This window comes from Enoplosus armatus, chromosome 6 (assembly GCF_043641665.1).
Source record: "Enoplosus armatus isolate fEnoArm2 chromosome 6, fEnoArm2.hap1, whole genome shotgun sequence".
Classification (NCBI taxonomy): domain Eukaryota; kingdom Metazoa; phylum Chordata; class Actinopteri; order Centrarchiformes; family Enoplosidae; genus Enoplosus; species Enoplosus armatus.
Window position 1 is genome coordinate 17280106 of NC_092185.1, and position 72089 is coordinate 17352194.

The following is a 72089-nucleotide window of genomic DNA, read 5'->3' on the forward strand; positions in this document are numbered from 1 at the left end:
ACCTCCAACATCTTGTACTATCCAGCCCATATATATGTGTGCGTGTAGTGTGTTTGTGGACCCATGTGTATGAAAGTATGTGTGTGCAAGTTGTCAAGGCCTGCAGGAGATGTTCCTCCAGGGTGCCATTTTATCTCACACCTGTTCTATCTCCTTCATAGTTCTCTCTTTCTTCAGCCGCCTAATCTGCAGAGATGCTACTGAGCACACATATCTTATTTGATTTCTGCCGGGCAAAGCTCCCTGATTGGTGCCTTTGATAAAACCATCTCCCTGGCAATCAGATAAGACAAGTGTTGCTGTATAAGGTAGTCAGCTGAGCCAAAGTCAGTCAATCATCAACAAGCGGCACTGTTTGCCTAATGACTATCGCACTGAATGCAGAAACAGGCCATACAGAGAAAGAATCAGGCTGAAGATCCTTGTCACCAACTTACCTCTACTAATTATGTTTGTTTTGTCATGATTCAAATTAATTACTGTTATTTGCAGATTCTTAACACAGTCCAAGATAATGGCTTGCTATTAGGCGAGGAGACAAAAACGAGCATGTAATTAAACATGTTCAGGTGAGTGTGCAAACAGTGCCCCATAATGCGTAGCTTCTGAACTCAGTAATTTATTGACACCATCTCTGAGACTGTGAGTTATTGCCCTCTCACTAGGGAATTTCATAGTATTCATAATGTATTTCTTCTAACTGCTCTCTTCTAAATTATATTTTTATATTATTATATTTTTATCATTTCCCCAAACAAGACTTTCACTATAACAATACCTATTCTCCCTCTTACAGGCATGGACTTAAATAAGAGTTAAAACATGACCAGGCTGATAGAGAGCTATGTATTTACCCGGTGCATACACACACACACACACACACGCATACACACACACACACACACACACACACACCAAAAATCAATGCAATAACTGCATGAGGTCTGGCCTTAGTGCGAAGAGAAATGAAAGCAAGAGTTTAGTGGCAGTAAACTGAAAAACTACTAAAATAATGATATCCCAAAAAGATCCAGATCTCTGGGATATGTTACATACTTTTAAATTGCAGACACTCCGATTGGATAGCTGTTAAAACTACGACCATCTACACATTAACGTGATGTATTAAACTGAGCTCTGATGTAATGAGAGCTGCATCCAGCATTTAATGAATAGAGAAGGAAGGCATGCAGGGCATTTTATGCAAATTATATTCAAATTCCAGTTGAATCTGTGGTAATGTGAAATCGAACCAATCCTGAATGAACACGCTGTAATCACAAAGCACTATAAGTTGAGTTTAAGACTGTGGACTGTCTACTATTCTTTTCCTGCTCTGTGCCCTCAGAGGAAAAAAGGAAATGTAGAGTAGAAATTACAAGGAAATTGGAGCACATGACTTTTTCTTTAACTAATTTATTGGGTGAAAGGATGACATTTTGATTTTCAATGACACTTTACATGAATGTAGTTAATGACACTGACACACAGCAATGAAATGCCCCTAGAAGACACAAAAGATGCACATCGTGTTGAAACGTTCAGTTAAATAAAAGTGCTTCAGTTTCCTTCTGAAACTAATTCCCCTTTATGGTAGTTGAAATGGTTTTTATAGAGTTCTGCAAAGGCATTCTGCAAGTGCATGGACATAATTCAGACACTAATAGAGATGAATTAAGCACATACCCATTACTTAACTGGATTCAAACAAATGAGACCAAAAATGGTGACATCTCAAAACCAGAAACCCTCATTCCTGTCACCCGGAAACTCCACAAAGCTAGGAGCCTCCTGCCTTAACTGTTCCTGACACCAGGTCACTTTTGTGCCTCAGTAGGACCCTCAAACCAGTGAGACTGAACCAAATTACGACACTTCAACAAAACTTCAACATTCATTTGGGCACAGAAGGAAAAGCACAAAGTAAAATGCAGTGCTATGTGGCCCTAAAAAGACAGAACAGAGTGGCAGATTACCTGACTATAGAGAATGGCATTAAAAACAGAACCACTTTGACAAAGTACAGAGTCAGCAGGCGCTGCCTGGCTGTGCTGCCCGGCTGATATAAGAAAACATGGCTCCCTACAGCAGAGCAACCCGGCCAGCTGTAAAAAGAAAACAAGAGACACAGCAACACTTCTGAACAGAATGCACTAAATTCCCTGCCAGTCAGAACAAAATATTTTAGCTAATTCATACACAAACATCTCCAGCTGTACTTTCAAGTGTGGCATAATCCCTCCAGTCTTTTCTCCTATGAATTTACATTCATATGCAACTAGTTTGCATCAGCAAAATACATTTTGGACGAAACATAATGCCTTTCAGATTGCATTTTTTCTCAACATTTCAAACAGAGTGATTTTACTGAGCATATCTGAAAAAAATAAAATCTTCTCTGATGACATTTATTGCTATAAAATCTGCACATGGCTGATAAAGAATGATTAGGGTATGGTTAATTTAATGCAACTAAAACCACTTAGTCTAGATTAGGGACATATAGTCAAGGTTACATACTAAAAATATTAACATTGTATTCAACTGTCAAATGGGATACAAGTCTTTCCTAGCAGTCCAACACTATTTCCTCATCCACCTCCCTGAACTCCACACACTTACTTACTGCACTGTATGGCCACCACGTTACTTCCTGCATTGGTATTAAATGTTTCAGTGACTGTAGGTCCCTCATGCAGATTACTGATATATGTACATAATTTATAGGATACAGAGTTGAATTTTGTGGGTTAAATGTGGGAATGTCACCTTTCAACTTAACATAAAAAATAAATAGACATGAAAAAGGATGGCCTTTATCTACTGTATATGCTATGTAAATGTTGAAGAATATATATAGATATCTTGCTGTCCCACTGCCTAATTTTCTGTTATCCTATTTTCTGTTGTTAATTGTTAACTACATTAATTCTACTGTGCATTGAACACAAAAGTTCTCTCACTATAATAACAATTGTATTGACTTGACATTGAATATGTGTCATTATGATTGAACATTTACATTTTTTCATGAAAACCACAGGAATACAAAGTACATTGCAATCTCATTTGAAATAAACAATTTTCAATCAAGTATCCAGAACAGATTTACACATGTGTTGACTATGTTGATTTCTACAAAGAAAAAGGGACATTTTCATTACCAAAATAAAGTCTGCTGATGCATACTAAGACAAAAAATAGCATTGCGCCATGCACGCAGCCCTTGGGTCAAACAACGGCTTTAGTCCCTTCACAATAGAAACGTCATATCCAAATGTCATGGAACATGTGGCGTGTGAGGAGGCTTTCTTCTAAACCCCAGTGACCTGGATGTTATCTTGTACACAACTGGTAGGCTGCCCTTCAAGGAGCACATCAATGAGTAAATATGTGGTTACCCAGAAAAGAAAACATAATCCCTGAGTTTGACGCTGAAGAGGCCTGATTACTTTTGTTGCTCCGCGGATTCATTGTAAGAGTCGGGGCTGTGAGTCTTCCCCCTGGAGACATGAGGGGGACATCAGAAAGCACAGCGCCTGTCATCTTACATCTTTCCTCTCCATCCCCTTCCCCTGTCATCGACGATTGGATCAGGGATAATGACTCTCACAGGGACCCTTTACAGGAAGGTGGTCATTACGCAGATATGGTGGAAGAGCCACAAATACGGCCATCCATGTGATGGTTAACAATACGCTACAATATGGCAGTTGAAAGGAAACAAGATCAGACACCAGTCGTGTAATGCCGTGCATCATTTCCTCACCCTTTCCCCCTGGCCATCACCATTACAGATCATGAAGAAAGGAGATTTGAAGGGAAAACTAACCGCATCAGTCATTCATCCTTCGCAGATACACAGAACACATAGCTCGTTAAATCCCTGCACCAGCCCTTTTACAACATTTGCATTCATAAATCAGCGGGAGGGCTGAGAATCGCTTCTATTCCCTTATTTATTATTTTCCCAGCGACGTGAATGCTTCCATCTGGAATGGAGGGTCAAGACATCAACAACATAATGTAAAAAAAAAAAAAGAAAGTCAACATACACATAAAAGCACAGCAGCTGCTTGTGATGTTCTGGTTTTGGCAGATGGCTCTCGGCCATTCTTCTCCCTGGATCATACTGCTATACGCACTTATAGCTGCTGGAAAACAAGCCTTCTTTAAAGCCAAGGCTTAAGACGGACCATCTCTCCTCAACACTGTGAACACAGCAAACATCATTATTGGCCAGACTGCGACAGCAAGTTCTCTGACTGTGGTGGAACACAACCTTAAACTAAGCAAACCTCAGAGAGAGACAACAGCTCAGCGATGAGAGAGTGGCGTGTCAGCGAAATTTAATTCAATTTAATTTTCATTCACATTCTTTTAAATGCACATAATGCACGTATCATAAGGTACTATAATAATCTACCATACAGTGTACGCATAGCCACAGGTGGAAAACCTTACAATGATGACAAAATACGAGCGTGCATGAAGAATGTGCGGAGAATGCATCAGTCTGACGTTAATGCTGATTTACTGCCTTCATCTCTTAATGTCATAAAGCCTCTCTTTCATCCTTCCTCACTCTGCTCCTCCTCCTCTCTCTCTTTCATACAACTAACACAGCCCCACATTCTGCTGCTGCTCAAAAGTTGCAGCATGAGCCACAGGCAAGGCTGTGCCACTTACACTCAGGTTTATAGTCTTGGTTTTATTATACACCTCCCCATAAGGCAGCCCTCAGAGACGATGACACCCCAGACACCTATTTAAAGGGCTTGGTGAGCTGCAGATGACGGAGCCCAGGCTGTGGCAGGTTGTCATCTGCAGGCCTTGTCTGTGTTTATGGGCTGTTAGAGCGTTTGAACCGCAGGGTCAGTCCTGCTGCGGAGGCACCATAACACTCCATAGGCAGACCACAAAATGAACAAAAATAAATCCTAATGAAGCTTTTAAGCCCTCTTGTCCATCCGTAGGCTAGGAGCGCCATGTGTAAAGAGATAATGCAAGGGGACAGGGGGAGAAGTGGTCTGCCAGCAGGGACAATGAGAACAGGAAGAGGGGCTGTCACTGCTCCGTAAAACCTGGTGATCATCCTCTGAGGTGACAGATGCTGAAGAGGTGAAAGTATACGGGTGCACGTATCACAGGGCAATGCTGTTTGTTTGTGTAAGCATGGATGTGCGGGTGGGTGTGTCTCTATCTACTGTCAAACTTATATGAAACAAACACCACAACCAGTTATATAATGGCCAGTCAGTGAACTATAAAGGATTCATTAATATGACAAATAATTGTTTTTTAGGGGGTTGGACTCCTCCTGTCAGCATAGAAACTTCAAATTAGCAAACTTCCACAAATGTAACCTCTCTGTGATCGGCTTCCAGACCTTAAATTCAGGGTCTTATCAAAACTATCAAAAACTACAACTAAAGGGAATGAGGAAACACACCTCGGAGGAAGGAATGAGGAAGTTAAGTACGTTTTCTGTAAATGCTGATATGATATACAATTAAGGGGAATTCTTGCAGAGTTTTTACTGTAAGCACGTAGGAGGTTGCTGACTCTACCTGGCACCAAACCTCGATTGAGAGAATCTGCCAGGGCACAGGCTCAATTATTTCCCACCTGTCATCCCTCATGCTACCTCTGGACACCCACCCTAAACCCAGAGGAGGCTGTGATCCATTTTCAGACAGACACGACACCCACATAACCAAACATAAGCCTAATTGAGGTTTGAAGCCACTATGAAGTTTTATCATTATGTGAGGGGATGCTGTAGATCACTGGTTAAAGTAAGTTCTGTAAACTCATTGGTATGTTGGTTAGAAGGGCTTTGCCACCATCTGGACAACAAAGAAGAACATTATATTACGTCTTAATCACCCTCTATTGTAACCTCCATTTCTTTTCATTCTCGCTTCATTGTATTAGTAAATCATTTCATCATCCTCTTGACTCACGAGGGCAATAGTCGCAGCTCTATGACTACACTTCAGCTGCACCCCCCACCATCATCATCTCCCTCCACCTTTATCAGGGAACATGTGGACAGAGGCTCAGTGAAAGAGGGCACAGAGAACAGGCAGGCTGAGGAGGGAGGTAATTTCTGCTGTCTCACCTCACCGCTTTCCTCATTCGACTCTGATTAGCTCCAATAATGTATCTCAGACTTTTCAGCTGTTCAAAAGGACGGGGGCTGAAAGGAAGTGAGCGAGAGGGGCAAGATGGTGAAGAATACGTCCCCTCCCTCACAGCTCTTCCACACCATTAATCTTTCTCTTCTCGCTGTCGTCTCGAGAAAGTGATTATGGTGACTTAATTGTATTTGAGGAGTTTCTCTACATTGTATATATTTTACCTTATAAGAGGACTTGTCAAACTTTGGAAACGTAGATTAGCAGCATTTCTCCTGTGCCACTTACACCTCAGAAATGATGTTTGAAGTGGCAATGAATTGCATAAACCTTGTAAACAAATATCTGCACAGCACATCATTCAATATGTTGCCTTGTGAATTATACGATAAAAGAGAAAAATATAGTTTTTTTTGCTAGATTTGGTGACTACATGGATTCAATCAAATATGTGTATACAACATTTACTTTCAAATGATAAGTTTTTAGTTTTTATCAAAACATGAAGGCCTGTTTTTTTCTATTCCAAGCAAGGCACATACATCTCCTCCTCTAAATCATGAGAATTTGAAAAAGAACTGTAAGAAAAATGTCCTCATAGGAGTTAAACCTGCAATAACTGATTTTTGTTTTGGCCACTAGTGAGCAGCGGAAACAAGTTGACATATCATCACCTCTTAAGTTAATAAGGCAAACTTGTTTCCAAACAGTTGCTTAGTTGCACATCCAGCAGTTACGGAGAAACGCCATTATCAGGGAAATATCTGGCTCTTTAGCTGCTATGTTCCACTGTGTTTACCAACTAGTCGCTAATTTTGTCTTTGGTTTGGTGCTGAGCAGGTATATTGTATTTTCGGGGGATAATTATCTGTAGGTTCATCAGTACGAGTGATGTAGCGCTAACATGTTGATCTTCAGCAGGTATAATGTTTAGTGTTAGCATGCTAATACTTGCTAATTAGCACTAAACAGTAAGCATTACTATAGCTTACACTATAGTTACACACGTATAGCTGACACTAATGGGAATAACATTGGTTTTGGTTTTACAGGTATCCAAAGTATCCAAAGTATTGGACAAATTCATTTTTGACCTGACACTAGAAAAAATGTTTACTAAATCACAAAAATGATTAGGGTACATTGACTTGAAACTGCCAGTCCGTCTAGAAAATGTTGACATATTTTTCTTAGTTTTGGCCACTAAATGCCATGTAGGAGATCTCAGAAACCAAATCACAGCTGACTTCCTTTGTAGAGATATTCTACATGCCAACGCTGCAACCATTATTGATTAAGACAGAGCCAGTAAGGGGGCCTTTTTAAACAACAATGATTAACAATCATTATTTATAAAGGCAAAGATTGGAAGTCTGAAAGTCTCTGTAGACTTCAAAATCAAGATTTAGATCCATACACTGCTCCTTACCTTCTCCTTTTTTCTATAGACATCTTTCTCACAGCCTGAGCAATGTGCTGATACAATTTGTTCACTCCACCTTCAGAAAAATGTCATGGATATTTTTTTATCAAAAGTCACAGTGATAGACACCCATACAAGGTTGATTATCAAGAGAAGAATTGACTCATACAGAACCACATGAAAAGGCTGTAGGATTTTCTCATGGGTGATTAATTCATAGCATGAACATATAAGAGCCCTGACGCAAGAATAGGTGTGTAACTATGGAACACTCTAACAATATGTGATCACATGCCACTCCCCCTACCATATGGTCTCGTTGGCATGTACACTCGTACATACACAACAGGACACAACGTACAAAAACACAGGCAACACGCACAATGTCCGCAGGATACCCACTGGTCATCAAGCACTGTCTCTTTCCTTCAGTTCAGACAAAAGCTTGTGACATGTTCATTAAGCAGCAGGGATCCCATTACTGCACTCAACAGCCACCCTGTCACAATGCTCACACATAATTAGTTACACATGCAGCCTCAGGAATGCTAATTGTTGCTCTCCTCCCCTCACTTCCTCATTTTTTTCTATACAGTTTCTCACATCCTCCTCTTTCCCCTCGTTTGTTTGCTCTGCATGTGGCTTAGTGTGCCACTTTTAGACTGTCAAAGTTGTTCAGAAAAGCTTTCAAATTACAGTTTAAATTTCCCTGCTGAGAACCTATTAACTTCATAATGTAGACAGAGAGAGAGAGAGAGAGGGAGAGGGAGAGGGAGAGAGAGGGAGACAAAAAGAAAGGGAAAGATATGGATGGCAGGCTGGAGGGCTTAGACATTAGTCACTTTTAGAAACCGAATGTGTTATTCACATGTCCTGGAAGCAAACTCCTTTCATCCCGCCCCCATCACTTTATGTCTCCCTCTCACTCTATCATCCATCGCTGGCTGCTTGTTTAGGGGAACAGGTCAGCAAAAAGTCTACGATGAGGTCAGTGGGACGGGTCACTCTAATTGCATAGCTCCTCAGTCTTTTGGTTTTTGCAGTTATTGATGGATATTAAGTCCAGTCCTGAATGGAAATGATCTTGTCTCTTTTGTATTTGAAACCAGAACGCCAAGAGTTTGATCTGAAGCATCATAAAGCGGCAGAGCCTGGAGACACATCATTAAGTAATAGTGAGTGGAAAAGAAACTCATTTATGAATTTGTTTATTTGTCTCCACAAAGTCCTGGTGCTGCCTGCAGCCACCCTTCCCATCTCTGCTAATTGATTCTTAATGAACTATGATGTATGGTACTGTATCACTGATCTGGGACAAAACTCAATAGACACAAATGGTTCTATTATTGGGAGAATCGTGCTAAAATCGCCTAAAAAAAAAGACTAGTCAAGTTTTTAGAAAAGATATTGAATGTTGAGATGTTGAATATCCTGAAATAACCCCCTGCATGCTTACCCTCACGTTGTTCTAATCATAAACAACTTTAACCTTAAAACAAAGTATTAACTGTTATTTAAAGGGTAGGTTCAAATTTGTTTGAATTTTGTTGAAATTAACAAAATATCCCCAAAGCAACAATGGCATGGTGCTATCAAGCCGCTAACGGCAAATGAAGCAGCTAAACTTACCTGCTTTTTACTCCTCTCCATCTAACGAGATGCTCCCACTTCAGTAGCAGTGCTAACATTGTAACCAGAGGAGTAATGCAAGAAATCGCTACCACAAGACTGCCAATATTTCAATAGTTTGTTGCTTTATTACGATGTATGTGTGCTATCCTTAGCTAGCATTAGCATCTAGCCTGTTTCTCTTAGTGTGTGCATGCAACATTAGAGCCTGCAGGAAGCAAAAGATTTATTATTGACAGGTCTTTATGTGGCAGCGGTGTGAGAGGCGAGGCGAAATGTAAGGGTGTGTAACACAAAGGCAATTTCATACTAAAAACACTAACTTTGATTGATTTGACTAACTCAGACTATTGAAGCCTCGTATTAGCTTCAGCTGGAGTTCAGAATGCATTATTGCAAAGAACAAGGACTGTGGATTTTGTTTTGCGTTGTACTCGGAAGGGATCACTTGACAGCCAGTATGGACAGATAACAGCGACAAAGAACTCTTGCATTGTAGATATGGGCATGCAAGTATTGTATTGTAGACTTGAAAATCTGAACCTATCAAACTTTAGCTTTCTGGTCCCCAGATGGGAGTTGAGTGCCCACAAGGCAGCTGTGTGAACAGATTTCCCACAATATGATTAATACCAGGAGCCTACTACTCACACAGAAACCAAAAATCATGCTCCCCACTTTCTCTTTCACCTATAAAATGTGACAAACTACAAATATTATACCTCATTATCATGGGAGCCTGCTGTTTTCCTTTTCCTATTATTTCCCTGTGCGCATATTCACCTGTAAAGTGTGTGAAAGTGCAAAATATTATCCTACAGTATGACAGCAGCTTTAACTCAGCAGGGGAGGGTCAAAATTGATTAATCTGCTCTGCAACATGCAGTTTCACTGAATTATCATACTACCAGAATCATATGCACACAGTAAGGGGTATCTAATTTCAGGAAAAGGTTGACAGCTACTGAAGGCACTACAGCTAATTCACTGAGACCAGAATATCAGCCCCCTGCCTCAGAGCTGGTAGTCACGTGATATTCTGGTTCAACAACTGATCTTTCCAAAATTAGCCACTCGTCACATTTCATTCAGATCTTGATTGCTGACAACGTGTACCAAGTAGGGGTGTTATGTTATGAGGGGTGGACAAAGATGAGATGTATACTGTATGTTTCCATGGCAACTACTATACCCATAAGCCTTGCCAACGCCCGACTAATTACACAATCAGACTGCTCATGTAATCTTCTCAGCACGGATTTCACCCAAATGGTGGCTAGTTGTGTGCTCTATAACATCATCTCCACCTTGCACTGGACTCACTCTTACAGAGATACTGGCATGGTAGTTATTCAAGATAAACATTGTAATTGTGTCGACATTCGATGATAAATATGTACATCTTTTTTGTCAAATGATTCATGGTCCAGCACATTCGTATTAACAATGAATACCCCAGAAAATCAGAATACCTCTGTTACTCATGTAAATGGGATTATTATGCCAATACTAAGATACTAATTGGTTAAGAACCTTCAGTTAAACCAATTCAACCATGGCAGTTTAAGACCCAAAAATAAAATGATAATTGAGGATGAGAGTAAGTAGTTGTCAGCCACTTCCTAACATAGTTAATTACAAAGCATGCAACAGTATGGTTTTTTTTCTCTGTGTTCAGACACTAAATTCTTATTGTAAAAGAAAGATTTCTGACATGCTCTTTTCCAAAGAGAGAGGGAAGCAAAATCAGCTGTTTAAAAGGGCATTTTTATTTCCAGTTTGGACTCTTGGAACTGTTTCACTGCTGCTATTCTGATGTGAGTCTCAATGCTAATGGACTGGGGTGTGTATTTGTGTTTATGTGTGTGGCCACTCCTTTGGTCATGATGATTTGATTGATCATACCAGTACCAATAATAACCCCCACACACACACACACACACACACACACACACACACACCACACCACACACACACACACACACATTCAGTAAACGTTAATGTGTTGTTTTTACTCTTTGATTTTTGTACTGTTTAAACAAACATGATATAATGTGTTAAATAGTGAGCTTTAGAGGTGCTAGATGGATTTTGTCGTTTTTGAACAGACAGGCTAGCTGTTTCCCTTTGTTTCCAGTCTTCATGCTAAGCTAAACTAATAGCATTTTGACTGAGAGTGATATCAGTTTTCTCATCTAACTCTCAGCAAGACTGCCAATAACCCTGTTTTCCACATACATAAACCGATGTATTATCCAAATTTTTGGCCACTAGAAGGCAGTGGAAACAAGCTGTAAACACAACTTTGACCTATTATTACTATTAAAGTTAATATGGCGTGACAAGTTTCTGGCCACCTGACAAATAGTCCAACATGCACTCTCCTTTTCACTCTGTTTTGCTCTTGAGCAACTCCTGAGTGAAATATCTGCCTCTTTAGCTGGTAAATGCTCTGCTGTGCTCACCAGTTAGCTGCAAACGTTGTCTATCTGCCGTTTGGTAGCATGCAGTGAGTCCTAAGAGCTTTTTTTCTTGCTGAAAACAGCTGCCTGCTGCATCTGGATAGACCGCTGATGGGAGCGGTGAGAGGGAACAAAAACTGTAAAAGTTGGGGGATGTAAAACCAAAACAACCAGTTACTACTGACAGTTCTGCTCTGCTCTGGAAGTCAAGTGATCATTGTCTGTTTGACCCCTTTCAATTAGTTTGATCCATTGGTGATGTAAAATGATCGATTATAGCAGCTTTAAGGTTGAATGACTACAATTTAGAGTTACACAGTGCGAACATCACAGAGTTATTCCCTAATAACGACGAATGACCAGGGTCTTCTAGAAGTTCCTGTGCTGGAGGTTACAGTGAAGGTTTCAGAGTCTTGTTTTAAAAGACGGACTGTTTCATTGATGTATTGTACCTTCAGTAGCTAGGACACTAAGAGACAAGCAAGTCATTGATGCCCGGAAGAACTGTGCTGGTGGTCCATCTCTCTAATATATTAATTGAAAGATAGGGGGCTGCCACTTGCTATGTCAAACCCATAGTACAGTAGTAGTAACAACAAACAACAAACAAAGTCAGCTCTGACCCTCCTTCTCGTGTCTCATCTCTCTTTCTCTCTCATGTATCCTTCTTACACCTCCCAGATATTTCCCTCAGGAGTTTGGTAGAGATAGTGTATGTAGGTTACTCTAACCTACATGAGTAGCAGCATCCATAGGCATCATAGTCTGTAACTGTCAGGACGCATGTTTCATCGCCTATACGTTCTCACATTATATCTGTGTTGTTCACTCATCACACAACCTTGCTTTCAGAGATCGCCAGCAGTATATGAGACAACAGTGTCACCTACGGGCAGAGGAGAGATCTACACTCTATCTCTTCATGTGTGGTCAGGCTCCTGGACACTGCACAGGTGAAAATGTCTGTTCACGTTGTTCATGGCACTCCCTGCACCTGAACACTGTGCAGAGCAATTCATACAGCCAGCCAGATGCCAAACAAATAGGCATGCTGCAGTTCAAAAGAACAAGAAAGGAAGAGGATTGTGAATAATTCATTTTTCTGTTGCACTTCTCATTATTGTAATTACACCGTCATTGTTCTTTGACAGGGAGGAAACGTAAAATTACAATTTAGGCAGTGAAATTGTCATTTGTAGCAGTAATTGACACTAATAAAATGATTTCCCCTTCTTTCCCCTTGGATCATATGCTAATCAAAATTTGAAGTATTAAAGAAGACACTAACGGGCGTGATAAGCAGCTAATGAAAGAGGGGAGGCAAGTGGGACAGTAATAGACATACTCCCGCTAATAAGTTCCTGTTCATTAGAGCATGCAAACTGTACCCTCCTCCTGTCTTGTCTGTTTCTTCCGACTGACAGCTTTGACAGCCTTTCCTGTCAAAGGGAGACTTTTGACCGCATCCTCAAATAAAGCATTAATATTTCACAGTACCACTAAGCAAGTGATAAGCCTCTTTATAAATGGATCAGTGGTGTACTATTATTGGAGGGTGACATAAGCCTCTACTTGACTCTCTATTTAAAAATAGATGACACTGTCTATAATGCCAGCATTTTGATGACATTTTCTTATGTCTGGGAGGATGTCTTCACTGCCTCTCACGATGTTGGTAGGCTGACTCACACAGAGTGGAGTTGATATGACAGACTTTGATCTCTCCCACTCTATCTCTCCCTTTTTGCTATTCCCCCAGTGGACTTCTGCATATGTCGACCCACATCCACCCTGAAAAAGCAGAACGAAGATCCATGAAATGAGATGCCAAATACTAGGCTCTCTTTGTGACATGGCAAAAAAAAAAGTGATAGAGAAAGAACAAAAAAAAAAAGAAGTTGAGGAGCAGGCCAAACCATTGGCCATAATGAGAAGTGTGTGACTTCAGTTCGCATGCTGATGGGCGTATTAATCTTACTGCAATAAAATCTGGCCAGGCATTCACAGTGGGACGGCACCAAGCGCGGCTTAGGTCCCAAATTACACCCTGGAGGCGCTTTGCCCTTTAAAAAGAGGATGGGAAACTGCTGCAAAAAAATCCAGAAAATAGCACCTGTGTTACAAATAGCACAGCAGACAGGCTGTGGGGAAGGCCAGAGGCGACTTACCCGTAACCTGTGCAGGTAGGACGGTTTCAGAGAGTTGCAGGAGTGGCGGGTCTTTCACCATTAGGACTGTAGTGGTCTGGCATGCATGGGAAGATGAGGGGAAGTCTCAGAGATAATCATGCTAACACTGGATTCCCTCATTACCTCTGAGGCTGAGCTGTGGGCAGGAGTCCAAGTCACACACATGCACACACACACACACACTGAGAGAGAGAGCTCAGTGTGCGCTGTGGAGAGCACAGAACTAAGCCAGTATGTTGATCACAGGGATCTGTGGAAGGAGGAGAGGCCATTAATGTCAACCTATTGGGGTAATAAAATATGCTGTTTAATAGTGCAATGCATGTTTTATTCTAGATTTCTTGAGATGATTAGATATTAAGACTTGGAAATGATTTTTATATGATAACATGGCTTGATAGATGCATAAGATGCACAGATAAATTACATTTATTTGTTCAGCGTTACCTCTTGTTTCCCTCCACACGACTCTACTGAAGAGGCTCTGAGAGAAACCTGACATACTTTTCTGACAGACTTCTCCCAGCTTCAGCCTATTATACAGTTCAACCCTGCTCAAAGTCACTTCAATTATCAACATGATACTGTTAGTGCCTCTGGTCCCGAGAGGTATTGTAGTGGTACAAGGCTACAGATCAGATTTAGATCTCAGATCAAAGATGTTACATTTTTTGCCCAAACCCTAATTGGCGTCAAGCAAAAATAGAATGTTTGAACTCCCTCTGATCGCTGTCAGTATAGGGCAACAGCGGATACAAAGGGTGACAAAGTTCAGTAAAAAAATGCATTCTTGACACATTTACTTCTGCGTGGATACTGCTTGTTTAATCTATCTGGTTTTGATTTGGAAAGACGTGCTCTGCATTTGGCTGATGTGAACTGGAAACAACAGTAAGACAGGACAAACATGTTTTGAGGAATTTGAAAAAAAGTAATCACCGCTGTTCATTATGAGTACAGCCTGGCAGTGCTAGAATAGAAACAAACAAAACATTGACTTAGCTCAATATAACATGTCATTTACAGTGTTATTTGATGTCCTTTTCAAAGACGGCACATCTTCTGAATGTCATAGTTCAGCACATATGAACAACGGCAAAGAATTCACACGTAATAAAGCCGCTTTTGATTTTCCACTTTCATTGTTGTGTGATGCTGACTGGGATTTGTGGGAGGCATACAAAAGCTAATTGTCATAATTGTCATAACTGTCAGTCTCAACTCAGATACCTGTGGATCACCGCGTGTCGGCAGAAGAGTTGATCAAAGTTTGATGTGACTGTGATTAGGTGAGGTCATCCATATTTCTAGGTGAGGCTCAAATGAGATTGTTCTAAATAGTGATCATAGTATGCAACTTCAACTATGAAAGAGGCCGCTGTGTTAGAAGACACAGTAGAAAGAGCTGTAAATGTGTAACCCCTGGTGAAGGCGTTTGCTTACAGTCCTTTCATGCACACAGCCACTAATGTTTTTCTACCATGCAGTTCCAGCGACTTTCAAAAAGAAGAAGGAACAAATCCTCTCAGGGCCCTTTTACCTTAACTGTCAGCGCCTCGTTCATCATGATGAAATAAGGAAAACAAATGTTGTGCAACATAATAACACAGGGGAAATTTTCTCTAAAGGTTAAACACTATTTTAAGCAACTATATGAACAACGACTTCAAGCAATTTAACGTTCCCTCTATGGGCTTGTGAGTGTGTTTGGATCCATGCCTATATATATATGTCTCCTCACGAGTGTGTGCTTTTCTGCTCGAGTGAGCGTGTGTTTGTGTGTTTGAGAGAGCAAGTTGGAGGGAACAGTGCCAACAGGGAATCTAAAAATTATGTCAGGTATGTGTGTGTGTGTGTGTGTGTGTGTGTGTGTGTGTGTGTGTGTGTGTGTGGTGGGGGAGGGGGGGGGGGGTGCGGGTTGTGTGTGGGTGTGCATTATGCAAATACCTGGTATGAGCTGGACAGGTAGCCAATTGGAGCGGGATAAGGAAGTTAGGAGGATAAAACACCCATTGTGGTGGGGCAGCACCTAGTGTGTCCACATGGTTTCATCTGTTAATTCAACGACTTGGGAAGCGAAAGGACTCACCTTGTCTCATTGTAAACACTAGTCCTCTAGAGTATTGGAATCTCCAGAAACTCTATTGATCTCCATTCAGCCTTGTTGAGAGTGGATCTACGTGAGACATCTATCAGGCCTGGTCGGACCCCATTCAACTGCTCTGGTAGGCTGCCATACTGGTGCTGGGCAACCAGCAGTGCTTTTCAAAATGACCGAACACAGTATGATATAACTGGTATGATAAAGACTGGTGTAATAGGCTCAGTGTGTTTTATAGAATGGCAATTTTTGTATCTTAAAAAGATTTTTTTTAGACCTCCAGCTACCTCACATGTATCTCTTGTTGTTGCAACAATCTTCAATTATAGAGTGATGCCAAAGCAAAGGGGGTGACATTATGATTATCTAAACAATCATACTGAACAGCATCAGAAATGTTCAAGAACATTAGAGACAGTTAGTTATTTTTTTAAAGATGAATCCTTGAATAGTGCAAACAAACTGACCCCAGAGATAATCTAATTTTTCATAAAGTTTAGTGTAATGTTATGTACAATAATCTATTAACTTTTTAACATTCTACTGCACACACAATTTTTCACACACACTGCACCTCCTCACTCTGTTTCAGCTGTTGGTGTTGCATAAAGGCTGCATATCTAATTCCATGGAATCAACCTCAGTTTTAATTATAGGGTAGTTTCAAAAACAATGTTTACAGTATATAGTTGAAATAAAAAATAAAGCAAAAATGGAGAGAATTAAAACAAAAACTACCAACCAAGTTAGGTTCAATGCTATCGTAAGGCCACTGTGACTGAAATGAAAGCAACTGTCTTCTGACTCGTGTACACTTCTTCATATAAGCATTGCTTATCGCCTCAAGTCATCACAAAGGCAAATATATAGTGGAGTGATTTTGCACTATGACTCAGCTAATGCGATATCAGTCCACAACTGTAACATGTCTTTGTCTCGTTTCTTTAGCACTGCTACATGATTGTTGAAACTACTTGCTGACTTGTTGATAAGATACCTGCTTGGCAGTAGTAGACAGTGGTGAGGGTTAACACACAGCATAAGGTATTTGAGGTGACTTGGCAGATTGTCAACTGAGGATCTAATCTACCTTGGCATGACGGCATGTGTCACCTAGGAAAATCTCATTCAGGGATCTTGACTTCAAATTGTTATAAAGCTGATTTTCCAGGTGTTTTAGGAGATTCGGTTGCCAGTCTGTATGGCACCGATGTGTTTGGCTGGCAGCACACCGTTTACTGTTGAAATGTGCAACAGGGCTTGGCACAAATTTGTTTATAACCTACCATAAAGGTGTGACCAAGATCTTCCAGGGAACAGGTGAAATATCGGTCACTGTGTAAAGAATTAGGTTCATTGTGTAGCCATCTGTGTCACTCATCATGTTGACCTTTTACAGCTTAATTATGATATAAAACTTCATAACATTTATGTACGACGCCAGTGTTAATTGTCACAAACAAGTTTTGTCACAGTTATTATCTTAGACAGAGAAATAGTGTCCAGTTTAAAGCACATTTTAAAACATATTGAGTTCACTTCCCAAAGCCATGAATCTTTGTTTAAATGTTGGAAACTGTTACCACTCAAAAGGGGCATGGATTGTGTAAACAGCGTAATGATATAACATATGAAAACCCACATTGTAGACTAGAATGTTTTTGGAGCAGTCTTCTGTTCTGGCAGCAGTATTGATGACTAAACTGATAAGTCACAATCTGGCATTTTGTTTCTCATGTCCCAAAGAATCCATTTCCATGTAACTTAACTGAGTAACATAAAACAGGATATCGGCAGTGAACTGTGTCAGGCCTGACTCAGCTATTGGGCATGTGCAACATGTCTCCATCTCCTTCTGAGCAAAACAGTGGAGCTGCTGAAATTCTGACAGGCTTTATTTACATGGGATGCAAACTTGTGGTTATTCTGAAACATGACTTTATTTACCTCTACATGTATACAGCCCTGCAGACTCATGTGAAGCATGAGAGGGAGTACAGCCTATACTTAACACTAAATAAAATGTTACATGATATTATATAATATATTTGTAATAATGGAAACAGCAGCAACATGTTCGTTTCTGTTGCTTTTTGAGCATTTACGCCCAGGCCACACTGCCTGCCTCTACCTGTGTGTGACAGCTACTTCACTGAATTGCTGCAGCTTGCACACTTTTGGTGTCCACACAGCATTGCTGCTGCGGTGCGGCTACTGCCAGTCTTATCTTTTCTACATTGAATTTTCCTTTGATAATGGCCGTCGATAATAGAATGTTTAATTTCATTTCATTATACATTTCATTTATATTTAGTTCAGACTGAAAAAGGTTAAGAGGCATGTGCTCAACTGTGTGATATTTATATGCTGTTCATGTCTGTGACCTGTTCTACAGATGTAGACATTGAAGCTGTAGTTAAAGGTGTAATGTTGCTGGTATGATGTCATTATGACTATCAACAGTTCATTTTCACTATCTATTTTTGCTGAGAACTGTGCACATCATGTGGAAAAAATAGAGATAATTAGAGAATGTAAATACATTGAATGGCTTTTTTTTTTTTTACATATTATCTGTGATAAATATATATATTTATATATATGTATATATGTGTGTGTGTGTGTGTGTGTGTGTGTGTGTGTGTGTGTGATATATATATATATATATATATATATATATAATCTGTAAAGATTATTATATAATTTATTTAATTTAAGTAAATGACTCCTCTCCTGCCTCAGCCCCTGGGCCATGGTACATCAGAGTGTTGCAGCTACAATATGAGCATAACTCCATCCACCACCCTGGACAGCCAGCTGACCAATACCTGGGGCCCGATTAATTCCTACCCTGATGGTGAGGTTCATGACCCACACTAACACACTCTTAATGAAGCCTGCTGTATGCCTTCCTGGCATTATGTATGCACTCTTCGCTGGCGTAAATCAGTTAATTAAATTGTCTGAATAATATCCTCAAGAAAATATGCTAATTTGTTCTGCTGAAGGATTCTGATTGCTCTCTATTCAACAATCCAGTTCTCTCACTGGTTATGAAACAGCAATGCAAAATGAAAATCATTCAACAATTAGCAACTGATGTATTGCTCACCTGGTGAGCCCAGGGCTCTGAAACACAAGGCATGAATTAGTGATTCCCGACTGTGAAGTAGCTCAACAGCTCTTTCAGTAAACTGCTCAGATTAATTATTGACAGTAGAGGAATTCATGTTTCCCTCATCAGATGCATATTTACATTAAAACAAAATTACTTCGCTGATGTAGACAAATGCGGTTTTTAGAATGTTTTCATTCACAACCATTGATGTCTGTCCCCAGTTCCAATGGTGATGTCTGGTTACACAAGTCGCCTGTGGCCTCGCGACTCCCAGCCTCAGTTCTGGAGTAAGTACCAGGTGTGGGAGTGGCTGCAACAGGTCATGGACATGCACCAGATTGATGCCTCCAACATTCCCTTCCAAAACTTTGACATGGACGGCCATCAGCTCTGCAGCCTGAGCTACCAGGACTTCATCCGTGCTGCCGGCAGCGTGGGACCCATCCTCTTCCACAGCATCACAGAGCTCAAGTGGAGCGGTGCGTCTGAAAGTCTGAGAGGGGGGCTGGAGGGGAAAAAAAAGGAAGTTGATTAGTCCCAATAAAAGAGAAGCTGGGTGATTCGAGGTGGGTTTGGAACAGAGTCTTGCTGAAGTGTTGCTGAAAAGGGATCACAGAGCTGGTCAGGGGGTCGCACTGCATGGTGCTGTAACGGGGCGTAGGACTGCCTAAAGCGAGGGAGATGATGGATTTGTTGTTTGTTCTTGCTAGAGTGGGTCTCCTAACAAAGCACAGAGGGGATGTGAAGCGGAGAAACAAGCTGAGAGTTGGCTCTTCCACTGTTTTTTAATTAGACTATGAGGGTTATTGTAAAGACACTGGAGCTCATAGGCCAGAGGCTTCACCTTTGGGCTTTTAACTATAACTATCATGTGTAGAATGCGGCTTAGAGGAAATTAAAGCAATAAAATGACGGCAATTCTTGTGCAACATTTTGTGGTAAATGACATCACAGCACATCATATTTTATCTTGCGTCTGGAGTTAATGGCATTTCAAAACAACAGTAATGACAGGAGACCAGGCACAACAGGTTTAACCTCCAGGTTGGAGAAAAAGCCAAAGAAGAGCACAATGCTGCTATTGTTCTTGCTGGCTGTAAGAAACCAGCTCAGTTTCTTGGGACATGGCGTTACAACAGTTTGTGATACCTGGGTATAATTAACAAAACATTTGAGGCCTAGTGGTGGCTAACACTGTGGGAATTGAACTGTAAGTGTCAGTGGTTGTTACAATTTCAACCCTAACCCTATCCTGTTGAAAAATATTTGTTGCTACTTCTCTGTTACTTTACTTCTGCTCTGTTGATGTAAAACAGTATCTACCTATACCATAAAGCAACGCAATAGATATCCTACTCTATCTGCTTAAAATCTAATAATCAATAATCAATCTTCAAATATTACACAACACTGATGAATTTAATTCCCTGATTTGTGCTAATAATTCACTTCCTTTTTCCTTCTCATCCCTGCACAGGGCAGTATCATGTGGAAATAGGGCAACTGGAACTTAAACCAGAATGTAAGAGTCTCTCAAACAAGTTATTAGACATAGATAAATCAAATGAATCATCATATCCAAATGAATGCTTCTACTTACCTTTTTTCCCATTATAGTAGACTTCTCCTGTCCATTTCCAGATGTCAGCTATCCACCTGGAGGTACAGTAAATGTATCAATGTGCTGCATTATTTTTACTAATGTTTCACTTGAAATGGATGTGACAAATAAATTAAATGTTGCCTTTGCTCATTTTCCCCCTTCCTTAACTTAGAAATCTACGATCCCTTGATTAACCCCCTCGCACCTGTAGCCTCTCCCACCCCTTCTAGTCCGGGTGAGGAAATCACAACATATACAACATAACAAGTTCACACTTTCTGGTTTTTAATTGAACCACGAAATACCTAAGCAAAAAATGGATAAAAGGATTCAACAATAATTTGATTTCTTTCTGTCAGAAATCAAAAGGTCTTTGAGTCGTCCTCATCAGGTCAAAAAAAACAGTAAGTAATATCAACACATCTTTACGTTTTTCCCCCAACATATACATTGTGATATGTTTATTCCTACCATTCAACCTACTTTCCTTCCCCACAGACCCAAGAGGGACTCACTTGTGGGAGTTCATCAGGGACATTCTGCTGAACCCAGATCGAAACCCGGGGCTGATCAAGTGGGAGGACCGGGCAGAGGGGGTTTTCCGCTTCCTCAAGTCAGAGGCAGTGGCACAGTTATGGGGCAAGAAGAAGAATAACAGCAGCATGACCTACGAGAAACTAAGCCGAGCCATGAGGTACACCTGCACAGCTATCATACATGTAGCTACACAAATACAAAACCAGACACATCTGATATGTCACTGATTTGAATGCTGTTCAGTGCAGTAAGTAGAGACTGTTGCCACAAATGTTATCATGTAGGTTGTTATTTCGCTCCGGGGGGGGGGTCCTGCAATTCCAATACAGTCAACATCCTACACGTACACAGGGGTGTTCTTTAGTTTGGTAATAGCTTGTAAAATCTGTGATGAGGAAGAAATTTCACACTGCATTGTTCCTAATCCAATTTACTTAAGCAGCTTATAATGCACTTGCTACTGGAAAGAACGACTGAGACATTTACTTTAGGTGACATCATTAAGAGTTACACATCTAAAACCAGCGAACTCAACCCTTTTCTCCCAAATGAACTGAAATGGCCTTCTCTACTCAGAAAGTCTTTCCTGGCTGCTGCAATAGTCACAGCTTTACATTCAAATGAGCTAATCTAATGAGCTTAATTTCATTGTAGTGGGAACCACTGGGAACTATAAAATGTGCTCGCAGGTATTGTCACTGTGACCACAAAGCTGATTTTCTTTTCACTGTGGTGCAGCAGAAGGATTTGCAGCTTGATGGCATCACCTAACAGATAGGTCCTCTCTGTTGTGAAAAACAAACGCAGAGGAATGACAACCAGATTATAACTTAGTTCGTTTTCATGTGAATTCATGTGATTGAACCTAAAGGAACTATTTTTAACCGAGGATTTGGTGTGCTAGTAGTAGTAGTAGCAGCACTAGGACAGTGTATGTCCGACTCAAAATAAACTAGAGTGTCCATGTTGGTTGGATACACAGACACTACTTGTTAGTAGGATCAATTCAACAGACTTATCATTTAAAGTAAAAACACTTCTGTTCATATCGCTCTAATAGCTGTAAGTCATCTGATTCGGAGCAAATCAATGAGACATTCAAGTTCTAAAAGAGAAAATAATAAAGATCTGTAAGATGATCTGTAATAAATTCATTCTGAGTTGAATTTACTAGTCAGTTCATCTGTCCTCTGTTACAGATATTACTACAAAAGAGAAATCCTAGAACGAGTAGACGGACGCAGACTGGTTTACAAGTTTGGAAGGAACGCACGAGGATGGAGGGAGTCAGAGAAGTGACAATTTCATTCAATTAGGGTTTCTTTGAAGTTGTGTGCAAATGTGATGTTTTATTGTGGTTTTTATTGACTGTTTTTGATAATGATATATTTGAACTGTTTACACATTGTTTATAATTGTATGTTTGCCTCATTATTTGTTTCTTTGAATTTATCCCTTTGTTGTGACACTGCACTGAGATGTTCTTTACTGTGCCTTATTAAAAACGTGCTTATTATGCCAGCACGTCAGACCTCACACATGTGTGTGGGAGGGATGTTTGATCACTGCAGAAAAACTAAATTAAACAATTATAATAAAATGACATCCCATAAGCACAATGCAGCAATGAAGTACAAGAATGCATAAATAAGTGATAAATTATATATATTTACATCGAAATGTCAGTATGGTTTGTCTTATTTCATGCTTTGCATCCACTGAACGGTAAAGAAAGTGTATAAATGTTTGTTGATGTTTTATGCAAATAAATCTTGTCATTGTTTTTATTTCATGACAGTCATTTTTCACTATTGCATTGTGCAAATCAAGAAGAGGGCAATGCCTGTGACTTTTAATTGTTATGAGACAAAGAAATAGTATTCCAATCAGCATTTTGAGTTCGATCTGCCACCGAAAGTGCAGCTCCTCCAGACTTGATCAATTCTGTGACTTAGAGGCACAGCTGTACGCCCGTCAAGTCAAGCTTGTGCCATCTGTTACAAGCTTGACTTTGAAAAGCCATACTCTTAGCGATAGGGCAGGTCATTTCTGCTTTTTTATCACGACAGTGTGAAATGCCACACAGTTAAGTGTTTGCCAATGCGTGCCATAGCTGCCACGCCACTTCCTGCAGGCAACAGACAAATGACTGGGTCTCGATGGCCACCAAGATAAAAGCAGTATCAATAAAGGGCTCCTTTCTTTGGCCTGTGTTCACAAGCAAATCCGTGTCTAATCTTCAATCGGCTGTATGTGCGCATTTGAACCCCTCTTTACATAGCGTGGCATTGATTGACATCATGTTCTGTTATTATCTTTCCTGATGGTTTCAAAATTTGCCCACTGTGCCACCTCATCCCTTTCACTGTTGTCGCTCCGCTCTCACACAGATCAGTGTCACTAACCAAAACTGTCATGATGTGAGCTGAAGGAAATGACACCACATGTCATTATCAAGCACCAGATCAAGAGTAATCTTCCAGTATCAGACCTGGTGGAATTTCCACACACTTAACAAGCATTTCTTCCTGGTAGTGGGAAATGGTCTCTGATTAGAACAGAAAATTCCACACAGAGAGGCGATGCAACCAGTGGCTGCTCCTGATTGGATTGAGACAATAGCTACTGATCACCATATTGTTAAATTACATGCAAGCAATGCAATTCAAATTGGAGTGCATATCCATCATATTCCATTGTTTAGATTCTGTGTTCTTACATTATTCACATGGAGCAATCACACTTTGTAGTTTCTCCAGAGCAGCACTTGTCATGACCCATATTATGTACTTTACATTTGAAATGTGCACAAAATCAAGCAAAGTTGTGAACAAAAGTTATGATCATAAGTTGCCTAAGTTTTAAATCCTTAAATAATGACACGAAATAGAAGGTTGTGTTTGATAGCCGTGAAGCAAAGTGCAACTGTTGAGCGTGTTATTTACCCTTCACCTCAAATGCTTCATTGTATTTGATCACCATACCATTAAGCCTTTATGCATTGTACGTGGACATTAATATGGCACAACGAGATTAATTGGGAAATGAATGATAATCATCAGAGGCACAGGAACATAACATCTGAAATGTGGCCTCAGTTGCACTTCTGAATAATGTGGATGCCACTGATATGGGGACGTGTTAACTGATGTAACTGAGTGAAGATAAGTGAACAGTTAGGCAAATTGTCTAGACTCATCCAACCTCTGCAACGCAAATAGACAGGAGTTTGCCCTGTGAATGCAAACCCGGGCTTTACATATGCCTTCAGTGTGCGAGGGTCCATAGCAACCACTGACATCTGATTCAAAGCAGATATCAGCAACGTTTAACATGCATAAAACTACATGTGAGGAACTTTTTGTGTGATTCACTGAGGCCTGTGACTGCACTGGTTCTTGAGAATCAAGTCTAAATGAGAGAAGGTAGGGTTTTGTTCTTTGGGAAAGCACCGTTAAACCAGCGTAACAAGTATTTACAACACCTAGTTGTAGGGCACCAGTGACAGGCACTGATGGCACATAGGCAAACATGTACCCAAACCGGTTGTAATAGACCTGGTGGAACAAAAACACCCAAATGCACCTGAGAAGAGATATTTAATCCATGGACTCACTGTTAACTATTAGTGCAGACAACTGTCTAGGAAGATGAAAACAAAATGCATGTACAGGTACAATCTATTTGCCTCCTACACTGTGAGTTGCACACAGCTGTACAGATAAAACAATGGCTGCCTTTGTTTTGCCAGTATCTCTCCACAAGTGCCTTTATCTCTTATTGTCAGAAAATTATTTTCAGATAGATGCTGGAGGAAGAACAGGGAAGTGATGAAAGATAGCCTGAGCATGGGCATGAAGACAGCCAGCTGGAATTTTGTGTCTGTGTCCCATGCCTGCTCAGTGGGGCTATTGTGTTCACACAGCAGATACACAGCACCAGCTTATCAGGCCCCCTTATCATTTTCTCTTCACACTCAAATGGACCTGTGAGGCATTCAGCCCAAACTGTGAGTTGGACAGATTAGAACTGCGTCACTAATGCAGCTTTACTTTTGGGGGGCTGTAGCCCAGTCAGAAATAACACACTACTTTATAATCTTATGAAAGATAAAGTAACATATGAGTGAAGGTATAAAGGTTAAATGAACAAATGTCCCAAAGCTGAAATGTGCTGGTGATGAATCAACATTTAAGAATCAAATTCACGTGATTCACCACCAACCCTGAAGTCACTGTGCTCACATAAACAATTGATAATGAAGTGTGATTTATAGTCAGGTCTGCATTTTTGATGACACAAAAAAACAAGGAAGTATTCATGAACATGCAAAAATACATTGTCATGCCAGCCTGTTAAGAAGCCAATTTCCTGCTCAGATTTTTGGACTTTCCATTAATGTTTGTTTCCCCATGTACTTTTGAGCATTAACCCACCCAACAATGTCTTTGTTTGCACACGCACAATTTACATGTAGACTCTCGTAGACTGCCACATATGCCTGTTTTTTAATACAGATGTGAAGTTTAAACACATGTTGTATGTGAAAAATGACATATGGAAAGAAATTATTGTTATAATATAAAATTAAGTAATATCTCATCCCAGTTATTTCACATCTTGACCTGAATCGTATCTTTCCACAGGTGAAAGAATAGAAGGTGATACTATTTGTGAAAAGTCCATTGGGTCGCTTGAAATGCAACATGTGTTATTAAATGTAGTGACTTCCCATCCTACATTTTCTAATAAAACATTCTAAATCAGATTAATTTATGTATGTGACAATTCTCTCATATGTTTTCATAAGGGTAGATTCAGATGGATTAGATATAAAGATACAGTATTACATTTACGTAACATGACACATTCACACAGTGTGTTGAAGAAGATTTCCTTTGTTTTGTTGTTCTTGAGTAAACACACAAACCCTACAGATTTGTGTTTGTGGAATTCTGCATGGTCTTTCATGGAATCAACACAGAGTTGATTTGATTTGATACATTTAATTATCAAATTAAAAAATAGGGCTTGCCTTTTTTTATTTTGGTATATATTTATTGATTTGTTTATTCATATTATATGTAAAGAAAAATGCTGTTATAACCAAGAACAGTGTTATTAAATCAAAGGACAGATATGTCGCATTCCAGCCTGAATAGTGAGGGTTTTATTTGGCCTCAAGTTACTGGAAAGCGGTGTTCATAAACGAGGGGGAAAATTTACATTGTGAAGAGATTAACGTTACACACGGACTCATTTTAGTCAAGTCAATGCCCATAACAGTGTGGTGTCAACAAATCTGTAACAATCTTACAATCTTGGACTAAACTCATTCGTGAATTTTTGAGGTTTTGGCGAGTTTGGGTGTTTGGGAGAGGAGAAACGTAATTAAGCCTCATTGGTGTCAAATTGAAATAGACGACAGCAAACAGCAACATAAAGTTGTTTGTGTTGGGTTCGATTCAAGTGCTTTAGCTTTGATGGCAGACATCCTTTTATCTATTCTATTCAAGTGTCCCAGTGAGTCGTGACAGTGTGTCAGTGAGCCAACATGCACAATACCAGCACCGTGAAACCAATGTAGCTAAATAGAAGCCAGCCATTACATATGTTATTACACCTGTGCTTTTGAAGGCCTATTGAATCCAAAGGTCAGACTACTATAATCATGTCTAGAGTGTTGATGATTGATTTTATATGTAAAGAAAGAACAGAAATTAGGTTAAATTAGGAGAATGAAAAAGGGACGTGATTGCTCTGAAATTAACAAAAGGACATCGGTACCTAATGCTTAGGAATATATAAATGCATAATATGACATTTATATTTGTGGATTATATACATTACAGACTTTAATCACAATATTGCAAATTAAAGTTCTGTTGCCATCTAGATAGGAATCACCAGGCATCTAAACAATTAAATCAAATCATATTATAAAATAATAAATGATAAATGTTACTGACATGGTTTTGTCATTCAACAGTATGTAATATGCACTAAACACTAGTTTATACACTGTTCTGAAATTAATTTTAATTTACAAGTTTTAAACACACAACTACTTTGTACAGGCGCTTTTCCCCAGCAGAGGGCAGTAGATCACTGAGCACTGAGGATTACGACCATTGTGAACGCAACAGAAGAACAGCATGAAGGACGTCGAAAGACCCAAAAGAGTTATTTGTTTTTAGCCTGCTCGTTTATCTCTAATTCAAACAGTAATGCATTTTTATGCAACATGAATAGGCCAGAGATCATCAGATATCTCTATTCCGTTCTGGAGTTGATAAATCTCACACAATTAATCCTAATTTTTAAATTAAGCTATCCTTTCCCCTCCCCGCTGTTTTACTGTCAGGCATTTGTATGGTCACGTTTCATCGACGGAGGACAGTAACATGGCGGCCTCCTTGCGTCTGGGTCGTCAAGGGATTTTATTTGGCCTCAGATTATCTCATTTTAATAAATGTGTATGGGCCACAAACTCATGGCAGGAGCATGTCAGACACTTCTTTCAGTCTCAATGGTTGCTCGGTGAGTGTTGACAGTTTAATATAAAGACAGGTTTTGTCCTTATCTGTGCTGGCAGCCGCTGACATTTGCTATCATCATTTTCTACTTCCGTTAGTCGTGTAAATTAAGTCACTTTGTTATCGTTTTTCATAACATGGTAACAAATAACAGTGCTGTTAAATGGAAGGACAGATATGTCGCATTCCAGCCTGAATAGTGAGGGTTTTATTTGGCCTCAAGTAACTGGGTAGCGGTGTCCATAAACGAGGGGAAAATTTACATTGTGAAGAGATTAACGTTACACACGGACTCATTTTAGTCAAGTCAATGCCCATAACAGTGTGGTGTCAACAAATCTGTAACAATCTTACAATCTTGGACTAAACTCATTCGTGAATTTTTTTAAGGTTTTGGCGAGTTTGGGTGTTTGGGAGAGAAGAAACGTAATTAAACCTCATTGGTGTCAAATTGAAATAGACGACAGCAAACAGCAACATAAAGTTGTTTGTATTGGGTTCGATTCAAGTGCTTTAGCTTTGATGGCAGACATCCTTTTAGCTATTCTATTCAAGTGTCCCAGTGAGTCGTGACAGTGTGTCAGTGAGCCAACATGCACAATACCAGCACCGTGAAACCAATGTAGCTAAATAGAAGCCAGCCATTACATATGTTATTACACCTGTGCTTTTGAAGGCCTATTGAATCCAAGGGTCAGACTACTATAATCATGTCTAGAGTATTGATGAGACTATCATGGGCATAGTTAGAAGGAGGATCAGTCAGAGGCAACTTACTGCTTGACTCAGTCAGCATTCACCAACAGTAATAGGCACAAAGAAAAAGTGCAGGGCAGAAATAATTGGTCATTGGAAGAAACGAGTGTATAATTGATTTCAAGGGGAGTGTTTAGAACCAAGAGCTATGTGAATGTTTAATAGGTTTTCTTTAAAATGTGACATTTTATTTATAAATATTGGACTGATGATATGCTGTTCATGATTTCAGTAGTTAATAGGTATTTTTACTGCAGACAGTTTGCAGTGTCATAGCAAGGAAGTGTGTAACTAATCACATTAATGATGGCTCCATTCCAAACTATTCCAGTAAGCAAGCACAGTACTGTAGCATGGTTCTGGAACTGGCACACCTAAATGGAATGCAGCCGTCCTTCATGTTATTAATTGTACTTGTGCTTTTAAGTTACAGAAAAGCTGATGCTATGTAGTAGTCTTCGTTATACATGCATGCAAGTTTTATGACATTGCCAAATACCCAGCAGATGGCAGCAACATACAACATGGCCACACTAGATTTTTATTATATAAAGAGTTTATTGACATGAGGCAAATACAACAAACCCTACATTTAAGAAAAGAAAAAAAAAAAAAACTTTAATCAATCATCATCATGCCTCCTTGACATAATTTGCTTTGATGTCATAATCAATTTGTGATTTTGTTATTTTGAGTTAATTTATTTTACTTTCTTTTTTATTTCAAATAGCTTTGATAAAAAGTGTCATGTTCCAATACATATACTCATGGGGAAGAATTGCAGTTTTTTCTGTTGGATTGATAATATCTTGCTCAGTAAAATTGGGAGACGCATAAAAGGCCAAAATAGCTTTTGTGATTTGATTTAATTGTTATGGTGAATATTTAAGAAATGTGTACCTGTACAAGTAGCGTCACATCTTAAGGACATGGTCTTATGAGTTCTATTCGAAGGTTTTGGGTCACATCCAATAAAAAGCTAAAAAGATATTGACAAAACATCCTTCACATCTCTCCTTTCCTCTGCCTCATCCGCTTACTTTTTCTGTCTCTTATTCATTGTATCTATATCACTTTCTCTTTCTATACATCATAAATGTCTGCAATATGTGAGCAGTTCACTGAGCATATAGAATACACTTAACAAAGGGGTGTTCCTTTTGAGTTATGCCATGTCTAAGCAATAAGCTTGATTGTTCTTTTATCTGCAGCACTGCAGGCTGGTTAGTAGTAAAGCAGTGATGCCTGTACAGCTTGAATTTGTGCTTTCCTCTGGCAGCCCAGAGAACCAGTGTCCAACACAATGCTGTGAGCTATTTGAACCCTGGCCTTTTGAGTGACTGCAGCTGGTGACAGTGGGGGGCTTTGATGGTAACTCTAAAGCCTGCAAGAGTACTAGTGCCTGCCTCTGGTGCAGTGTCAGCCAGGATCACAATTACATAAGTGACCTGCCTGCATTCTTCTGTCATAGTGGCACTGTCTCTTCCTCTGCTCTGCTGCCGAGTTGAACGTGTTGCACCCCCTGAGGCCTTGTCACAACACTGCTGCTTCAGGGCATGTGACTTGATTTATTTTGAAATTAGACATAGCCTAGTTGATGTTGAAAGACCTGGCTTCTGAATCAGATTTTTTTATGGAAATATTTTTGCTTTACTTTTAAGTCTGATGACTGCTGATGTAAATTGTGTTATACTCTTTCTATCCTGTAGGTGTCAGCTCACTCAAAGTGCAGATGCCTGCTCTCTCCCCCACCATGGAGGAGGGAAACATAGTCAAATGGCTGAAGAAGGAAGGTAAAAAAGAACATGACAAGACTCCATTTGCCACTTCTCTTTACCACACTTTTCTGCTTGACTCCTTTTCTGCTTTAAGTCTAAATCTATGTAATTCTCACAGTAAAGCATTTATTCTTTCCACAATGATGCAGTAGCACTAATCATTTACTCGATGACATCACATTGCTCTGTAAGGCAGAGGGCTGAGTACTGGAGCACCTGAGGGCCTCTGGTGGCTAATTGGCTCAAGGAAACACAGCAGTCACTATTCATCACTGCTTAGCAACTCTGCTCAGCCAGGCGCCTCTGCCACACTCTCATTTATCAGGAGGCACCATACTGAATTCTGATTGGCTGCTCTGCTGTGTTGCCATGTGCTTCTGTGACTTGACTTGGGGTGAGGTGTGTGTGTGTGTGTGTGTGTTTGTGTGTGTGTGTAGGTGAGAAAGGGAAAGATAAATTCTCAGTGGCAAGAAAAGCACATGCTACTTTTCTACCCCTGAATGCATCATAGGCTTACAATAAATACAATACATACAATAGGTATAGCTTACTAGCCCTGGCCTGCATACCTGTGTAGTCTTAGTGTATTTTTTTGTTGTTATGCCCATTGCCTTTCTGGTATATCAGAGGTGAAAAGGCTTGGGGTCGCCTGTTTAATCTTTAATATTGCACATCACATCTAACCCCTGGGGTCATGCGGTGTTAAAGCCTCATACAAATCCAATCTTGACTCCTCTACTGCTTGCTCTCAGGGGCTTCCAACGTCAATACTCCCTCTGCTCTTTCAACCTTCCCCTCACCCATCCCCATCTACTATTCCCCTGACCCACCCTGTTCCTTCTTCCACACATCTCTCTATCCTAAACATAGCCTACAAACTCATGTCCTTTTCAATTTAGGAATTCATTTGAGGTTTTGTGAGATACCTTTTTGCCTTCGTCATAATACTATAATTTTCCTATACTCTTTGCCACATGCCCAGGTGAGGCACCTTCTTACCGCTGCCAGAAGATAGAAATGTGACCAGATGTCAGATCTGGATGACCCTTGACCTTTATCTCATATATCTTACCTCCTCCTCGCATCTGAACACATGGACATATGTCACGAAGACGATTCAATCATACTGTGCCTACTCTTGATTCTCTCCATGAACTAGATTTACTGAAAGTGCTAAATGCTAGGAATTAGCAAGTGCTAGGGGCTACATTGTTAACCAAAACATTCTTTAACCTCAACATTAAACTAGTGATTTCTAACAAGCATGTCCTGTACAAATGAGCTGTACAACAGTAGTTTTTCTCTTTTTTGTCTAAGCAAACAATAAGGTCCATTTTGCAGTAACTCAAATGGGCTTCCAATGGAAAAATACACAAACAGGTGTAGCTCTAAATGGATATATATGAATGGAAGAACTGAACCAGTGGCTCCTAATTGCTATCCTCTTTCATTGCTAAGCAGATGCTAATATATTCCAGCTCTCTCATGTGGTGGACCAGTGGGAATCTACTGAGATTCCAAGGATAGGCAAAGATTCCTGCCTTCTATCAGACACGCTGTGTTCCTGTATCTCACATTCTTTCCCATTAAACATTGATTATGCTCTTCATTTGATATGCAGGCCAAAGCCCAAGCAGATATTTTCTTGCTCAACCTTTTTGTCCGTTCAATGGAACTTTGTTTTACCAATTTGTTCTGTGTGTGCAAAGTGCTCGTGAAAGTTGTTTTGAACACGCTGCCGATGATCATGATTCATGCCAGTCAAAGCCACAATGAATCATTTGCACTTTAACTAAGGTCCCCTTCATAATGAAAAGATAGTTTGGGAATTAGATGCTTAAAATGCCAAATAAATGTTTATATTATATTGACAGTTCTTGGATGTGTTTATTTACTCTTACAGGTGAGGCAGTGGCAGCAGGTGATGCCCTTTGCGAGATTGAGACTGACAAAGCTGTTGTTACCTTGGAGTCTAATGACGATGGCGTCTTGGCAAAGATATTGGTGAGTGAGCAGAAACACTTATAAGCCTCTTTTACAGGAGATTATTAGATATGGGAATTTATTTGAAAATAACAGGTACACTTAAGCCCTGAGTATGGTTTTGTTGTATTACCTATGAAAGTGACGGGTTGAGGGAGCATTTAAATGCTGTGTATTTAGGTGCGTGTCAGCACCAGGATTTTAAATTATACTCACATAGAATATAGTCCTGTTAATATTTATGTGTGAAGATTTCAGGGTTCCTCCGTTGCCTATGCTAATTGGCTACGCTTGTTAAATCTGCTCTCCCTACACAGTGACAGCAAAGCTTTGAGGAGGTGTCTTCAGTGACAAATTTCTCTCTCTCTCCCCCCCCCCCCCCCCCCTCCTCCATTGAGCTGTTTGTTGTTTTAATTTTTAATAAGCTGCCAAAGACGGAGCGATCAGTTGTCTTTCATTAGTACTCCACCACATGTTCGTCCCCCTGAGCAGTCAAGTCAGGTCAAACTTTATTATCCAACCAAGGGGAATTTGGTTCAAGCCCAAATACACATTCACATTCTTTATATGAATGTGTATTATATACACAAGAAGACACATTCATCATAAAAAACATAATCACATAATGCAACAATCTAGACATATTGCGAAGTACAGACAGTACAAATGTGAGTTCACTTTTAATGAAGACAGTGCAAAGAACAGCTGACTGCCGATTACATAAAGTGCTTATGTGCAGAGATCACTTTGCAAATTCAGGCTACTAGTTGCTGCGTGGACAAAAGAGACTTTGTATATTTTGCCCTCTGAGCAGGAACTATCTATGGCCTGAGGGTCATTGCATCATTGTATTGCACACATTAAAAGAGAAGTACAAACGTCTACCTTTTTAGCAATTGCATCTACATTTGGTTGGAAGCTCAACTTGTTATCAAACATAGTACCCAAATACTTTCCCACTAGGTCAATTTCATTCCTCTCAGCATCTGTCAGTTTTGGGTTGCGTGCCAACTTCCTAAAGGCAATGATCTTGTCCTTGGTTTTGACACATTCAACTCAAGAAAAGACACCATGAAGGAATTTAATAGAAAGATGAAGATGTTTTATCTTCTGAATCCAGTGTGTGATGTGGGAGAGAATGGAGGTCATTTTTTCCTAGAAGTTTGAGCAAGATGTAAGTTCACTATTTTAGCCACTGTCATTCTTAAAAAAGCTGAAGAATGACAGTGAGGTGTTGCTGTGCATGTTCCCGTGCATGCACAAAACCACAAACCCTTGCTCTATATCACAAAGAGTGCCTTATCTAATCATACAGCATATTCCCTTGCCATGTCACATTCAGGGTTTAATTGCGTGATGTGTGCAACTTTAGCCTCAGAAAATGCACATCACAAATGAACCATTAATAATACACACTCTTGTCTTACATGCACAGGAACATAGAGATGGCTCAATCAATCAGTTAATTCTTGGAGGAATGAGTGTCAATTATATGTCATAGGCTTCTATCTCTTTTTGTTCCTGCCTTTCACTTCACTTGCTTCCATTCTCTCACATTCCCTCACTCCATCCTTGTCTTTGCCACTGTGGGGATGAGGCAGTTTCCATAGCAACCACCCAAGAATTGGGGGTAGGGGCTTTAGAGCTGAAGCTGGCAGAGAAAGATGGTCTGCATTAGATAAGCCCCCTAGCTCTCTCTCTCTCTCTCTCTCTCTCTCTCTCTCTCTCTCTCTCTGTGTGATAGAGAGTATGTGTATAGTTAATAAGAAAAACGTCAGCTAGTGGCAATATTTCAGAGATTTGTACACTTTACATGGCATGGCTAATGTGGCATCCGCTTTGTCTGGGTCAGAGCGCATTACCCCTTTAATGGTGTAATTGTGGCTCTCCAAGCATTCAGTAGGTTTCTAATTTAGAGGCTACCATAATTACCTGCCTGTGGCCAAATGCCTGGACATGCTGCAGTAGACGTGGAACTTCCTGTGCTCCACAGGGGTTATTTATGGGGGTCAAGTACTGTTATGGCCCTCTACCAATTTCCAACCATGGCTCTTGGGGGTGAGAGAACAGGGGATAGATCCTGCTCATATTGGGATGTGGAGGTTGGGGGTAGGAGCACCAGCACCATGAACACAGATTACTGTATCTCATCATACTCTTACTGCGCTGCTCTAGCCTGACCCGAGGGCTCCAATCTGAAAATCTTCCCTGGGTACAATCAATCATAGGTTGAAATGACACGCATGCGTTTTCCAGATGCGTACTGTGGATGCACGTAGCTCCTCTGTGTGCAGATGTATGTAAAGATAAATGCTATGCTTGAAATGGAGAATACTGGTCTAGAAATTGATTGATAGGTACATCAGAAGGTAGTTGAATGTGGATGAGCTGGTGATTGATATAACGAATTACATGGCAGATAGGACTGATAGATGTCCGATTCATGTATGAATAGATGGGTAAATTGATGAAGATATCCAACACATTCTGCAGTGCTAACCTGTCAGTTTCCCATTTATTACTCCCTTTCCCCTCCTCTCTTCATCTCCACTGTCATCCAAGGGATCAATTCATCAATTGCTAGTATAAATCACTTTCTAACCTCGCAGCATTCTTAGGTCAAATGTCTGCTCCAGAATTTCTAACCAAATAATTTCAAATGGAGAGTACATAACACGTAGGCTGTTGGCAAAAAGGTTGAATTGAATTAGTTTACAGTCCATATTTTCCTTCAAGAAAGACCAGTTGTGAATTGGGGAAAAGTAGTTGAAGTAATTGAAGTGACACATTATTTTTACGGCATCTAGCTTTTAGAGAAAACAGAGTGGAGAGAAATAGAAAATATGGCATAGAAAAAGGGAAATGACCTGTGATACAGGTTCAGTTTAAACCCTGATTGTCACTGTTATACTAAACAACCATGATGCTGAGAAGGAATGAGTTGACTTGTGAGTTTCAGCCTTTGTGTTTTTATGTGTGAGAGTACATTGTACTGGCAGATGGTTGTTGCTAAGAGGAAGGGTGTGGCTTCTTTGAGAAATATCTGTCGTGCTCTATCATCTTTTTTTTTCCTACTCACACACACTATACAATCAGGGGTTGATCTGTGCTTCCACTGTACACTGTTTGACCACAATCTGATGCCCCCTTTAACAACTGACAAACCTGAAATAATCAAGTTTTATGGAACCTACATCACAAGCTTTACAGCTACAGCAGCCTACAATCTGTTTAAGTTAAGAGGAATGTTGATAACCGGCTAAGCTTATTGTAACTGAGCTCTCAGGGGGCTTGTATGGCTGTATTATAACAGTTGCGGCGATAAGTAGGTTACATCAACATCATAAATGGTCTAGTCTGACTTTGTAATATCATTAGCCTAGCTGATGGGCTCTGGAGAGACTTTTCACAGTGTGAATGTTGCCATAGAACAGGCTAAAGGCTGGGTCAGGCTGGCAGCCTGTCTGTGTTCACAGTCATGAACATCAGAGAAAGGATGTCTGTGAGGACACGGCATGAAGATCAGAGATCACACATTTCCCAATTATTTTATTCCGAAGTTGCCAATGTTTGACATGTAATAGGATAACAATCTGACCATACAAAATATTTATAAAAATTTCATCTGGCCCAAAGTATGTGGTTAAGTGTTATGCCATGCTCCGTTATCAAGGTTTTTCATACTCTTTTTATATGGTGTGGCACTCCAGATATGAGTACAGAAAGGCTGTGAAGATTAAATGTTTCTTCTAATTTGACATGCCCGCAGTGAAGATGAAGGATGCTACCACTAGCTTTGTCAACAGTACCTCATTGAGTGTAAGTGAAACCAACTTTGCCAAAAACAGGATATTTGAACCATTACAAAAGTTGAGGTGTGAGCATCGCTTATACGTCCTATAGGTTTCAGTGTTTTCTATAACCATTTGATGGCAGTGTTGAGCCCCACACCACCACACTGTCCTAAGCATTCGTTTATGCAACTATCCACCATGCAGACTGTATACAGTGCATGTGATTTTAGTTGTGTATATGTGTATGTGTGTGTGACTACCTCCAAATTGGTGAGCCTTAACATGAAACCACTCTCAATCTTTCTGATGCAGTTTGTGTTTAAAATGTGGCGTAAATTTTACGGCTGGCAGCTGCAAACAGGACTGTGCATTGTGAGTCAGCATTCAATTCACAAGCTAACTAATTGTAGAGTACACCATTCTATTAAGCTGCCAGTCACAGAAACATAAAACAACATTTTTGGGTGCAAATCTATTTGGATTGTCCATATACATTCTACATTCTGTATAATGTGATGTTATTTTTTGATATATTGTGCTGATATTGTGTTTGTGGCAACTGCGATGACTAAATGTAGTATATTATGGATCCTTTAGGGGTATGCTTTTCTCTTCAGTTACACACAGATATCTTGATGGCTGTCTAACAACATATCACATATCACAGCGTGATACCACAGGTACTGTGGGAAACATATCGCGTCTCTGGTCTCAAACGTGGAAAAATCCCTTTGGGACTGAAGAGAGGGATCTCTGTGGAAATTTACAGAAGTCCGGATTTCCCTGAAAGGCGTTTACGTTGAACCTCATCCATCACCTCCAATAGCAGTTCTGTGTTAATCACACATCAGACCTATTGTTTAAGGTTTATACTTCATCTAAAAGTAAATTAATATGTTTTACAACCTGGGGCGTTGTCTCGTCGTGTAGGCCAGTATATTGTGCCTTAGGTAGGTTAGTATAGCTTTGTGCTCACCACCATCGTTTACTTGGTTAATACGAGCACTCCACAGGAATTACTTTACAGCGAAGTCAAGAAAGTATGGACCTCAGATGCCTATCAAAAGACGTTATTTTGTTATTTATCAAATCCATACACAATGCAACAGCACTTTGCATTACAATGCTACTTACTGGCTCAAACTGATTTGCAGGTTCATCTTTGTGTCTTTTATCTTCATAACCTTGCTGCAGGACAAATAGGTCCAGATTGAACCAAAGTAGCCCAGAATACAAATGGAAGTGCAGCTCTTTCTACCAGTGAGCGCAGGTGTTCGTATGTTCTGCTCTTCTTTCCAGTTAAGTGGATATGATTATTGGAGTGCTGCTTTTGATTTTGCAAGCCTGCTAGAGGGAGAGGGTGGGGGTGGAGTAGCTTGATAACTGGATTTACTATTAGTGTTTTCAATTTGCACCATTTTATTGTGAAATTATACCTTATACCTTTTATTTGGTAATTTGTTAAAAAATTGCAGGTTATGATCTCTTGGATGATCAGTAGTGACGTTGGATGAGTGGATATAACAGCGTAGCCATGATCTGATATCTTCTTGCCACTTCTGGCAAATCCTCCTTTCATTCTTCTTCATCTTCTTCTCTCCTTGTATCGAGCTACACCTTTAAGAGGCAGCTCACTAAGTGGATACCTTTTTGAAAAGAGATGAAGTCCAGCAGCCTAACCTTGTGTATTGTGCCTGGCCTTTCATTTAGACTGATCAATATTGACTTAGGAACAACACCTTGCACAGCTTGGGGAGAGTAGCAAAATGCTTGCAATGGATTTGGATTATTTCGTGACAAGATAGTGAATCAGTAGTTGACAGCTTTGAACATTTGAACATATATATAAGAACCTATTCCAGCACAGTTTTTTTTCTTAGGGTTTTCAGGTTAACAAAGGGGAGGAAATTGAATGATGGAAATTGATGGAAATGAGAAGGCAGTGTCATTTCTCAAGAGGTCCCTTAATAATGTCTGTCGAAATGTTTATCTGTTCAATGACCACTGGTTACCTGATTAACTTAACTGTCACTTTCTCTTCATGCATTTCTTTATTCTTTTATTCTTTTCAAAATCATACAACAAGAGACCTTCACCTTTATTCTAGTAATCTCCGTTGTACTTATGAAGTGACTGAACCAATGCAAATGCTCTCCCCTTATTGTACGAGTGCCTCTCTCACCCTTTCACCCTCTTTACAGATGGAGGAGGGCAGTCGCAACGTGCGTCTGGGCACACTCATCGCTCTCATGGTGGAGGAAGGGCAGGACTGGAAACAGGTTGACATCCCTCCTCCAGAGGCTGCGGCTCCATCTACAGCTCCACCTGCTACACATGCAGCCGCTGCCCCAGTTGTGCCCCCCGCTGCTCCCTCTCCACCTCCTCCACCAAAACCAGCCACGTCAGGGCCGTGAGTGTCACCTTCCTTCTTTTTAGCAGCTAAAATCATACCTGTCTACTGTATAGGTGAATCAAATAACAGTGGATTTGCTAAAAGCTCTAGAATGAATACAGGTCTACACACTCACCTCCTTGCCTAATGTGGCCATAACGGAGGGTCACATCTTCTGGGCATCAGTGGTTGAGGACATGCTGTTGTTTGCTATTAAAGTTTGAGTCTACAGAGCTAACCTTTGTAACTCATAGTACTTTTGAATACGTGACAAGAGCTGAAGGCATTTCCTGCACTATTCTGATGTATTATGATTTTATGCTTTGCCTTGGTTGTCCTGTTGACCACCATGGTGTCTGGCATAGTTGGATAACAAGGTTCAGTAGCAAAAGGATACGTGAAGGATGAACTAAAGCTCATCCCTTTGTTCAGTATACAGCCGTGCTGATTTCAGGTTTTACAGTATCTACCACCCTCACATCACCACCGAGACACTGAATAAGATGATCTTTCTCTGATCATATTCCAAAGTGTGTGAGACCCCACCCACCTCTGTTTATGCAATACATACTCTTGTGGAAAAGCCTGCCACAGAACAAACGGGGCCTATTTGTTATGCAAACATTTTACGCTGAGCCCGTCCACAAATTCAGACTTGCACCTTGGCTTTGTCAGCTTGACAGGCGTAAAAGATGAAACTTGGATGGTTTGTGTAGTAAGCATGATTATTAGGCAATAGTTAGCGGAATGGGCTATATAAAGGCAGTCAGATCAAGATGAACTAAAACTGAGAACAGATGGTATCTGAGCTAATTAAAATGTCCTTTACCAAGTTTTATGAATGCAGGTGCTATGATATCCTAAAGCTAGACCAGGACTTGGTTTATTGGATACCCACTCTTCTTTCAAAGACAGAAGAAATAAAGGGCCCTTAAAGTAAAAAAGCATTAAGTTGAACTATTCAACTACTACTAAATTGTGCCACTTTTCTCACTTCCTTGTCCAGGTTACGTCTGAGTCCAGCAGCAAGACACATCCTGGACACCCATGGTGTAGACCCAAAATTGGCCACACCCACTGGACCAAGAGGACTTATCACCAAGGAGTGAGTATGGATGAATGGGTTAGCTCTAAGGTCTGTTACAGACTCCATGTAAGGTATTCCCTCCTTAATGCAAGCATGTACAATACAGAACCTCCCTGCTTACATAACAACCATTCTGACAACAGTTTCATATGGCCGGTCTATTTAATTAACAACTACTGGTGACTGAAAATAGTGTAATATATTGAGGATTTTTTTTTTACCATATCTTTTTATCTTTGACTTCCTGTTTTTTTTTTTGTCTATATTCCAGGTGAAGTGAAAGTGATCACAAACAAACCTACTATGTGTGGGATGATATATTTTATTTGCAAAATTATCTGCTGCTGCAAAAATAGAGCTTTGACGAGGAGGCGATAAGCAATGCAGATCAATTATACTGGTCAAGAATTCAAGATGAAGACATTTGTCTTACATTTGGCCAGTGATTTACTTCATTTGTTTGTATGCTTGTATGTAATGCTTGTTTAGCATTGTAATAGGGCACAGATTGGAAAGGTCCCCCTGTGACCACCATAACGCTGCAGTGTCTCTGAAGGAAAGAAATGTCAGTCAGAGCAAGGCAGGTTGTAGCCACAGTGTACGTAGTGTGAATGAAATGTGGGAGAGAATGGAAGTGAAAAATGTGACTAAGAAGTGGTTACAATTTCAGGTGCTTTAATCCTGTTATGTGGTGAATTCACACCACATAAAGCTGTGAACACACACACACACACACACACACACACACACACAGCTTTAATGGTTACCTGCTGTCAGTAGGGACCTGATTGAATGCTCTTGTTACCCACCTAACACCCTGCTGGGGAATCTCATTAAGCAACTTCAGTCGCCATAGCAACCCAGTCTCCAGGACCCACTGGTGACCATAGAAACGCAGACCATATGTTTTCGGGGATGTGTCTCTTAGACAGTAAAAGAGAAATGTATATGGATTCATAAACCAAACACTGTAAATAACATCATAGAAATTCAGCCAAGCCTTTCCTCTTAATGCATACCTTGTTGTAAATGTAGCAAAAATTTCTAATTTAAAGCTGGATTTATAGTATTACCACTACTATTTATGTGTACAAATACCCGTTTTATCAATCCCAATAACAAGTGTGTTTACAGCTGAGAGAGCGTCTCATATGCCTTCTTATTTAGCCAGTTTAAAATCGAGTGTTTTTCTCAGAAGTCTGGTGCCAGGTATGAAGCCCTTGCTGCCAACAGAAAATGCCAAATCAAAACTCAAGATACACAGTTTCCTACATAGCAAAAAGGGAACACTGTTGAAAAAAAGCAGTGTCAGATTTTTCTGTCTCTTGTTCCTTTGGTATAAAGCTGCAATTACTTGTCTGTGTTAATAAACACAAGCATGCTCTGTGCTGTATGGTTGTCAACATGATTCCTAGGTTTTGAAGTTAAGATTGTTCAATTGGTCGTGCTGTTTCAATTATATCCCAAGGATTTTATTTGGCATGATTGCTCACTTACCTCTCTTTAAACCTTGTGTTGGACTCGAGATTTGCATAAATGGCTTGCCAATTCCCTTACTGACACCTAGGCTAGCTAATTAGCTCAGGAAGTCTTCAGAAAGGAAGGCTGATGCTGAAAGAAAGCAGAGGAAGGTTCTGCAGCAGATGAAAAACTCTGGACGCAAAGAGGTTTCAGAAAAAACAATGTGTATCTTTGCTAAGAGGCCTTCCTGAATTGAATGATGTGCTGTTCCAAACAGTTTGTTGGCCAAGCCACAGACAAAAAGAACTATACAAAGCTTTACTTTTAAATCACTACCTAACTTGGGAATGAAAGATGTATATTTCTGTTTCTTTTATGTGTGTTTTCTGTTTGGAAAACCAGTGCCAATTGATGCCAACATTTTTAAACTGGTGTGATCTAGCTTTTTTCTTTATTAGCCCATGCCTTTTGGCTATTTAGATATGTTCAATTTGATGTCACAGAATAGCTGAACATAGGTAATATAGGCTTCTATCTTAGGTATGTTGTGAGACTGAACAGTTCTTGTTGGATACCAAATCTCCTTGGAGTTTCATTTAGACGTAGCTCCTTCAAGAGAGGGCAGAAAAGACCCGATTTCCCTTCCTTTGTGCTTTAGCACATCAGATAAGACTGAAACCCAGGAAAGGTACCCCTCCCATTCCACCCTCTGCTTTAGTGAGGCCCCTCTATAGTGGGCATGAATAACAGAGGTCACGCAACCCAGGGATGAGATCATAGCATGTTACATAATTCATAGCAAGGTTTAAATACAGATTGGGTATAAAGAAACACATTTCTATCACTACTTTTTTCTTCATTGTCATAAATAGCAAAGGTAGCCTCGAGGCAAAGCTAACACAGTAACGGGTAAAGGTTTCAATGGGCCATGCCGCTAGTGTTTGTTTGTACTTTCCACACAGAATGACTGTATGACTTTACCCTCTGTAAATGCAGGGGAAACACCACCATTTATATGGAGAGGATTACACTTAAGAAATCCATGATGTGCATAAAGGACTGCTAATTAATCCCTCTGATTTAAATTATTAAGTAAGTAATAGTAAGGTTTACTATTGGCTACAAGCAGCTGCTTTGGTTGTGCTCATTAGTTTGAAATAACTAAGTCCAGCTTTAATGTAAATATTCAGTAGTTACATATCAAAGTGTTGTCTGAATTGTGACATCTCTATTTATTTCACTTTTTGTTTCCTTCTGCACAGAAGTTTAGTACTGTGGTTGGCAAAACTCATAAAAAGGGGTTAAATAGCAATGGGGGCTGGCCCAAAAGAGTTTTTTATTTTTTAATGACTGAATGTTTGACCTTGACCAACACAGGTATTCATTAACAAAGAAAGGTTTTCATGATCCCTGGCTCTCTCAAGTTATAACTTCAGAGGCGCGTCAGAGTCAGCCATATTGTCTCCCTACAATATCATTCCTATATTTTGTATTGTTTCAAAAGCACATCTCCTTGCTGCAGCACTTTGACTGTGAAACTGTGCCACTGTTTCTGGATGTGTTGTAGGTGTACTTATTATGTATGTGTGATGCTTCTCTCTGGATATTACTAGCTATTATTAGAAAATAGACAGCATAATCCTCTTTTACATTGGACCCAACTTCAATCAAAAATGGGTTGTTTAAATTGCCTGAATTTTTATTTAATATTGTTCTTACATTATATTTCTTAATGTGGATGAAAAAGGCATACCAGTCCAGTGGAGCAGCTCCCATGACTAGAACACCCTTTCTCCCTTCGTAGTCTGTCCTAGGTGGAAGTAGAAGACAAAGTTTATTCATGAGTGCACATTTGGTGCTCATTTGTGTGTGTGTGTATGTGTATGTGTATGTGTGTATGTATGTATGTATGTGTGTGTGTGTGTGTGTGTGTGTGTGTGTGTGTGTGTGTGTGTGTGTGTGTGTGTGTGTGTGTGTGTGTGTGTGTGTGTGTGTGTGTGTGTGTGTGTGTGTGTGTGTGTGTGTGTGTGTGTGTGTGTGTGCGTGCGTGCGTGCGTGCGTGCGTGCATGTGAGCGCTGCCTCGTTCCCTTTTTAATATTCTACTAGACCTCTCCCAGTCTTTCAGAGGCTCCTTTGCCTTGGCTGTTAGTAAGGGTGTGAATAGCGCATGCCAGCCAGCTACACAAAAGGTATCTATGGTGTCATCATCAAGTGGCCACTGTAGGCTGCTGCTGTCTTTATTTCCTCTTGAATTTATATGGGATATATGCTCACTGGAGAATAAGGCGGGTTTTGCTCAACTCAGCATTTTGGATCCTTTCTTTTTACTGTTTACTTGCTTGTAATATTGTTTAATCTTATTTGTATCATGGTTTTGTTAATGTGCTTGCTCTGTCCTCTTTTTTACAAACAAATTTTAAGTCACATATACCCTCCATGCTCCCTTTTCTTTTTCTTCTTTTATGTGGTGGTCTGTAATCATTAAACACTCAATATGGTCCTCTCAGGTTAGCTGGGGGATTTCCAAGTTGCCTCAGTCCCTCCAAAACAAATACTCCTATCAGTGAGAGAAAGGGAGGAGCTAGTGCGCTAGAGGAAATAAAAAGATGCAGCTCGGAGAGGGACAAGGAGAAAATAGCTGTGGGGCCCAGACTACATTGTGAGGTCAGTGGCAGCTGGTTCAGACAAAAGACGGATGCATGTAGGTAGGTGGACCCCAGTGCACTGAACTGGAAACAGAGAGCTTCAAGCAGGCACACCTGACCCCCCCCCCCCCCCCCCCCCCTGTCCACCCCGTTCACTGCTAAGACCAAATGAATAGGTAAAAAAAACAAAGAAATCCAGGGCAGATCCTTCAGTAAATCATGATTCCCTCCTTTACCTTTTCCCTTTTCTTCCTGTCTATCAATACTCAGTGTACCAGTCTGCAGTAGCCTGACCCAAATCACATCATCACTTCCTCTACTACCTTGAAATCGCAGTAGTGTCTGTACCAAAACTTACTTTGTGCTATTTTATTGTCACGCTTGATGAAAAATGTCCATGGCTCACTATGCCAGTAGGAAGGATAATGAAGCCAAGGTTTTGAATAAGCTTGTCCCTTGCTGAAGCTGACACCTGATCCTGCCTGGCCTTACCCTGATGGGGTTTGTTTGTGACAAGCAAATGATTCTCATGACGCCCATCTACTGGAGGATAACCGAAAGTTACCTCTCTAAAAGCCTGACACAAATACAAACCAGATAAAACTAGCAGAGTGCTACTTCTAGGCTTGCCAAGTGGGAGATTATGGGTGAATAATGCATTATTGTACTGGCATAAACTGTGCCAGTTTTGTTTCATACACTTGTAATTTCATTTATAATGGTCAAAGCAAAATGACAGAACTTTTCATGCAGAAAGAAATAGTCTGACTTTGTTTTTCACTGTAAGAATTAGGCCATCTTTAATAAATTCCAGAAATGAAGGAAAACATGATGAAAAGAAAAGGTTTTCCAGCAGCTTGAAACAGCATAGGTGTCGGTTTAACAAGGGCATACTGGGAATCGGCCAGTTCATCAAAGATGGACCCAAATAAAATTGACACATAAGCATTATTGCAAAGTCTGCAAAATATTTTGGAAGAGGCTGGGAAGCGTTTGTTCCCATGTAAATGTTTGTGACTGCACATGTGTTAGCATCATGAATATTTCATCTTGTCCAGATATAACATTGTCCAAGTTCTGAGCCAATGCTCCAATGTGTTGACTGCTATAGTGGTTCAGGTATATTTACAGTTTGTTGCCTCTTCATTTCCATCCTCATCACTCCTCCCTCTCTAGCTCCACAATGGAAAATATCAGTGCTCTACTCACAAGTTTAACTCCAGTTTACTGTGGGATAAAACAATGTATAAATTATGCCAACCTAGATGTACAATAATAATACTGAGAAAAAGTGAAGCATGTACCCAGGAATTCCTTTTCCTATGGTACAGGATATTAAACATATTAAATTATTGCACACATTGTACTGTATAATAACGTTAACATGTCTACATCTAATGATACACCTATATATAATTTTTTTGTTTGTTTTTACTTTAACAGAGATGCATTGAATCTCTTGAAGACGTCCCCTGCGGCCAAAGCAATCCCAGCTATGGTTGCCCCGGCTGCCACGAGACCTGTCTCCACCCCGGCAGCTACCCCTCCACCCCCAGGCAGCAGACCCAACATACCTCCTCTGTCTGTACCAGGGAAACCAGGAGCACCGGTGAGCACTCCACACACACACACTCTCACTCTCACTCTCACTCTTGTCTCGATGTATTTGTTTGCCTGTATGCACATAGACTGGGGTTATTGATAGTTTTTGTTGTACAGTCCTGTTCTCACATATTATCTGACTTCTGATATCTCAATTGCTTTTGGTATGTGGAACACCACAAGCATTGTAACCAACACCATATTCAATTTTAGTCCTCAAGAGTGTGTATGCTGTAAAATATACCCTATTGATGCAGATGCACACATTTTCCATTCATTAACTCACTATAACAAGCTCATCAATAGCATCTTTACATTGTTAACCCCAGTGATTGATGGCAGCTGACATATGTCTGACTATCACCATTTTTCTTGTCTACTGTTGTCTTCTTGTCCCTTTTCTCCTCATTCAATTATTTACCTCCCCTTCCCTCCACTTGTCCTCCTCAGGGCACTTTCACAGAGATCCCAGCCTCCAATGTCCGCCGGGTGATTGCTCAAAGACTAACGCAATCGAAGACCACCATCCCCCATGCGTATGCCTCAGTTGACTGTGACATGGCTGCCGTCATGCACCTTCGCAAAGACTTGGCCAAAGGTAAAAACACAAATCTTTTGAGGGGGTGTGTTCACATTAGCACTGTTCTTTACATGCACATGTTAGTATCATGTCCTTCAATGAATGTTTGACATTGACGATTTGGAAGGAAACGTTTCCATGAAGATGTGGATTTCATGGTTTTCACATGGCCACTCGTTTGACAAAGAGGACAGTCTTTTGCATTGAAAGAAGCTCTGGTACATGTCGTCTCAGTCAGGGTAGTACATCTGGTTCAAACCAACATGCACACAAATCTCAACCATTCCACAGAGATGATGGTTTTTCTGATATAAAGAAATTGATGTCTGCATATATCCCCTGTGTCTAAAAATAATCCGGCGTGGTGTGGATGGGTGAGAGTTCACATGTTGTATGGGTTATGAAGTGGGTATCAATGGGATATAAATGACTGAACCTGATCCAGAAGCCCCTCACCTCCCGAGGGCTTAATGGTGCCTCATGGGATTTTGGAAACATCCAGATCTATATCTGCACTGATCAGATCTGCTCTGTCCTCACACCACACAGTACGACATAAGGCTGATCAAATCTTGGTAAGAGACCCACAGTTAGTCATACACATAGCACATAACGGGGTGGCTGCCTCTGCTAGCTTGAAATTGCTCACTCCAGTTCAGAAAGCAAATTGTATCAGATCAGTGAAATAATTTGGTGAAAGCTGTTTTCATTCGTAACAGTGAGGTTGCATTCATATAGTTGTTCCTTTATGCTTACAGGACTGTAAAGTACTCTACCAGAATAATAATTTCTCTCTGGTTCAAAGTGTTTTAAATGGATTCTTTAGAGTGTTTGGCTCTTTGGTGCATCTTTTGTGATAAATGACAGTATTCAAGATAAAGAAAAGCATTAAAAGACTCTTGAAACGCATTAAAAGGGCCCTGGATAAGAGGATATATGTGGGGGCAATGTAAGCTAGAGGAAAAGAGCTTGGTCTATCCATCCATGCAGTATCAGTAAGGTATGTACTGTATGGGTGGAAGGAGCCTGGTAGAGCTTGATTACTAAATAAAATACTAGCAGGACCTGGCAGTGTCTTCCTCAAACTGCTCTTTTACTTTTTCATAAAGTTCATGTGTCACAACAGTCATTTTTCAGCATTTTGCTACATTCAGCCAAGAAAACATTTATCCCTAACGGCTGCTTTTTCATGGATTCCTAAAATGTAACATATGCTTACTTTGGGCCAATTTCTTGTGTTGATATAGCAAGAGTGCTTTGTCAATTTCCTATTTTTAAACATTTAGTTCAACACACTAAATTTGCTTTATTTTTCGTAACATTGCCTCGCTGTCAAACAAACGGTAAATCTCTCTGGGTCCTGTCTCTGTGATGGAGGAAATGGTACGGCCATTCCAGACCTATTAGCGAGGTTGTGTGTGTACTGAGGGATTCTCTCTCCCCGGTTGTTTTTGCGGACCCTCATTGTTCAGGAGCAGCGCGATTTCACGGTTAGCTCGTTAATCATCCCGCTCACAGCATTCATAACTGTCTGGTACTGCACTAATGGACACTAGTGAAAGTTGGCAGCGATGCCAGGCCAACCCTGCCTGGCCCACTGGTGTCACACAAGGAGAGGGGAGTGGAGCAAATGCTAGTGACTGAGTCATATAGAGAGTGATCTGATCTGCTAGGTCTACAAGATATAGGAGATTTTTCCTCCCCCTGAGGGAATGTGTAGTATCCCTCACAGGTCTTGTATAGAGTACATGCCCATATGTCCATTTGTTGTCACCACATATCTGTCTTTGGCCCTACCTAGGCAGTTTGGACCATCTCTTATTAGCTGTCCAGCCATCTCACAGCCTTAATCATGGTGATAAGCAGAAATTACTAGTGTTGATTGTCATTATAGTTTGAATCGGGCTCACAGACTGTTTCTTCTTTGTCCTTTCAGAACAAATCAAGGTGTCTGTTAATGATTTCATTATCAAGGCAGCTGCTGTTACACTTAAAGTAAGTATCGTCCAGAAGTTCTTCTTCATTGTAATTTGTTAATTTAACCTGTTTATCTTTGTTTAATAATTGCTTAACCATGTTTATATTTATAATACACATGGTTATTCAACTTGTGCTTATGCTACTTCCTAGGATCCTAGGTCTTTTATTTCTTTCAGTGCTCTCAGTTCCTGTGGACACACAGTAATCTGTAGTTTATAGTGTCTATGATTTCCAAAGCAACATCATTTAGTCATTATGTTCTATATTACTCTGTTGTCCTCTTTGCTAACTAATTCAGATGGTGAATCAACTGGTAAGCCTTGCCATTATAAGACGAGACTAAATATAAATTCAGACGTTGTTAATTTTGTTCTCTTTTATGTCAATTGATGGCAATTCTGAGGAAACCATCCAGCTCCCTAAGCAGTTTAGAAAACAGAAATTTGAGGGCAGAAATCTCAGAAATGCATGTTTACCGCATTTTAATGAGTTTCGTTTTCAAAATAAATGCTGTAAAGAAAGATACTGATTGATGATGATTTGAGGAATGTCTGGAGGGAAATAGAGGTTGACAATAGATGCAGTCCTCTGGTAATTTAGTTATTCAAGCCAGGAATGTCTCAGCAGCTTCTGATAAAAACAGCATTGCTTATCATCTGCTTATCTTTATCACTTATCATGGGATACTGTATCTTCTTCACTGAATATGTGTTGGCCTTGAGCATTAACCGTATGAAGATATGGTATGAAACGCTGCTGTATGGAGATCAAGTAGCAGCTTAGAAACCTGGCTGGTTGGTACATTTGTTACAGTAAATGTGAGGAATGTGGAACAAAAAAGTGTACAATTCCCACTTAATGTGAGTGTAAAGCACCACATGGCTCTCTCATAGTTCAGACACTATGCTTTTACTGTTACTGCAATGTCTCACATGGCCAGAATACCTCTTTGGATTGGCTTCTGCACTAAACTGAGATATGTGATTCTCTTGGGTAACACCGTACCATCAGAAAATTGGCAAAAGCAACTGTACTTTCCCTGAGTTGACTTAAGTACATCAGGAAGTGGCTTCTGAGGCCAAAGTTCCACCTTTTCAACCAACTGGTGTGCATTGGCATGTGCTTCGCTGTACTTTTAGTCGGCAGGGATTTTTCTGTGGTCTTACCCTAAGTATTCAACACAAATGTTGTGCTGTGAAAAAATCCTCAGATTATTTATGCATAGACATCTACAGTGTCTTTATAGATACAGTAGATCTGTTTTTGGATGTGCTTGCCTGATAGCAGGTGTATACATTCACCACCAAATTGATTCATGATTTGCCCACATTTACTCTAATATAATGCTTTTTGACTGTTATCATAATTGATCCCTATGCATGCTACAGGTCATATTATAGAAAATTACATATTTTTGGTATTGTATCAGACTTTGATTTGCTGATCCACACTCATGATGCACTATGTAACCAAAGCAGGAAGGCTTTTTTACCTCTCTTTTTCCAGCTATTTTTCCCTATTGATATCTGTCAGGACCTAGGCTGACCTCTGACCTTCTATCCTAGGAGATGCCAGAAGTGAATGTGACCTGGTCTGGTGATGGACCCCGTGCACTTGATTCAATTCACATTTCAATCGCAGTGGCGACTGACAAAGGCCTCATTACCCCCATCATCAAGGATGCTGCCTACAAAGGGGTCCAAGAGATCTCAGCTAATGCTAAGGTAAAAATCACATGGGTGAGAGGAATTAAAGACAAGAAAACATTACGAACCATCATGTTATAATGTGTTATGAGGTAAGCTTCTTGTGAGAGTTGTGTCCTAAAGCCTTCTTGCAAAGGTATTAGTCTCATGCTTGCTGTGCTGTTGGTAGATGATAACTTTAAGCTGCGGGTGTTCAGTGTATCACTTCAGGTGAAGACAGTTTTGCTGTTGATTTGTATCTGGGAATAGATAAGGGAGTTGAGACTTGACTTCAGCTCAACTGTATGGGAAAACAAACTCTATTGGCATTTGTAGAGTTGTGCTCGCCTTCAGGCTAGACCTTTAGTAGTAGTCCTTTTTTCCCAGTTGTCCATCAGATCATGTAGAGTAGAAATAGCATTTTCAGATCAACTGGATAGATCTGTACATAACTGATTATGTTTGGGATAGTTGATTTTTGGGTTGTTAGGTTGCAGGTCTCAGCTGTCACTGGCCACAGATGGAGTACAAAGCAACAATGGTTGGCTCTTTCTCCTGCTCACAGTCAGCAGCTGGGGACAGGCATTTATTCACAAACACAAATATCCTCTCAAAATTGGATGTGCACTACACCAGCAGTGACCTGATGTAATATTCTTAAATGTTCAGGGTCCATATTTATGCCTGTTATATCTCAGTGAAGATATGATGTCTGATTCAACAGCTATTAGCAACACACGTGGTGGAAGACTCATGACTGTTTACATAAAACAGTGTTGTCAACAGTGCTGGAGGGCTGCTTTTTAACCTAATGACACCATGTTAGCCTGAACAGTGTTGATTTCACATTTCAGTCCCAGCAGCAGTAATAGTAGCGGTGACAGTAGCAGTTGAGTTGTAATAGTGTTTGCAGTGACTGTGGCTGAAGTATTATTAGTATGGTAGCACTTGTGGGAGTGACAGTACCAATTTCAACTTGGCAGGGGGAAGATTATGAGTATTTTTGGGGGGAATACACACAGTATGTCTGTGAGTGTCAGTGAGACTTGTTGAGGGAGGGAGTGGGCATGTAATTATGTATTAGACATTCTTCTATTCCAGCTTCAGATTCCAGCATTTATGACTATACTGTATTGGCGTACATTCATGCAAACAGATCTTGCAATAGACGTGACTGCTTCAGCCACAGGGTGTTGTCTGTTTGTCTGGACAGACATCTTAGTGCACTCATGCTATACTGCAAGTTTAAGCAAAACCAGCTCTGAATATGGTGCTTCAGTGCTGATGCAAATTATCTTTTTGCCTCAACATGTGGTTGTATAAATTAGTAGTTTCCATGAAGTATTTCATTACAATTTGACACACCTTACCCAAATGTTTTTCATCAACCCTTTTTGAGTGTTTTATTTTATTTTTTACACATAGTGCAAAGTACTGACATTATACAGTACAAGGGTTTCCTTATATATATGCATAGTTTATGCATAGTACAGCATAGATAGCATACAACCTTTTTGTTCTATGCATTTTACCCACACAATAAAAGACATTTAACACAGCCCATTATACATAATAAGACTACACAAATTAAATATTTGCAACACATTATAAAAGCACAAAGCAATGCTTATAGGGTGGCATATAGTGTGTGAGTGATTATAGTGTTTCAAGATATATTACAATACACTACAACCATATTGTAATAATGCAAGGTTTTGTTTTATTTAATCTATCTTTACTCTCTCTTTTACTCTATCTTGTCCTACTCTCTCTTGGCTGTGGACACCCTTGTGTCACTGTAGATAGTTAAGGGAAAGAGCAGGAAGGATAGAAAGAAAATATAGTTTGTGTGCTGCATCTCTTTTATGTATGTTGTCTTTTATTAAACAGTTTTAATGTTTCATGTCTTGGTGCATAGCGATCTAATCACTCCATGAAAATATTACATCACTCGTGCACATACACACACAGCAGCTACTGTGAAGCATGGACACTAACACTGCAGACAATTCAATCCACTTAAGCCTTCAAAATGTGCTTTGCCACCCACTGCTATTCAGTTTAGTTATGCTGCTGCCTTGAGACAAATCTGCATTTGCAAGTCCTTATTGGTCTGAAATTAAAATCAACATGTGGTTTGAATAAATCATGGAGAGGTCGCTGCTGGCTATTGATGTGATGGAGTGGAACATCAGACTGTTGTTGTACCTCGAGCTCTCATCTCAAATGTGCCCACCATATCCCACTGTGTCTCATGATCCTGTGAGTCATTCTCGACTTTCTGTGTTGGTTGTGTCCCTGCATTAACCTTTTAGCTACATTTCCATTTGAATAAAGTTCATGTTGAATAGAGACTTGGTGGCCATCCCGCGGTCCCTACCTAACTGAGCGATACAGCTTGGAAAAAGATACATTTAATGATAGCTTTTCAACAGTAGCCTACTCCTTATTACCACAAGGTCTTTTAGTATAATTAAGCCTGTATTTTCAACAGATTAAAAAGCTCATACTTGATCTGTGATTCAACTGTGTATGTTTAGAGAATCGCAGGAATGCTTCTCAGTGAAGCTCTAGTGGATCACATGCCTGCACACTTTCTTACACCAGAGGCAGTACCATCTTTATTGACAGATACATTGCGTTTTCTCCAAGGTTGTCACTCTCATTCATGCTCTGATAGAACATGAATTCACAGATCCTGGTTGCAGTAATGTGCTCGTTTTTCTCGCCAGATGTCTCATCTTCCCCTCTGGTTGTTGTCAATTCCCTTTCTTCATTTTAGCAATGCACAGTCTGATAGTTTCCATTTATTCCAGTGCTTGCTATTGGACATTTAATAATTTTCTTGAACATGATATTGTGGCCTTTCATCTAAAGGACCAAATGGTATAAAACTGTGACTGAAAGGCTTTCAACACTTCAAGAAAATTATTCTGGATAAGAAGTTTGTCTAAAATAGAATTCTGTTGTGGCAAGCTGACCAGTTACGGTAGACAATGTTTACTGCAGAATTTAATGTGAATATTTAGTGGTGTCTAGCTTTACTAGATATGTCCATGTCCAAATAAGTCCATTTCGTCTTAACAGCTTTTTAGCTATGCAAATGGATATGGCTCGAGAGATGGCATTGTCAGATGCTCGGTTGGCCCACGGTTGCCATGAAATATTGTACAGACATTCATGGTACCTGAGGATGAATTCTAATGAATTTGTTGATCCCTTGACTTGATGGCAGGCACAAGATTTTGTACAGGCATTCATGATACATGGGGGTGAATGAATCCTACTGACTTTAGTGATCCCCTGACTTTTCCTCTAGAGCCACCATGTGTGTGAAATGAGTGAAATGTCTCAGAACTATTGGATGAATTGTCATGACATATGTTACAGACATTCATGTCCTCCTGAATTATGATTATAATCACTTTGGTGATCCCCTGAAATCTACTACCATCATCAGGTCAAATTTTCATTTTGTCCAATACGTATTACAAATGACATTCTCACTAGCCTCGGCTGTCCTTTTTCTTTAGTGCTCATCAGCAAATGTTAGCATACTAAGACTCTAAACTAAGTTGGTCAACATGGTAAATATTACATCTGCTTAACATCAGCATGTTAGCTTTGTCATTTTGAGAATGTTGGCATGCTCACATTAGTATTTAGCTAGAAGTGCGGATGTGCCTAAGAGCTGCTAGTAAGGTTGCAGACTCTTAGACATGTTTAATCAAATTCCAGTTGTATTTTTTAATATAAAGCATTGCTTGTGGTATTTTACACCTTGGTTGGTTTAATTAACTATTGTAAAGCAAATGAAAAAAAGAGAGCGCCTCCCTGATAAGGAGTGCTTTTGCCAATGCCTTTATTCACAAGGACAAATCAGGAGCTCCGGTTGTATCACATGTATTTCTCATGATTTGGATATTAGCTTCGTCTTATATGTCACATAGCATGTGTGCATCTGTTTATCACTGTATGTATCCTAATAACCTGCTTTCTTCTCTGACAGCCTAACATTAAGAGTTTGAGTGACGTGTAATGTTTCCATAGGCACTGGCCCAGAAGGCTCGAGATGGGAAACTTCTACCTGAGGAGTACCAGGGAGGCTCATTCAGGTAAGCCTAAGATACACATGATAAAGAGAGAGTAAAGAAGAGGCGATTGGGAAGGCATGACAGTATAAAACTTAATGTTATTTTCCAGTCTTTCCTCTTCAATCTTTTGTATAACTCTGTCAATTTTCCCAATTCAATAAACTGATTTGTTGAATGTGTGGGAACAGTGGCCCTTTCATATAACACCTAATTCTATCTCTCAATTTCCATTGTAGCTCAGCGATATGATAGCCATCATAAGTTTCTGCTATTATGACTTAAATCCGGTTTCACAGATAGTCTATATATTATGCATATTCTACATTTCACACAGGCCTGAACTGAATGTGGTCTTAGGCGACAAGTACCATCAGTTACTGTGCCATCAATTGCAGAAAAGTGGAAGGGAGGCTTTACAACTCATTAGAATTAATGGTGTCATTTAGACATAAATGGGGTTTCTGTGTCAGGCAGGAGCGATGAATTCCTATGGAGATGCAGCCCTCTTTGTCCTCCTGAGGATATATGTGTACGCCCTTCCTCTATTCGTTTTTCCATCCCCCTGAGCTACAATTCTCATTAAGGCAAACAGCAAACTGCCCTCAGGTCAGTCTTGCTCACCATACACAATATTTATGGAGTGATTTGGAGGCTAGTGCTGCTGTATTAATCTTTACTCATCAGTGTTTTATTTTGTAAAATAAGATGTTCACAGCCAATTACATTTCTATACCTAATTCACTCTCCCATTATTAATTCACTCACTCTTGCATCAAGGAGCTGGTTTAAGAGCTGGTTTGAGAGCCACCATTATGTCCGCTTTGTTAATTTTTATGCATTTTCCCCCCTGCTGAGCTTGACTGATGATTTAATATGGGTACTGTCTCTTCTCTCTTCCCATCCCTTCCACCCTCCCTTCTTAATTTCTCTCGGTGGCAGTATATCTAACCTGGGGATGTTCGGTATCAGTGGCTTCAGCGCCGTGATCAACCCTCCTCAGGCGTGTATCCTTGCCATCGGGACCTCCAGGGCTGAGCTGCGACTATGCGAGGATGACCAGACCCTGCGCACCCAGCAGCTGATGACAGTCACGCTGTCCAGTGACGGACGACTGGTGGATGACGAATTAGCCTCACGGTTTCTAGATAAATTCCGCGCCAACCTAGAACAGCCGCAACGCATGGCCATAGCCTGAAACACAAAGTGAGGTAGCTGTATGAAAATGATTGGAAAGACAAACCAAGAAACACCTGCATGACAAAGCCTGTTTCATGCTTTCACAAGCAGAGAGCTCTTAAAATGTCGACTTCTGTTCAAGCTTGGATTAAGGCTTACAAAGTAGGTCTGTACATGGTATAAAATTCTGTTTGTGGCTTGCTTCTGACAGATAATCACCAGGCTTTGTGATGGAGGAGTTAAATTGGGCTTCTGCTGGAGTGGTAGAGGATTCTAGCAGTGCCAAATATTACCAAGATGGAAGTTGCATAGCAGGGTGCATCCTACATACTCTAATAAGGGTGGTTCTATCACCAGTGTTGTATATGTATAAAGTGGTTATTCCAGTTTAAGTTTTATTTTTCAGTCCCAGTGCATCCACTCTGTGTCACTATTAACACACGCGCAAATGGTATGGTAAAAACCTCCTATATATATTTATTACTGAACATAATTGGCAATTCAGTTTCCAATAAGGTTAAACTCACAAGACCCATTTCCTGTTGTTACAAAATTTACAAAAAAAGACTTCAAGAACTTAATTAATTATTCATGTTAATATGTTTTAACTTATTTACAACATTTGTGACATCCTTGAAAATCTAATCTTGCAAGTCCATATGTATACAAAATGTGGTTTCTTTAGATGCCAATAAAACACATTGTTCAACCTTGAAATGTCTGTGCACCTCATTAAAACATGTTTCGCCCCACCTTCAGGATCTTGCACAGCTACCAGGGATACCACATATGTGTGTGTGTATGTGTGTTTCTATTTAATTAGAATCTAAAGAGATTACATAATAATTATTTCATAAAAGCCAATTAGGATAATTTGCTGGGCTGAGTATACAGGTCAGCCTCGGCTGACAGATGTTTATCTTTGCTGTAAGCGTGGGCAGAACAGCTGTTTACATATGTATCGGCAGCAGTCAGGCAGAGCTTATCCTAGATATGTGTAAGCGGGGTTTGGTATTGTTTCTTTTTGAGGTGAAGGAAAATGTGATCTGTGATCTCAGACTTCCTCTTGTCTTCAGCTTAGATTTCCATTTCACACACCACATATTGCTAGAAGAGCAGCACCTACACTGAGAAGTTAATGTAGTTTGACAAGGCAAAGACCCTGCTTTTAAGACACTTTTGAATTCACTGCCCTTCTTTATGTGCTGCATTAACTGATTTACAGGTGGGTTTTCTACATTTTTAATTGAGAATATAAATGACCCAAGGTGATTTGTGGGTTATGCAGATAGCAATGGAATGGAAGTACAGGAACTGCATTAATATTGAATGCTAATACGGCCAGGGCTGAAGTGAAAATCACTGTGACAGTAACTCCAATAACTGCCTTTTTCTGTTCTGCTTTTAGTTCAACTTTTCATGCACTTAACTACCACTTTTTCATTGACTATGGAGCAAGGACATTTTGTTCTGTGGTTGCTGTGGTAGGTTGAGACATGCATTCTGCCTTGAGGAGGGAGACCTACAGGCAGGGGAGGGGGGCGTACAGGCAATTGGCACAACCCAGCTGTTTTCTACAGTATGCCCACTGTTTGGCTAGCTATTTGCAGACACACGCATGCACCTTCCACAGTGCTAGTTACCACGGTGATGGAGGGTACACTCAAATAAAAAGTGAGGAGAGGACAAAAACAGTGCCCTTTAACATTTAAGCTTGACTTATAATCACCATACAACAATGTGGAGAAGAGTCAGTGATGTGCACATGCAGTTTCTTGTTTTTTCTGTCATGTCTTTCTCATTGTGATTTGATGAGCTTGAAATGTCACTATAAACATAATTTTTTTTTAGCTGACATTTGCTTTTTTAAGTTTTATAAGTTATAGCTGGGTTATCACAGCACATTGGAGGCCATATTCCATCATCTGACATTTTTCCGGTTATCTCCTCCTTATTGAATATAAATGTTTTGTTACTGCTTGGTAAGCCATGTTCGAAATCCAACCACTGTATTGTGCGAGCGTTTATCTGTGTGAGCAACTTCACCAGCTGCTGGGAAGAGATACAGTAGCTTCACAGATCAACCTGAGATCAAATCAAATGCCGAAATTGACTGTTTAAGAAGGCAAAACCAATGTGCAAGCTGCCTTCAAAGCACGTTAAAAGATCACACGGTAAAATGGCAGGAAGTGAACACAAACGTGTGTGTATATCCACAATGTCTTGGTGTTTTTAACACCCATAGATGAGACAACAGATCTGCTACCCCAGCAGAAAAACAACAGGAAGACAATGCTCAGAGCTAGTGATAACCAATAATGTTGATTAGTTGTCTCATGATCTTGTATAACTATACCTCCTAGCCTAATGAGATGTTTGCTGGGACAAAGCCTCCTTGTGTCATCGGTATGCAATATCCTTCAGGCCTCTATATTTACAATGTCGTGGACTATTCTGGCTGTTGATGCAATATCTTTGTTTTCTGTTCTAATGTGCCCTTGGTTGGTACTGTATGTCAAGATGCTGAAGTCATGTTCCTTTATTAGACCTTCCTGCTATATTACATTTTGATTTCAGCTTGACAACTGCTGGAACTGTTGAGCAGAGCGGGTGAACAATGCCCCTCTGAATATCAGCTCTGCAAGTGCACAGCAAAACAGATTCTGACATTTCCTTGGCTTTCTTGTCACAGTCTGACATTTACTCCTCTGACTGCCGCCAATCTCTGCCCAACAATCTTGTTATGTGTAACAGCTGGATAAGAGAGCCGCCTCACAGATGGAATCAGATTTGCTCCCACAGAGGTTTTGATGAACTGTGCGCAGGGTCTTGAAGATAGTGCGGGGGCTCGGGCCGAGGTCAGACTCATGGACACATAGCATGGCGCAGAGTGATGGAGGCAGTTGCTATGGAGACCCAAGTGAGCAAGTGTGCACTTCTGTTGTGCTGATATTTGGATGCCCTTCAGATACGTCTGATGAATGTGTTGGTCCAAATAACAGAAGTGGTCCGACTGACTACACATCACATGAGGGGCTGGAAGCACCTCTATATTAACAAAAAATAACACAGGGTGTGTCTGTGTGTGTGTGTGTGTGTGTGTGTGTGTGTGTGTGTGTGTGTGTGGTGTAGTCCCCCTGTCTGCACCCCACCCTTTTCCTGAGCCTCCATCCAGCCCCTCTCAGTCTTCTTGGGCTATATTAAAGCTTGGAACCATTTATGTATTAACAGTACTAAGGCTTTCAAAAGGAATCAATTGGATTTTTAATGGATTTCTCCATCTTGTAAAGGAAGGTAGCATTTTTGAGGATAAAATAGGGATCAATGATTGATGATGAATAATTTGTTCACTTGTAAATGTAACTTTTTGGTTTCATCATCCAATAATGAACCATTTTAGTCTGTTTTTCCTCTCAGGAGCCCCTCTCTGTCTCTTTCTCTGGTCTCACACAGACACATATTTCCCTGTGTGAACAGGCTTTGTGAGTGATCACCAGGGTTGGTGAGAGGCTTGCTCTCATCCACATTATCTCACGCTCAAGTTTGTTCAACCATTGTTGACAGGATTTCCTCTGGTCTCCCCGTTTTCCCTTACTACCAGCACTTCTCTATGCAGTCGTCTTTTAACTGGGATGCAGGCTTTGCTTGCGCAAAACGACCACCTCATACTTCCACTTCCTTCTTCTGTCTGAGTTGTACTACTTTTAGATCTTTGTCATTTCTTAGAAGAGCTTCCATTGCCGCTCAACTGAAGGCATCCTGTGTTAGAGGTCTGAAAGAAAGCACATATAAATCAATCAGAAACCAAGTGGCATCCACAAACATTTCACCTGTGAGGTTACTGTGGCTTATCATTACCGTGCTGGCTGAGAGTGCGACCCAGATTGGGGATGACACAGGACATTCCAGATGGCCATACAGTACTCTATGACACTCACTGTCCAAACACGCCCGCTCTGCTGTCCCAGCACCCAAACACAAGGGAGGCCCTTGCTTTGTTGTCGTTGCACAAAGCCAGGCCTTTTGAAGCACTCCAGTCATGCTCCCATGACGCCAGGACAGCTCATTCAGCCTGAGACACTGCAGGGTGAGGCAGAGCTCATCTATCGGCCAAATATACGCAACAAGGACACACTCCTGGCATGTTTAAATGTTTCAGTGCAATACATATATAGTCATACACAACAGTGCAATACATACATATATATATATATATATATATATATATATATATATATATATATATATATACACATACATATACATTGTTATTGTATATATTTTTTTACTTTTATTTTTCACTTAAATAATGTAAATTTTATATTTTTCTATTTCTTGTTTTTTATATTTTGTACATACTTTTATTTCTAATTTATGCTACTTTCTACTTTTGACAATTTCCCCCGGGGATCAATAAAGTATTTCTGATTGTGATTCTGATTCTGAACCACCCTTACCTCCTCAGAAACCTTCAACACAGGAAGCAACATTGATAGACTTCTGGTTGCCTCTCAGTACTTTCAGTTAACAGGATGTAAGAACAGGAAGTTGAAATGTCAGATGAAGACACAAACATCTAATAAATCACGCGCCCTTCCAGAGGTGGATCAGATTAAAATGTGTGGAAGCTTAATGCAATCTTAGTCTTATAAAAGTCTGCACCAGTAGCTGTACACCGTATAGTTCTCATCATTACACCACATCTGTGCAAACATTCATATTCACTGGGTGTTTAGACGGTGAATGGTGGATTTCATCTCGCTATTCTGTACGTATATGGACATCTTGCAATCTCTTCTAGTCGCATTCCAGCGACTGCGCTGGTTGGAGGGAAAAAGGCACGTTGCCTAGCAGGAATGCTGAGGAGGTGCCATTAGTCAGCTATTACCACAAGGATTCCCAACCACAAGGACGTCTGATGAGAGTGTGTGTGTGTGTGTGTGTGTGTGTGTGTGTGTGTGTGTGTGTGTGTGTGTTCTCACTGAGTAACCATCATGGAAATGTTTTTTTCCTTTGCTGGATGCGTATTGGCTGACTCAGCTGTCTGATGTTTAATTTAGGGTTCAGTCATGCCCAGTATACAGCTGTTCACCTCCAGTGTTTTTGCTTTTTTGTGCTGTTGTAACGTCATGCAGCAAAGATAGCCAGATAACAAACCTGTAGCCTTGGTTAACTGTTATTTTTCTTTCAAAGCCAGTTCACACTTACATGTGAAACATGACCCACTTAGGTTACGTTCATGTTCACACAATCCCCAAAACAGGATGAGTTCAACTTAGGTGAAGAAGTTTATTTTGCTTCTATAGACTGACAGTGATTGAAAGTTTTGTGCATTCCGTCGTGCTCAAGTGTCGACCAAGATACTTCTCTTTTATTCAGTCTAGCCTACATGGTACAGTGTGTATGTTCAGCTGTTTGCAAATGTTACACATTTACCAAACTATTAATTAAAGGAGTGGATCGCCTTTGCAGTTTGTCAATGTTGTTTCTCCAGAGGAAGAAACTAGGACAGACTTTGTTCTGAAAGGGAAACTCAGGCTGGATAATCATTTGTCTTCAGTGTGTCTCTGTCACTCTCTGTTTCCTTCTCTGTCTCTTACACTCTATTTTTCATTATCTTATCTGTCTAGGTTTCACTGTCAGTTTGACTGTTTTATTTTCAGTTCAGTACCTTATTAAATTGGACTATAAATCATTTTTTATTTAGACATATTTACACATTAGTCTTCATATCACAGAAAATGTATTAATCACAGCAGGCAAGGCAAGGCAAACTTTATTTATGTAATGCAAAAACAGGGACAAATTCAATGTGGTTTACATGAACCGTGAACCAAATACAACCTCACATGGTTTTTCTGATATGAGAATGTGAATGTTTCTTTGCTGTGTTTGCTTCAGATGAACTATAAACAAGTGTCACTATGGCAACAGCTAAAACAGGAAGTAACCTGTATCTGTGGGGTAAGAAGTGTGAATCTCTCCCGGATACTCTTTGTGACCTTTATTTGTTGTGAGAAATCTTGGCCAATTAAATCTTAGTCTTTGCATTTACCCCTACTTGTGAAACCACTAGACCGATGGTGGTTTGCCCCAAACCGGAGGTCAGTAAAGGCTAAGGGAAGTCGACAGGCTAGTCCTAGTGATCCACTGGGAGTAGCTACTTTGTTCTCAATGTCTTTAGTATTGTTCCGCAATTAGTTCCACTTATTTCTTTTCCTGCATTTTTATAGATCATTATTAGCTGTGATGGAGGTTATGTTTGGGACTCTGATGGCAGTCTTTGTGTTCAGGTGTATTTTGGTATTTTTTGTCATGCTAGCGACTAGGGCAAGGTTCAAGGGATGGCAATGTTGGCCTGTTGGTCAGTCAGTTGGTCCACCACTTTGGTCCAGACTGAAATATCTTATTAACTATTGGATGGATTGCCATGAAATGTGGTGCAGACATCCATGGTTCTCTCTGGCTGAATCATGAATCATTTTGGTGATCCCTTTTAACTTTCTATTAAGTACCATCTCCAGGTCAATTTGTCAAATACTTTAGTTTATAACTTAATACCCCAAAGGCCAAAACAGAAAACCCACATGGGCCCCTTGTTGGTTAGTCCATGCTAGGCCCACAGAAAACCCACATTGGCGCTCTTAAGGGCAAACCTGCTGTGAACTCCACATGGGCCAACCCACAGGGGGCCACATGGGGTTAGTGTGGGTTTGCCCCTGCCCACAGTAAACCCACATTTATCCACAGTGGGCCAACACGGGCATGTTTGCAACAGTTTGCGATTGCGTTTGGGATTACACCTGCTTAAGATCAGCGTGTTAGCGTTGTCATTTTGAGCATGTTAGCATGATGATGTTGGCTCAAGGCACTATTGTGCCAAAGCACAGCCGTTGTTCTGTGATTTAAGTGCCATAAGCTATTGAGTGTAATAATAACTGTGTTCAACTGAAGGACCAGGTCACGTCAGTTTATTTAAGTGCTGTCCCCATGACTACAAAGTTACTGGCTATGCTGAGCCATCTGAGATTCTTGGTTGGTAAGGAAGTCACGAAATTACAGACCAGCAGTAATGAATTCTTATCACAGTTGTGTTTATTTGAGATATTGCACAATCCCATACAAACAACACAAGATATGATGTCGCCGGAGAAATCCCAGAAATCTGAGAAGACTGCATCCTTCACCACAAATGTTAAACCCAGAGCTAAGAGTGAAGGCAGATTTCTCATGATGGAGGTGGAAAATACTTGGTTGGGCTCCTTAGTTGGAAGTGTAGCTGCAACAGATGTTCATGACCATCATTTTTGTCATTTCTATTTATAGTAGTAGTAGAGGTTTAAATAAGTAGCTCTCTACTGGCGCTTGCTTTTGCATCTTAAACAGATTTATTCTGATGAATTTTTGTATGTTGGCCAATCAGTGCAATCAGATCAAGTCAGGTAAAAACAGATGTTAGACAGAGAAATGTGTGCAGTATTTCCGAGTTTTCTATCAAATGTTTTGGGGGGGTCTATAAAAACTTGAAGGTGATGTGTGTCACTGTGAAATGCATGTGACCTCTTTCAATTGGTGGCACAGGATCACACTGAGACATACAGCCCGAGAGAAAGACAGAGAGCGCAAGGGAGCCGGAGACAAGAAAATCGGATGAATTGAAAATGGAGTGAGGAACAAAAGACCAGATGGGCTCTCAGAAACTGTTGCTGTCAGGAACATGAAAAGAGGAAGGGGGGGGGGGGGGGGGGGGTGTAGGGAAGGAGGGAGACAAGGATAAGCAGCCAGACAGAAGGAGAAATCACCTTCTTCTTGTCCATTGCAAACTGTAGAGGCAGGACGACAGGACAGACAGAGCAAGGGAGGAAAAGAGAGGCTGTGTGAGGTGGGGCGGGAGGGGAGGTGGGGCAAGTGTGGGAGAGGCAGAAGGGTGTGTGCTCACATGAACCACTCTTTCCCTTCTGCCTGTGTGCCACTAGCCTCCGTGTCTTTCGGGCAGCGAATAGAAAAGTTGGGGCAAAGTCTGAGTCAGCTCCAGCAGCTACCAGACACTCACAGCAACTCCCTTCACCACAGTGACAGGTTTCTTTTCTCTCTCTCTCTCTTTTTTTTTACTGCTCTCTCACTCATTCTCTCTCTCTCTCTTTCACACACACACACACACACACACACACACACACGTACACACACACACAAACCACCCGTCACTTCTGGCAGAGGGAAGACAGGACCACAGGAGAACTGTTACACACCTTTACTCCCAGATACTCACCCAGCCATCGCCAGACGCTTTGCCCAGGATGTGGATGCTTCTCTTGGGGGTCACCTTTGGATTACTGGCCTCCTCCAGGTCAGAACAACTTAAAGGTGAGGGGACCTGCCTTCGCCCAGCGGATGGCTCTTTGTTTGGGGAATTTTTTACCTTACTCTGCCTAAATTGTGCCTGGCTGACTGCCTGGCAACACTCCTTTGTTGCCATATTTTTAGGTCCAGACAGTATTGCTATTTTTTCCCTTCTTGAGCCCCGTTGAGAATTTGAGTGAGCATTCATGTAAAGAGAAAGAAAGAGGCTATGCTCTGCTGCTGCTGCTGCTGCTACTGCTTGTAGAATGGATGAGTGGATGCCGGCAAGAGAGCGTGTGCTACACCAGCACAGACAGGCTTGCGTCTGGCAGTCTGAGACTCCTGATAGACACAAAGGAGACAGGCGCTCTTGCTCACTCTCTGTCTCACACACATTCACACGCTGGGAAGTGAACCTTATTTGTCAGGGTTTTGGATGATCAGTGTAGCTTTTACAAGCAGTCCTTCTTTTCAGGTAAAAACATAAATTGGGAGTTTTTTTTCTTACTGTGCTGCTACAGCTGGAGTCTGTGCTGCCACGCTTAATGCTTTATTCTCTGACACAAAGGATGTTCAGCAATCGCTCTAGCTTTCCCCCCCCCTGGATGTCTCCCTCTTTTCTCTTTGTCTCGTTCTCACATGTGCTTTCTGTGTAAGGTTTTGATTGGATTCGTTGCTCGGAGCAATATATCTCTGGAGGTGAAGTTGGTGCTGAATCAAACAGGTCTAGGTTCGTCTGGCTTGTTCCCTGAGGAGATGGAGGTGGGGTTGTTCACAAAGACTCCCTCTGGCACTGCACCAAAGAACAACCAGCATCAAGCTATATATTTGACCTGTATTTAAAGGCAAATAAAAGACTACCTAGACAGCTTGTAGGTAGTCCCCCCCCCACTCCCCCAACATGTGTTTGCCCCCTCAAGACTCCCTGTGTGCTGAGGAGTTGTGAGCTGTTGATATGTTTGTGTATGTATCCCTATGTTTGAGTGTTTAGAGTAATTGGTGTCTGGCAAGAAGAGTCCTGCGGTGGTACAGCTCCTCCTGGTCCAGACGTCCCCCAGTAGTTAATTGAATTAGTTAGTAACTGTATGACCTCTGCAATGAATGTGATAAAAACGCAATTTAGGAGAGTTCAAATTCATTACGGCACTTCATTAATTGAGTTGATCATGAGACTGTAAAGAGTTATATTATCTGTGAGACCTTCCAAATTTGATCATTTGTCAGTTTCAAGTGGTGATCTGATCATCAGAATGAAAACATATTCAGAGCTTTCAACACATCCAAAATTTTCAGTAACTTTATCTAATGTGTGAGCTTAGTGCTCTTGTATCTTTTGAGTTTCCTATATGATAGCAAGTGCAGATTGTCTACTTAGAGCAATAACAGACTGACCATAATTCTCAGTCCTGCGTCTTCCATGCAAAAGATTAGTATCTCTCTCACTCACACACACACAGGCACACAAACTCAAATGCATGCACTCTGGCCAACATGACCGCTGGACTTCCTGCAAATGTGGCCGTATTTGCCTCCTTGGCGTAACGATCCGCCGTCCTGCATGCAACCGTGTCATGTTTCACTGTGAGGGGTGGTCAGGGGCCCCGTAGACTGGGACTGGGCCCTGACAAAGAGGGCTTGTGCCTGTACAGGCTCTGAGTACCATCTCCTGCCACCTGAGACTCTCAGACACGTGTTTGCCTTCTCTACCAATGTACTCTCCTCTACATATCAACCACCCTAAAGCTGAGTGGCCCTGCACCAACATCTTGTACAACTCCTCTCTTTTAATTTTCTCTTCTTTACCCAGTGCCTTTGACACTGACTGAACTGGTCTTACATGGTGCAGGGGTCCACATATTCCAGGTTTCATCTATATCTTTGTGTGCTGTTAAACCTTCTAATTTTCTTTTTAAACATTTTTGTGAGTTTCAGGCTCCCTACCCACACTCCCTCTGTCTACTTTCCCTCCCCATATACACTAACGTCTTTGTATCCTTGGGAAAACTGCTCCAAAAGAGCTCTGTAATGTACACACATGCTCCTGCATGAGGCAGTGATTCCTAACTCACTGTGTCATCAGACATTACAACAGATTATACTGGATCTATACTTTGATTTTAAGCACAAAGGCACTGAAATGTGCATGTTGGGACAAAAAGGAAGAGGTGTTTTGCAAACAAGAAGGCTAAATCTGATAGATATAAATAACAATACTGTTACTTTCGAGGAATAGAGGAGTGACATTTTTGGAAATTCTTTCTGAGAATTAATGAGAAGATCGATACCACTCTTGTGTTGGTACCTTAATTGTGGAGCTAGAGGGCGATTAGGTTAGCCCTAGCATAAAGACCGGAAGCAGAGGGAAACAGCTAACTTGGCGATGTGCAAATTTCTGTTTGTGGTATGGATTAAGCAAACAAGATATTTGTTAATAGTTAGCTTCAGATGTGCTGTTTAGCATATTTTTGAGTGCTAAAGTAGCTAGATGTCTGTGTGCTAAGCCAGGCTAACCAACTCCCAGTTCTCAACAAAGGAAGTAAATAAGTGTATTTCCCAAAATATTTACTACTGCAAGAAAAACTAGAAAAAAAGAATACCTTGATTAAAAGCCTTGAATAAGGAATTACAAAAAACAGAAGGCAGATGTTCATGACCACACTATCATGAAAAACAGCCTTTTTGTTTGGTAAAACATATCACAGTTCGGCAGTTAATAATAGTGCTAACAAAAACATTAAAGCACTACTTCTATAGTGTATGGTATGCTTTAAAGTGTGTAATTTCCACTAAAGTCTCCTTTATCTTCAAATCTGAATGTTGGAAAAGAATGTTGGAGGTCAAGTCTCTTATCACAGATCATCTATTTGGATTCATTGCAACCTTCTTTTTAATTTAGAGGAGAGCTTTAAGGCGTTTAACGTTTATTAAAAGGCTAAAGAAAAAAAAAGTGCATCTGCTTGTTCTGTTTGAAAGGAAGCTGGGCTGCTTTGTGTATACACTGGGTGGAGGTGTAGGGAGACAGAAGGTGTGACAGGAAATGGCACGTTGGAGAGACGGACAGATAGTGAGAGTCCTTGTTGTGACCTTCAGGTAATGCTGTGAGTGTGTGTGTGTGTGTGTGTGTGTGTGTGTGCACAAACATATTTGCACCAGGTCTCATGTTTCACCTGTCCCACTGGCCCGGTGGACCTGTGACCAGTGGAGGGAAAGACATGCCTGCTGACAGAGCAGATTCGCTCAAGTGTGATAATGCAGGACACTGGAGCATTGTGGGGGTGACGGTAACAAGGTCTATCTCCAAACCAGCTGATGAACTATGGCCAAAAGGATGTCACAGAAGTAATGTACAGTACATTCTCTGTTCAAGCATGGGATTCCTGCACAGAACTTTAGTGAGAACCTTTTGAGTGTGTGTATCTGAGACTACACATGAGGAAAGATGCAGATGAGAGGATAAAAAATAAGCCAATGTTGTCTGTGTTATTAATCTTGACATCAAGACACTGAGAATATGGGCTCTGTTGCTGCTCCATGTCTTGGCTCTACAAAGGTTATGACTGAAGAAATTATCAGCAAACATTCGAGTGTGTTTGTGTGCATGTGCATCTGTTATCTGCCTGTGTGTTTGTGCACCTGCATGCAGGGGGTAATTTGTACTTTATTGCTGGCATAGAAAAGACAAACAGAGGGTAATGAAAGAAAACAAGTGAATCAGAGAGAGGGGAGGGGGGAGAAAGTGAAGGGAGAGTGGAGAGTCAGGCTTGTCTATTACATCTAGAGCAGCTGGAGGTTTTGGCAAGACGTTGTTTTAAAGCTCCCTTTCTCTCAGGTTCTGTCCATCCAGACTTTGCAGTCTCCTTGGTTTCAACTCTATTAGGTGACAATGGAGCCTTTGGGAGAGTCAGTGCCTTGGCATAGCAGGCCTCTGGACTGTATAAAGACACCCATGACCGTTCCTTCTGCATACTAATGATTACGCCTCAGATTCATGTCAGCCCCGTTTTCAGCTCACTGATGGTAAGCTGTGCTTCCTTTTGATCTCTCTGGGCAGGTTTGCAAGATCCAGGGCCGCTGTCTTGTTTTTCACCCCTTTACTTTCAGGGACACTGTGCCATGTGGCAGCATGAGTTGAGGTCCTTTCAGGTGTGTGTGTGTATGTGTGTAAGAGAGATGGAGAGAGAGAAGCAAAGAACTGAAAATGCCTTACAGAGCAAGTGTTGGCACTAACTTGTTGACCAACTGCCACTAACAGCAGAGAGCTCAACTTCCTGCTGCTGCTAGTGCTCTGTTTACTCATTACAGGCAGTGGAAAAATGGAGGGCCGGGCTTTTTATCATATCTAATCTATTAGAAGTCAGCTTTCTCCACAGCAAAGTGACAAACATGGCCACAAAATAACAAATAGCAATTTTGCTAGGCATATCTAGTATCTCCAGTTTGGATATAAATATCTGTAGTTGGGATAGCTTCAACATGCAGGATATTTCATTAAGGCAAAACCAATATACTGTCTTATGTCATCTTAATGTTTTAGCATTTTCTTGCTTTTCTTTCTTGAATTTACACGCCTCAATGCAGGAGTCAAGTTCAGGATGTAGCCTGAAATGCTGTGTTAACTAATTAACTGCAGCTGAAAAGGAAAAAAAAATGTTAAGTATATTTCAATTCAGTGCCCCAGCATGATTTTTTCTTGCAACTTGTAATTTATATTTTCTGTTTTTCCCTGAAACTGTGAGCAACATCATCCAGGTGAGAAAACATGAGGGTCTATGTTTTTAGTAAAAGTCTTTCAACACATTTCTTAATTAAATACTTCACACTACAGCTGCTGGCTTTGGTTGTACCGTGTAATGTCCTTCAGGAGATGTGTGAATATATGAGAATTCCAGTTAGTGGACGTTGTTAACTGAAATAAGTGGGCATGGTTTGTTTTGTTCACAAACTGTGTACCAGGTGTGACTGCAGGTTAGATTTTTGTTTTTCTATTTACAAGGCTTCGAGAAACTCAGCCGTCAAAAATGATGGTATGTGTTATGTGTGGTGTTTTCCTGTGCAAGTCTTGCGTTGTTGCTGAGTGACTTAGCAATAGCACATCTTTCATAACCCGTGCATCTGTCACCATGGTAGCACATTGAAGCAAGCACCAAACAGATGCTGATATGATAACAGTACGGATTTCAAGAAATCTTACAAGTGTCTGTGGTAAAGGATCCTATTTTTGCTTTCTCTTTTCTTGCCAACATAAGATATGAAACCCACAGCCAGTATGATATTGACTGCACTGGAATCTTTATTTTGTGAGCTTGAGTCTTGCTGCACAAAATGTTGTCACATGCCTCTTGTCAGCACTTTAGTTAGTACTATCTGTTAAGCCTCCACAGAATTAACAGATCAGTTTCCTGATCGCATTTTCAGGGTGCGCATGTGGATAATGAATTTTATGACTTCTGCCATTTCCCATGAAATCTGCAACTATCAGATTTCAGTGTTCCATAATGGAAATGAGATGTTTTACAAAATAGCTTTCACAGAGATGATCATGCACTAAATTCTTCTTGTTTATCTGTGTGGGAGAAGGAACCAAAGATCACTATGGAGACAACGTCATGGGTAAATATTCAGCGTGAGGGCTGTGTGTCACCAGTTATATCGTAAGACTCTTCAAATGGTGTCTCTCTCTTTCATTGATGCAAATGATCACCTGCTCATATCAGGAAAATCTTTTTCTTGCCAATCATTACTTTCTTTTTGTAATGGACGTGTGGCTATTTGAATGGAGTGATCTACGTGTGCTGCCTGTTCGTCTGCTCATTTGCAAGGCCTAGTTTGCATTTTTTGTTTTCATTTCAACGAGGGCAAAGTCATTTCCCTGAGATTTCTCCTTTAGTGAAGCAAACTTAAGTAAACAGACTGAGCATTACACACCGGACACGCAGTGCACCAGGGACTAGATTGCAGTGCCACCTTCCAGTTAGGCATACTTAATAAAGGCAGTTAAACAGAATAAGACAGAGACAAGTTAGAGGTAGATACAGTGCACAACAGTTAAAGGACTTTTCACAATCTGGCAATCTTGCTCTCATCCATGGCATATTACTGATCTATTAAGCATTTCTTTTTGAAAATATGCCTCATTAGAAAGGGTTATTAAAGTTTGTTCAATAAGCAGAGGCAGAGGTCCGTTAGTGTGGTGAAAAGTATAGTGAAACTGTTTCTTGTGACGGCATGATTGAGTACTTATTTCCTGGCATCTCAAGCATACAGCGCGTGTGTATGTGTGTGTATGTGTATGTGTGTACACGCTTTGTTTATACAAAAAAAAAAAAGATAAATCTTAGCGAGGCCTGGGGGCTAAACACTGTTCATGAGTATGCTGCCTGTCCCATGATGCTTCTCCCATCTCATGACTAACACTTGAATACTGACACAAAAGTAAAATGTTGTGCGGTGCCACATGAAAAATCCTATTAGCTGTGTGTCCTCTGTCTGGAAAAAGAAGGTAAAAGGATGAATATTGAATGGATCCTCAGATGGAGTGTTGTTTCTCTCATATTGATTCTACTGTGTATCATAACAAGACCAAATCATTTGTTCCAATTATGTAATCCACAGCTTCTGTATCCTTACTGTAGTGTGTTATTTCAAAAGCAACCTTGGTCTTAAACCTATATGCTTTATCTCAATGTTGCCTGTTGTAAATATACTTTTGAGCTATTAAGTTTTGAAGACCAAAACAAAATGAAATGACATATTGATGTTACATGTATTTAAAAAAGTGTTATTCAGTTATTAGATTTGTTCTCGACTGACTGGAACAATTCCTCATCTTTTCCATAAATTATTGTTTTCTCTGTAGCCTCTAGTAGTTGTCTAAAATCAACTTCACTTCAGCCCTTTGGCTACTCTGTGGTTCCCTGTTACTGGCTAGAAGTAAAATAACATACACAACATAAGCAATGACGAACTCTGTAACCTGCAGGCTACTCCAACCCCCACATACAGTATACGTATACAATATCTAAATGGCCATGAATCCTGTAAGACACTGATCCTGTATTTTTTCCATCTCTTTCTCTACAGTGAATTCCCGCAGCTGCAGCTATGCCGGGGTATTTCTGGTGCAGGGAGAAACCCGTCACTCCCTGAACTTTGACATGGCTCAAAAGGTGTGTGAGCAGCTGCAGACCACCTTGGCGAGTCCAGAACAAGTCCAGGAGGCCTATGCTAAAAGCATGGAAACATGCAGGTGAAACCACAAGCCTTTGAATTATTTGTATTAATTGTTGTAAACAAGACATTTTTTTTTTGACGAAGACGTTTGTTAAAATCATGTGACTGTGTGTTAGATGAAATGTAGTTTTTAAGCTGTACGACGTACAGAAGAATGTAGATTGAACATTTGGAACAACCCCAAATTCTCAAGATCTTGTCATGAGTTGGGCCCTCTCACAGGTCGCAACATTTGACCTTTCAGAATCAGAATCAGAAATACTTTATTGATCCCCGGGGGGAAATTGTACATTGGATCTTCTTCAGTTATAAAATATCATAGGAAATGCTTTCACTCATAGTCAGAAATGAAAATGAAATCCCACAGTTTAGCTTGCACTTTAAATGCACTTGGTCACTGTCATTGCACTTCTTCAAGAGATGTAAAACCAGAAAATAGGAAGGAGATATGCTACAACACAGATATGCTACGTTTGTCAAGTGTTTGGCACCACATAAACTTCCAACGAATGAAACTACCATCTGTTTCTCAACAGCATTTGGCTTGACGTCTCTGTGTGGATCACTTCCGTTTTTAGTGTTTAGTTTGCTCCGTGTTTAGATTCTGCTACTTGGAGACAAATTGCATTCTGTATCAACAAATGTTTCATCATTTGCTACAAACAGTGTCAAAATATGTCTTTCTAATAATAGTATTGTTGTGTCTATTCAGGAACGGCTGGACCAGCAATGTGAGCGTTGCCATCCTCAGACACAGCTACCATGAAAACTGTGCAAAGAACATGACTGGGTTCATTGTTAATCCACGTGTAACTGCTAAAGATCTCTATGATGCCTACTGCTATGATGAAAAAGGTGACAGGAAATAGTCAGTTACACTTTATCAGTGCAGTCTAAATACTCAAATTACTGAGATGTCATCTAACATTTACAGCTTGCATCGTAAAGACTTTGTTGTTATTTGCTTTTCCATGTTGGTAACATCTATTTCCTTTTCCCCCATGTGCCAGTTGGGCCTGAGAAGAACTGTGAGAAATACTTTACAGAAACTGAACACTCAGATGCACCAGGTTAGCATACCCATTCACCCGCACCTTATTGTAATACATGTGGTACCCATTTGTCACCATAAATCCAAAGTTTAAACACCAATATAATCTGAAACCAAAGCTCAAAAATTATATCATAAAATCAGGGTAATCTGTTTCTATCATTAGACCTACTGAAATATTGTCTTGATTTACAGGATGTCAACATTTAAAAATATGCAGCATTTTCAGCTTATGAAACTCAGTTGATAATGTATTCATATTTGACATCCATCATAGAATTGACAGAAAACACAATTCAGAATTAATTATTTGACCAATTTTAAGCAACCTCTTAGACAACACCTCGCTCTAGTTACCAAATTATCTCATCTCTTTAGTCAACACCAACATCCTCTCAGCTTCTCTGAGGTGGGACATACAGTTTTGTAGGAGACGGGGGGGGGGGGGGGGTCATCACTTTTTATGACCACCTTGAGTGCTAATGAGGGATAATTTTCCCCACCCAACACCAGGCTATCTTGAATGCAGGGACAAAGCTCTTACATGTTAAGTATTAACATGGATTTGGCAACAATTACAGTGACAGTGCACTGAAATAAAAACTTAAATAAAAGACTCCAACTTCAAAAAGTCCTTCTTTCACAAAAATGACAAGGCCCTATCAGTTTACATGAATGTTAAGAAGCAAAACAAAATCAAAAGTATGCCTTTTAAT

General features: G+C 40.4%; 3 protein-coding genes across 4 annotated transcripts in view; all 3 read left to right on the plus strand.

Annotated features, from left to right (window-relative positions):
• Positions 1–15901: 15901 nt before the first annotated feature.
• Positions 15902–23046, plus strand: ehf (ets homologous factor). 2 transcript variants are annotated; one of them, XM_070907320.1, is made up of 9 exons: positions 15902–16068; positions 18687–18801; positions 19284–19541; positions 20540–20584; positions 20680–20724; positions 20838–20900; positions 21025–21069; positions 21164–21359; positions 22402–23046. In XM_070907320.1, exons 2-9 carry the CDS (start codon positions 18726–18728, stop codon positions 22499–22501), a joined length of 828 nt encoding a protein of 275 aa, XP_070763421.1. In that variant the 5' UTR covers positions 15902–16068; positions 18687–18725; the 3' UTR covers positions 22502–23046. The 2 variants fall into 2 exon arrangements, with proteins under 2 accessions (XP_070763421.1, XP_070763422.1); XM_070907321.1 differs by having other exon boundaries at positions 20683–20724.
• Positions 23047–27606: 4560 nt separating this feature from the next.
• pdhx (pyruvate dehydrogenase complex component X) lies at positions 27607–55372 on the plus strand. The gene is made up of 11 exons (XM_070907579.1): positions 27607–27742; positions 30204–30287; positions 32176–32276; positions 38251–38459; positions 39448–39546; positions 45079–45244; positions 45688–45835; positions 47754–47812; positions 49363–49521; positions 53533–53597; positions 54516–55372. The coding sequence occupies exons 1-11, from the start codon at positions 27607–27609 to the stop codon at positions 54769–54771; spliced, it is 1482 nt and encodes a 493-aa protein (XP_070763680.1). The 3' UTR covers positions 54772–55372.
• Positions 55373–62906: 7534 nt separating this feature from the next.
• The window catches only part of cd44b (CD44 molecule (IN blood group) b), an 11576-nt gene continuing 2393 nt past the window's right edge, over positions 62907–72089 (plus strand). Inside the window, exons 1-4 of the mRNA XM_070908074.1 lie at positions 62907–63116; positions 70173–70338; positions 71035–71177; positions 71333–71392. Coding sequence (XP_070764175.1) covers positions 63050–63116; positions 70173–70338; positions 71035–71177; positions 71333–71392 — 436 coding nt within the window. The 5' untranslated portion in view covers positions 62907–63049. The remainder of the gene's footprint in view (positions 63117–70172; positions 70339–71034; positions 71178–71332; positions 71393–72089) is intronic.

What these genes read in the sequence shown, in the direction of transcription:
- pdhx (XM_070907579.1), top strand. Translation starts at nt 27,607, where the DNA reads ATGGCGGCCTCCTTGCGTCTGGGTCGTCAAGGGATTTTATTTGGCCTC. An exon ending in TCAGTCTCAATGGTTGCTCG is followed by an intron (nt 27,743 to 30,203) that starts GTGAGTGTTGAC and finishes TCTATCCTGTAG; the next exon opens with GTGTCAGCTCACTCAAAGTG. An exon ending in TCGCAAAGACTTGGCCAAAG is followed by an intron (nt 45,836 to 47,753) that starts GTAAAAACACAA and finishes TTGTCCTTTCAG; the next exon opens with AACAAATCAAGGTGTCTGTT.
- ehf (XM_070907320.1), top strand. Translation starts at nt 18,726, where the DNA reads ATGAGCATAACTCCATCCACCACCCTGGACAGCCAGCTGACCAATACC. An exon ending in GATTAATTCCTACCCTGATG is followed by an intron (nt 18,802 to 19,283) that starts GTGAGGTTCATG and finishes GTCTGTCCCCAG; the next exon opens with TTCCAATGGTGATGTCTGGT. An exon ending in TCCCACCCCTTCTAGTCCGG is followed by an intron (nt 20,901 to 21,024) that starts GTGAGGAAATCA and finishes TCTTTCTGTCAG; the next exon opens with AAATCAAAAGGTCTTTGAGT.